The sequence below is a fragment of the Thamnophis elegans genome, chromosome 8 (assembly GCF_009769535.1).
Source record: "Thamnophis elegans isolate rThaEle1 chromosome 8, rThaEle1.pri, whole genome shotgun sequence".
Classification (NCBI taxonomy): domain Eukaryota; kingdom Metazoa; phylum Chordata; class Lepidosauria; order Squamata; family Colubridae; genus Thamnophis; species Thamnophis elegans.
The window spans coordinates 2,896,535-2,968,623 of NC_045548.1; the positions used below are offsets into that span (position 1 = coordinate 2,896,535).

Genomic DNA, 72,089 nt, shown 5'->3' on the forward strand with positions numbered 1-72,089 from the left:
AAGCCCTATGAAGCGGTATATAAGTCTAACTGCTATTGCTATTGCTATTGTTTCCTTCTCAAGCTTTTGATTGAGAAAATAAGTTTCCCAATTCAAAAGACAGCTAGTTGGTAACAGTTCCTTAATTTCAAGACATATTCTTTAATGGGCAGATCCAACCACCATTTCAATTGGGAAAATGGTTAGCATCTAGGAAATTTATAGAATTCGGACCCATCATTAGACACATAGACCATACAAACCACATTTATGCACCATTCAAAAGAGACAATAATAAAATCTAGGATGGAGACAAGAAACTAGGGTGCATCCCCTCTAGCAGCCAATATTAAGATAAACGGGGGATCAATACCAGCCAATGAGGCTGAAAACAATACCCTAATCAAGGAACCATCAAAAAGCAAACCACACACCCACAAAGGAAAGCATGCACTCACTAATACTGACAGGCCAAGCTGCTGTATATAAAGTATAAATTATTATACGATATATAAACAGGCAGCAAACCCCTTACTTGCACTGATATTACCTATTTGGACAATGAAACATCTACATGGAAACAGTTAAACTCTTGGAGCCACAAGGATTCAATCCCGAACTACATTCTTCTGTTGAAACTAACTAGGTTCATGTTGCAGACCTTAGTTTACAGTTAATGTTTAAGTACACAATAGCTTTTTTAAAGAATCAACAGGCTAGATAAGCATTAACTATATACATTTTTTAGTATTAGCCGAAGGATTAGTGTTAGCCAAGGAATTCTTTGGGATTTACTTCTGACTGTATTGTTAGGTAAGCTCCACATGAGGAGAGCGAGTGCATTCAGCGAAGCGTTGTGAGAGTTGTGTTGGAGAACACACAAACCAGCATACAGAGACACTGCAGTTTAAATAGGCTTTTACTTTCGTGGAAATAGAGGTATCAGAGTCCATCAAACAGTCCAAGTCATACACGGATAAGACAGTCAGTCATCAATGTCTTTCAGTTAAGGGATAATCCAAATAACATAGTCCAGTATCATATAATGAGTTCAGTACTCAAAGTTTGCTAGCAGTTGCAAACTTACAATAGCTCACGGCACTTTCTAACAGCCAGCTTCCAAAACACTCAGATCAGATCAGCCCAGCATCTAACAGAGAGCTAACAGTTGTTCTGTCTCCCTCTTATGGCCGATTGAGGAAACAGCAACCAATAGCATTTTACAGTATGATTTAAAGGAACAGGTACAACATTGTTACATGATTTATATATTGCCAACCCAACCGTTAGATTATATTCCTAACATGTATGACTATAATTGCAATGAAAACGGTGGTGGTGGAGAATCCACTGAAAGCATATTGGGAGGTTTGATTTAACCCCAAAAATGATTAAGTGCCAAAGAGACCAGTTATCTGTGGATTCAGTTTTACTTTTTAATGTGAAGTATCGTATGGGTTCAAATACTGATTCAAAGAAACTTTCTATATTTCCCTTCAATAATTTAGTAATTGATTTCTAGGCATCCGTAGGAAATGGATGGATTTCTCTCTGATACAAAGAGCTTCAGACAAATACATTTGTCAGCCTCGCTTAAGGAGAGGAAATAACTTACCGTAATTTCTACCCACATCTGATAAAGTGATCTTAATTGCCCTCTCAATAAATGAGAATATTTGTAGCTCAGGGCTGAAATGAAGGATTCTTTGTGCTCTGTGGGCTTGGCTGTTTTCCAAATGTTTCATTTCCCAAGTTAGGTAATATCAGTGTTCCTCTGTTATTGTAATTACCCTATTCTGTGGTTGTTATTGCATTTTAAGAATATGCAGATATTTTTATGAAGAGGTGTTGCTTTCTAGTATGTTTTTCCAGCAGTGTTTTCAAAAAGGTGTAATTAAAAAAAAAACCTCATCACAATCTATTATTAACTGTTCAGAATGAAATGACAGGCGTTTCCTGAATATGCTTTTGTTGACTAAAGATGCACATGTGTATTAGAAGCAGGTAACTTCAATTACCAGCATAATCTCTTAAGTATGAGTTCAGTAGACCTTAGACAGAAGACTGAAACAGGAAGAAATCCTGATCTCGCTGGTCATCACAACTTGCATAAACTATAAAAATAATGAAGCTGACAATATGACAATGCCCCTCAGATCCCGTATTAGGATCCTGAAGTGGTTAAAAACATCCCTTGGCAATTGCAATAGCAATAGCAGTTAGACTTATATACCGCTTCATAGGGCTTTCAGCCCTCTCTAAGCGGCTTGCAATACTATCCCACTAATATTTAATACATGATTTCAATGACCAACTACAGAAAGCCTAATGCTAGGCTGTTCATTATTTATTTCATAGCACATATTGATGACTACAACAAGCCTGGATGATCATGTCAATCATCTGAACATAATGTACAAGACCAATAAAACCAGGGTAGTGATACATTAAATTTAAAAAGTATAGTACATCTTGGTACTTAAATTATAAGGTTGGTTTTGTAAGATTACATAGAAAACTTACAACAGGCACTGTTGCATGATCTGCTAGATGTTACTGAAACAAGTTCCCAGCAACTCACACAATTAAAAATATAGGATAGGATTGTTAGGACTAAACAGATTCCGCATCTCTGATCCAAAAGAGCGGTCTCTAATCTTATTGGCATAATAGCAATAGCAATAGCAGTTAGACTTATATACCGCTTCATAGGGCTTTCAGCCCTCTCTAAGCGGTTTACAGAGTCAGCCTATCGCCCCCACAGTCTGGGTCCTCATTTCACCCACCTCGGAAGGATGGAAGGCTGAGTCAACCTTGAGCCGGTGAGATTAGAACCGCTGAACTGCAGATAACAGTCAGCTGAAGTGGCCTGCAGTACTGCACCCCTAACCACTGCGCCACCTCGGCTCTTTGCACCTGATGTTAAAAGAGTAACACCTTTTTTACACCCCATCACAGAAAGCCCAAATCCTCCCAGATAAAAATCTCAAAAACTTTGTATATTAGTCCACAGAAAAGGGGAAACCTTTCTGCGGTATAACACTCAACGGTTTTCATAGCATAACGTCATCTTTCCGCTGTCTGTAGCCCACTTGAACAGAAAAGAAGTAAATGTTTCATGTTGTTTAATCAGAGGTGGGTTCCTACCAGTTTGCACCTATTCGGTAGAACCGGTTCGTCAAATCTACCGAACCGGTTAGAAGAGGTTCCACCAGTGGACCCGGAAAGCAGGCCACACCTACAGAAGAGGTTCCAAATTTTTTTGAAACCCACCACTGCTAAAGGGTTAGGGGTGCAAGGATCTTGTAACTTGACAGCTTTAAGACTTGCATGCTTCATTGCCAGAGTTCCTGAGCCAACGTGACTGGAGGAGGAATTCTGGGAGTTGAAGTCCACAAGTCTTAAAGCTGTCAAGTTTGAACACTCCTAGTTTTTTTCTAAAGGGTTAGGGGTGCGAGCATCTTGTAACTTGACAGCTTTAAGACTTGCATGCTTCAATGCCAGAGTTTCTGAATAGCTACTTGGACCGATCTAAGTACTAATTCATAATTTCATATCCGGTCACATGGGCGGCAAGCCACTCCCATCCGGTCACATGGGTGGCAAGCCACTCCCACAAAGGAGGCCACACCCACAGAGTAGGTTCCAACAATTTTTGAAACCCACCACTGTGTTTAATCAAATGCAGTTGAAATGCTATACAAGCCATTGAGAATATATTCTCCAACTAATCTTATCTGGGTCAGCTTTAAGCCTCGTGAGCACAGGGCGTGTCCATGGAAGCGGACTTCTTGCAGCTTAAAGTGCAATTTCTTTACTCTAAGCCACAGCCTCACCTGCCTACACCGATCTAATGGTGCTATTAGCTTCTCATCATGGTCATGCTCAGCTGCTTCGTCTATTTCATCACAGCCAACTGTTGTGGCCCAGCAGGAACTGTTGGAGCTTCCTACAGACTCTGATAGCGAGGGACCCTGGCTCTGGAAGATGTGGAGGACCCTGGACAGGGTTCAGACTCCGAGCAGGGACCAGAGTGGCTTGTTGGCCACCAGGAGGCGCCTGAGGCATGGACCGGTGGGGAGGAGACAAGGGAGAGTGAGCCGGATGTCAGCAGTGAGTTGTTCCTGGATGCACGCCATCGAAGAGCTACTAGGCGTCAGGAGCAATTATGCAATTACAGGAGGTGATTGTACTCAGCTGGTGGTCATTAGGCTCCTCTCCAGACTCTCCAGGGGAGGAGACAAGCATTACTTGTCCCAGCTTCTGCCAACCTAGCAGTTCAAAAGCATGTAAAAAGTAGAAGTAGAAAAAGTAGAAAAATAGGGACCACATTTGGTGGGAAGGTAACAGCGTTCCGTGCACCTTTGGCATTCACTCATGCCGGCCACATGACCACGGAGACGTCTTCAGACAGCGCTGGCTCTTCGGCTTCGAAACGGAGATGAGCACCGCCCCCTAGAGTCAGAACAACTAGCACATATGTGCGAGGGGAACCTTTACCTTTATAAAACTGCAGGCAGTCCAGGCAGTCACTAAGAGTCAAAACTGATTTGACAACTCTCTCTCTCTCCCTCCCTGTCTCTCTGTGCCTCTCTTTTGTAACCATTACCATCACCGCTGGTTCCAGATTTTGGATAAACTTGGAGGAGCACCTTTTAAACTTGAACAAAGCTTTAAAGGCAATTTTCAAAGCTTTCTGCCAAAAGCAATGACCTTGCTGACGGAGCATTGGGCTCTCTGCCAACCTCCCTGGAGGCCTTTCCTGGACTTTGTTCTGTGCTTCTAGGGTTACAAGGAGGCCACCTTGTGTCTAGAAAGAGAATATTAATTCCTGTTAAATCTTGCGAGGGAAAAAGGTGAAGATAAAGCTTATCCTTGTTTAGTCACGCCTGACTCCAGGGGACAGTGCTCATTTCCATGTCCTACCTGAGGGAGCCACCATTGGCTAAAGATGTTTCTGTGGCCATGTTTCTATAGCTGGCATGACTATATGCTGAGGTGCATTAATAGCAGTTAGACTTATATACCGCTTCATAGGCCTTTCAGCCCTCTCTAAGAGGTTTACAGAGTCAGCATATCGCCCCCAACAACAATCCAGGTCCTCATTTTACCCACCTCGGAAGGATGGAAGGCTGAGTCAACCCCGAGCCAGTGAGATTTCAACAGCCGAACTGCAGAACTGCAGTCAGCTGAAGTAGCCTGCAGTGCTGCATTTAACCACTGCGCCACCTCGGCTCTCTAAGCACAGAGGTGGGTTCCTACTGGTTCGGCCCGGTTCTGCCGAACTGGTAGTGGTATGGCGGCCTGGGTCACTGGAATCGGCAGTGACCCAGGCCTGCCACGTCCCCAAACTGGTTCCCCGGTCACAACCATCACCATCTTTTATTCAGTTCTGCGCATGTGCAGAACAATTTTAATTTAACTGCTCATGCAACGCGCAGCACACATCCAGTGCGCGCACGACCGAATCGGCAGTAAAGCCGACCAGAACCCACTCCTGATGAAGCACTGTTACTTTCCCACTGAAATGATATTTATTTATTCATATTTGCATGCTTTCAAGCTGCTAGGTTGGCAGGAGCTGGGGCAGGAATAGGGGCTCACTCCATCTCACATACTGTTTGGGTCTCAAACTGCCAGCCTTCCGGTCGACAAGTCCAGCATATTTGGTTCTCCTCAAATGCTGCAGATTTAGCCTTTAGAATGATACCTAGAGCACACTTTCCTTTTTTAAAAAGCTCTCAGATCTCAAGACAGATACAGATATTACATTAGGTGTTCTGACCCACCCTTGTCCCACACCGAGCCAAAGATACTTTAAGGAATTTATTAAAAGACAGACAGGTCCTTGGCAGCAAACCAGCACAGATAAGCCTTGGCAGCAATCCAGCCTGCCAAGGTAGCCACAAAAGTTCTCCAACTTTTAGTCAATGCGTTGACTCCTGCAAAAGGGGCGTGTGCACAAGCATTCCTCTTATAGTCTTGAGAGGAGCCTAATGACCACCAGCTGAGTGCAATTATCTCCTGTAACTGCGTAACTGTTCCTTATGCCTATTAGCTCATTGGTGCCGGGCATCTAGAAACAACTCACTGCTGATGTCCGGATCACACTCCCTTGTCTCCTCCCCACTGGTCCAAGGCTCAGGCGCCTCCTGGTGGCCAACCAGCCTCTCTGTGCCCTGCTCGGAGTCGGAACCCTGTCCAGGGTCCTCCACATCTTCCAAAGCCAATTCATAGGGCCCCTCGCTGTCGGAGTCTGGTGGCAGCTCCAACGGCTCCTTCTGGGCCACAACAATTAGATAATGCCTTCATGTATTGGTAGTCCTTGACTAATGACCAGTTGCTTAGCAACCATTCAAAGTTACTACCTTCAGGTAATATGACCTGGATTCAAAGTTCTGATGACCTTCTGCAGAGTTGTGACCAAACTCCAGGTGCTTGGCTACATAGCCATATTGATGATCATGCTCTACATGGGGCTGCCCCTGAAAAGTGTTCGGAGACTACAATTAGTCCAGAATGCAGCCGCGTGAGCAATACTGGGTGTACCAAGGTACACCCACACTACACCTATCCTCCGCGAGCTGCACTGGCTTCTTATTGGTCTCCGGGCACGATTCAAGGTGCTGGTTATTAGGACGCTTTTTAGAGGCTTTTAAAAACAGTTAAGGACTAAGCAGAGTCATCCATGGTGACTCTGGGAGCAACTAGCTCAGCCTGACCTCAGCTCTTGCCTTTTTCCTTTTACATTTTTTTTCTTTTCATGATGACAGTGGTGAGGCTCTGCCTCCCCTGCCTCCCCTGACTGCACGTCCCTGAGTCTCACTCTCTCACCATCATAACCGTACAGAGGTGGGTTGCTCCTGGTTTTATTACCGGTTTGCTTCGTGTGTGTGCACAGTTCAATAAAATAAAATGTCGGCAACACCAGCGGCAACTGGGGAAATCAGTTTGGGGGCGTGGCCAGCCTGGGTCACTGTCAGTTCCACGACCCAGGCCAAAATACCACTACTGGTTCGTCTGAACCGGGCTGAACCGGGAGCAACCCACCTCTGTAACAGTACTTACTACTGTAATGGCCAGGGTCCATTACGATCACAAGGACTTACTTGTATGAGATTTTACATGACTTCCATCTTCCCTCCTAAGTGCAGAAATTTCGTGGCACGACAAAACCGCGGTCCACTAAAGCGCGCCCGATTAAAGCGCGTACCTGACGTCATCAGCAGCGCGACAAATACGACCGCGGAGAAAAAAGGGCGCTTTAAAAAGCACTTTTAAAGCAAGCCGATTCATGTAAAGGTAAGGGTTAGGTTTAGGGTTAGGGTTAGGGTTAGGTTAAGGGTTAGCGTTAGGTTTAGGGTTAGGTTAAGGGTTAGGTTAAGGGTTAGGTTTAGGGTTAGGTTTAGGGTTAGGTTTGGGGGGGGTTAGGTTTAGGTTTACGCGTTAATTTTAACTTTACCGCTCACAGTGTGCTGTTTTCGTCGCGCTGTGATGACGTCAGGTACGCGGTTTCGTCGAGCGTGCTTTAGTCTACCGCGGTTTTGTGGTGGAACCCAGAAATTTCTCTATTATAGTTGTTTTACCTGGGTGGATCACTAGGTGGCAGCACATGACCAGAGTAGTCTTAGGATGAATCCAAACTAGGACTAAACTGCTCATAATAGGACTTATGAGCACAGATGAACCCAATATTCCTGTTGCTAAACAAGGCTATTGTTAAGTTGTTGCGCCTTACGACCTTTCTGTCACAGTTATCAAGCAAATGGAAGCAAGGGAAGTACTTGATTACATCCATGAATAGGAAGAAAGAGCCACTTTGGTGTAGTGGTTAAGGTACCAGGCTAGAAACTGGGAGGCCAGGAGTTCTAGTTCTGTGTGAATCAGTGGTGGGATTCAGCCGGTTCGCACCTATTTGGGAGAACCAGTTGGTAACTTTCTAAGCAGTTCGGAGAACCGATTGTTGGAAGAAATCTCCTTTTGTTTTTTCCCACTTTACAGGGCTAATCCTGTAAGGAAGGCAGGAAGGAAACATTCTGGTGGTGTTTCTAGCCTCATCTTTATTGCCCTGCTTACAGAAACTGCCTCTCCGGTTAACCCTTATTACCATTGTAACAACTAAGGTGAAGCGCCCATCGACCTGAGTGACCTTGAGTTGGCCACGTCCACATGATCACATGACCATCGAGCCCTGCCTACCCAGCTGGTCATTAGGGCAGAGAACCGGTTGGTAAATTATTTGAATCCCACCACTGAGCCACGCCCACAGAACCGGTAGTAAAAAAAATTGAATCCCACCACTGGTGTGAATCCTAATGGGTGACCTTGGGCCTGCCACTTTCTCAACTGTAGGAAGAAGGCAATGGAAAACAAACTCTGAAATTTTGCCAGGAATACAGCAAGGTGTAGATCGTTCCCAGGAGTCAAAACTGATTTGAAGGCACACACACACACACACACACACACACACACACACCCAGTCACTGGGGTGGAGCTCAACTTTTTTTTTTTACCTGAAGAACACAAAGGAGCAAACTGGCATTTTGCAATCCGCACAAGCTTTCCTAAGATTTTAAACTCCTGACAGGCAATAGCTGCAAAATAGTTTTTAAAAAGTGTATTTGTATGCATGTAATGTATGTGTCGCCCTGGGGGGGGAGGAAGGGGTGGTTAGTTATATATAGTAACCTTTATTTTAATTTTCTTTTTCAGAAACTGTTTCTCTTTTGAAGAGAGGCCGCCTGTCAGGCCTACAACGGTTCCTTTAAGAATCTTTGGCCTGCCACACTCTCATTAGGGGGGGGATAGCAAGGGGTAGAATGTGTTGTTTTCAAAATAAAAAATTCCTTTCTAGAAGCTCAAGGTCATCTTTTGTCTCCGCACCTTTGCACTTGACTGGAAGAAGCTGGGTGTGGATGCCAGCGTGGAAGAAGAAGATTGGACCATGTGATGGATTTGTGGGTGTGGGGACAGGATCATGAACTTTTAACTGGGTGGGATTCTGATGTCATTTCCAGAACTGGGATTCCATAGCAATGTGCTAAGAGGTCTGCTTTATTAAATTGGAACTTTAAGGAAAGTTTTGCCTTGGACTCTGATTTAATTCTACATGATACTTGGAGCGCTGACATTATGTGATAAATCACTAATATTTTTCTATTTTATAGCAAAGCATTGGCGTAAGCCTGTAGTTATAAGAAGGTAAAATCAAAGCTTAAAGAAATCCAATATAACTGCTTTTAATAATAGAGATGAGGCAATTAACTTCTGTCTGTGATCCAACCTTTTCTTTCCAATTGCAATCTAGGCTATTTCTTTAAGCAAAGGTCTTTCCTGTGAGTCACCCTTTTGCAAAATAGATATTGTAGGAATTATTAGGAAATTACCTGACTAGGCCATCTGAGGCATTAATAGGTCAGGATGTTTCCAGTCCTTTGAAAGCACCTTTTTGATGTGAGCAGCTGAAAAGCTTGACAAAAAGCCAGTGCCAATTGCGTCATGGGGTCCCAGGGAATTGTGTATATTAAATTGTTGTGGCCCAGCAGGTGCCATTGGAGCTGCCACCAGACTCCGACAGCGAGGGGCCCTCTGAGTCGGCTCTGGAGGATGTGGAGGACCCTGGACAGGGTTCTGACTCCGAGCAGGGCGCAGAGAGGCTGGCTGGCCACCAGGAGGCACCTGAGCCTTGGACCAGTGGAGAGGAGACAAGGGAAAGTGAGCCGGATGTCAGCAGTGAGTTGTTCCTGGATGCACGCCATCGAAGAGCTACTAGGCGTCAGGAGCAATTATGCAATTACAGGAGGTGATTGTACTCAGCTGGTGGTCATTAGGCTCCTCTCCAGACTATAAAAAGGCTACTTGTGCACACGCCCTCTTTGCAGACGTCAACGCAGGATTGAATGTCGGAGGACATTACTGTGAGCTTGGCAGGCTGGATTGCTGCCAAGCCTTATCTGTGTTTATTGCTGCCTGAGTTTGTCTGAGTTGCTGCCAAGGTCCTTATCTGTTTGTTCTGCTTGGCTTTCAGCCACCGAGGTGTTGGTGTCTTGCTATTAAAGGACATCCCAGTTAAGCTTGTCTTGGCATTCGTTACTGGATGGAGGAGGGGCGGGTCAGAACATTAAATTATACATTTCTTAGTAAATCTTGATAAAGCTAAAAGTCCTTGTCTACTGCACCTTTAAGAAATGCACAGAATTAAGAACTGAATTGAGCTGAGCATTTTGTTTAGCCTGGGGAATGATCGTATCAGTGTGTCATACTTTTGGGTGTCTGCAGATTTTTAGAAGAAAGAAACAGAAAACTAATAAAAACTGTGTTCTTCCTATAGGGAAAAAAATACACCTTAGGCCTAGGTTCTATTTTAGGCGCACTGAAATTTAGTATTTGTAAATCAGACGAGTGGCGTTAGTACATCAGCTAACAAATAAATAACAAGCCTCCCGCACCCCCCCCGACTACCTACTCTACACCTCTTCTGGTTACTAAATGATATTTCAAGGAAAGGTAGTTGTGTTTACGATGTTCTGACCTTACTGGAATCATCCCGGGGAGAGATTGTGCAGGCTACAAATGGATTGAATGAAAGTTTTCTTTGCTTTGATTATAGAGATCAGACTTGGGAAAGCACCATCATTTTATTGAAATGCAACCCCCTCCCATTTCACATGGGCAATTGTGCTGTTGTAAGGGCAGACCTCGTGGCAGGAGGACACAACGCCACTTGGAGTAAGGGTGGATAAGTCTGCAATGCTGACACCTGAGTAATACATCAAAGGATCCGACTGAGCCAACTTCTGAATGCCTTTTTAAATTTGGGCTGTACTTTTTTTACTTGGAGTGTGATGAGAGAAATGTCCTTCTGGGTTCGGCTCCAAGTGGGGGAAAAGACACTGGAGACATGGAGGCTGCTTGGAAAGATGGTTTTAATGGTGGAAAGGACCACGTGGCTTGAGCTCCTGAACAGAAAAGGTGGATCACATGCTTCAATGTTGGTGGAGAAGAAGAGAAGGAAGGGCTGAGATGCTGAAAGTCCCTGGTTTTATGCCCTCTCTGGCCTTTGATCTTGATCTTGTATTCTGATTGGTTGTCAGATTCCCATGGAGCCATGCAGGAGCAACTCTCTAGGCTGCGTTTTGAATCCAGGTTTGGTTAAGTTCTCAGATGCCATGTGGGGAGTTGGGTAAAGGGCCAATATTATCATGCCTTAATCCCATCCCCTTGTGGCTGAAGTGGAGAAGTCTTTATTATGTAAAGTGGACTAGCTCGGCCTTCTTAATGGCCCATTGACAAAGTGGGGATGGGCAGGAAGCTGCAGGCAGCTATTCTGTCTTTTAAAACATGTTTAATTCCTTTTCACATTCAGAGAAATATTCTGCCTTTTCAATATTCCCTAGGATATTTCATTTTTCTGGGAGAGGGCGGGGTGATAAACTTCCTACACTATCACACACGAGCTTTTCTTCAGTTTGGTGAGAAACCATTTCTGCGATGAAGTCAACCTATTTGGGTGGTAACCATAGCTTTCCTAATCTACATCAGATAACATGGACTAAGAGGCCATCTCTGCTTTGCAGTAACTGATCAGCCAAAACATTCCTGGTTTTCAGCTGAAGCACTGCAGTAGATTTCCCATTTCACCTTTCCCATGTGCCCCTAGTGCAGTGTTTCTCAACCTTGGCGACTTTAAGTCCTGTGGACTTCAACTCCCAGAATCCCCCAGCCAGCACAGCTCTGCTGGCTGGAGAATTCTGGGAGTTGATGTCCACAAGTCTTAAAGTTGCCAAGTTTGGGAACCACTGCTCTAAATACATACCTATTCCCTGCTCAGCTGATAAGGAGAAGAACCTTGTGGCTTAATGGTTAAGACATCTGCCTGAAATGCAATACAGCACAGGTTCTAATCCCAGTAAGGGTATGGCTAACTGGCTGGAGAATTCTGGGAGTTGAAGTCCACAAGTCTTAAAGTTGCCAAGTTTGGGAACCACTGTTCTAAATCAATGAAGTTACTTCTCAATCCTGCTAGGACAGAGTTTCCCAAACTGTGGGATAGTGGAGAGGTGTGAGGAACCTTTTTAGTTGTACATTATTACAATAAGTCCACCAGAACTATTTCCTCCTTTCTTTTGAAAATTGGGACATCTGCTATTGTTTAATCTTAATCTTAAATTTAATCTTAATCCTAATCTTCCTTTAGCACCCAATCTATTCTCCCAAATTTTAAGAAGTTAATAGGAAACACATTTTTTTTTTTTTTTGGTATCATAGATGGATACAGTTTGGATGCAGTTAGGCTCCTGCATTCATTTAAGGGGACTGAGTAATTTCTTATTAATCTTAAGCAGAAATTCTGATCTAATATCAGTTCCTGTTGTGCAATGGTTTATATAGCTCATTTGGGAGATGCTGGAGGCAAAATAAGAGTTGAGCAATTCCGCCTTCTCCTTGCCACTACTTCATATTTCATTTTCTATACCAAGCAGCAGAATTTGTATTTTATTCTTCTTATTTTCAACATACTTTCAGAAAAAAAAGCCATTTTTGCAGCCTTTGCTGGTATTGGCTAGTTCTGAATTCAGCTTCTTAAAAATTGTACCTATGTTTATATGTCTACATTCATACTTAGCAATCAGTCTTCTTTATTCCCAGATATGCCATTTCTTTTCATTCACCTAAGCCTTTTATGTACAGTATCTCTAGTGGCTTTATAGCAATAGCAGTTAGACTTATATACCGCTTCATAAGGCTTTCAGCCCTCTCTAAGCAGTTTACAGAGTCAGCATATCGCCCCCATAGTCTGGGTCCTCATTTCACCCACCTCGGAAGGATGGAAGGCTGAGTCAACCTTGAGCCGGTGAGATTTGAACCGCTGAACTGCAGATAGCAGTCAGCTGAAGTGGCCTGCAGTACTGCACCCTAACCACTGCGCCACCTCGGCTCTTATAAACTTAAAGCATCTGAATTAACTGTTTTTGTTTTAGGTTACAAGACAGGAATGCTCATACATAATATACCAGTGGATAGCATACTAGTGGAAATACAATTTCAAAATATTTCTTATGTACCCTTAGAATCTTCGAAGCAAAGAAGCTGGGAGATATTTACATTATATAGTCGTTTTTTGTAATTCTTTAGCTCTGTTTGGGATAATGCATTGGTTCTGCCCACTGTTGCTGCCTCCTCAGCATTATTGTCTAGAGGACAGTTTGTTGGAAGAGGTTGCAAAGGAAACTCTACACTACATGTTCTGACCCCCCCCCCCTCCGTCCAGTAACGAAAGCCGAGACAAGCTTAATTAGAATGTCCTTTAATAACAAGACTAGAATCTTGGTGGCTGAAAGCCAAGCAAACAAACAGATAAGGATCTTGGCAGCAACTCAGACAAACCTTGGCAGCAATCCAGCCTGCCAAGTTAGTTACATTCTCTTTAGTCAACTCTGATTGAACTAGTAGGACTGACAAAAAATGCAAGAGATATGTAGCCAAACTATTTATCACTCAACTATCATATGCCTTTTGTCTTCCTCCAATTACAAATGCTGTTTCTGAGGTTGCATTGAATAGCAAGGAATGATAACTGCCACAATTTCAATTTTAGTGGATTATTCCCAGATACGTTTCCTTACTAGATGATAATGATAATGGTACACTGTTGACTGTAGACAGTTTTATGCGCACAGAGTTTACACAGAGCAAACAATGATAACCATGGCATTTCACCGCCTTTAAACCATTGCAAACCATTTAGCCAACGTTAAAGATACGCTCTAGAATATCCGAATAATTTTGCTAAGCAGCTAAGGTGAAATTGGGGGAAGAGAATGTTTCATGGCATGTTTGGACAAACTGCTCCAATACTTCAAAGGGAGTGGCAAGGCATTAGTTGGCATGAAAACTGAAGAGAGAGCAAACTGATTACAGGACTGCCATTTGTACATAGCATTAGAATATTCTCACCTAAAAACATCCAGGTGTTTTCTTTTTGTAAAAATCTGCACCCTCTTTTCAGTGGATGTATGTTCTGTAACACCTTTCTGAGGGGGATAGGACATAGGACACTGCTATGCCACATGTAGCCCTGATGGCTTTTTCATTTTTCTTGAAAAGAGCACCAGAGGTAAGGAATTACAATTTTGATCTAGGAAAGGGGGAGGAACCTTTTAACACACGCCCTCTGTTAAATAACCATCTACTTGATCCAATGCTTCAGTGTGCCTTGGGCAGGAAAAACCTGTTAGAGTTGTTAATGGGAATTAGATCTCTACACACTGATTACATTTGGATATAATCTATGAGTTAGAATTTCAGCAATGACCCCAGAATTCCTCCTGTACAGAATAACAGAGTTGGAAGGGACCTTGGAGGTCTTCTAATCCAACCCCCTGCTTAGGCAGGAAACCCTTCAGACAAATGGTAGCAATAGCAATAGCAGTTAGACTTATATACCGCTTCATAGGGCTTTCAGCCCTCTCTAAGCGGTTTGCAGAGTCAGCATATCGCCCCCAAAAACAATCCGGGTCCTCATTTCACCCACCTCGGAAGGATGGAAGGCTGAGTCAACCTTGAGCCGGTGAGATTTGAACAGCCGAACTGCAGAACTGCAGTCAGCTGAAGTAGCCTGCAGTGCTGCATTTAACCACTGCGCCACCTCGGCTCCTCACTGCGCCACATTGGCTCTTGGATAAATGTTTATCCAATCTCTTCTTAAAAACTTCCAGTGTTGGAGCATTCATGATTCTGAAGGCAAGTTGTTCCACTGATTAATTGTTCTAACAGTCAGGAAATTTCTCCTTTGTTTTACAAGGGTAGATTTTATTTTCCAGCACAGCTGTTAGCAAAAAGACACGAAATAATTCACTTCCACTTCTATTTTGAACTGGCTGCAGTTTACTGCGTCTTCTGGACACTAAATTTGGGTTCAACTTAACTATCAAGACTAATCTGAACTAACTGTGCTTAATAAAAAGCTCAAGAACTATGTTTTGAAATTAAGATTTATTACAGTCTGTCTGAGTTTGGATGATCCAGCCAGCTGTGGTTAATTGTAAAGGGAAGTAAAAAAATTCAAATGTCTGTGCTTAGGCCAGAAAAGGTGGATGATTTTTGGTCTTCTGATGCTAATTTGTATTTCTCTGTTATAGTCTAACAAGTCAGTGCCACTTTGGACAGAATGTTTGGGCAGAAACATTGCTGACTTCACTTGCATCAAAATCCAGGGTTTGTTCAACCACAATAATAGCATTTAGCAAGCAGCAGTTTTTTTGGCTTTTTAATGACCACAAAATGCTGAGCTAGACCGAAAATGGAAAAATCAGATTTGTTTCTCCATGTTCTAATGTTCCTTCCTCCTCCAACTTTCCTTAGGCAGGGCATTGTTCTTTTTAAGAAAGCTGCAACATCTTAGGTTCCATTCACCCCAAACACATTTAGAATGGAATCCATAATCATGTAGTCTGATATTGCTCTATTTCTTTTACCAAAAACCTCTTGGCAGTATGAAAGAAGCCTTTGTAAAACCTCTTCATCCTGCTGGAGCATGTTACAGTTGTTGGAAACTTTTAGTTTGCCTGCTCAGTCTGAATCCCGTCATGTGTAAAATGCCAAAAGGGATGATTAATAGCAAGAGAGAGAGAGAGAGAGAGAGAGAGAGAGAGAGAGAGAGAGAGAGAGAGAGAGAGAGAGAGAGAGAGAGGATAAGTACAAGCACAAAATAGAGAGAGAGAGAGAGAGAGAGAGAGAGAGAGAGAGAGAGAGGGGATAAGTACAAGCCCAAAATAGGGAGTGGCATCAGAGTTCAGGTGAACCAATACAGTTCACTCTTTGTGCTTCATACTATCACTAGTAACACCAGTCTTTCGGTTGCGCTTTTTACCTCTTCTTTATTTCTCAGTTCAGGAAATAGTGTTACTGCATAAGAAGGTAAGTGAGGAATATCTTTTACACCCTTTGTAGATGTCTAAGCAATTGTTCAGGCTTCTTCATAAGGGGCCCAGTGGAGCTGAAAATAATAAAAAAAGAGGCGGGGGACACACTGCAGGAGGAATTGAAGGATTTCCCCATTTTGCATAACTTCGGGTGGACAATAGATTTTTAAAGTGAACAGTTGCTGGAACATTTCTATAATTCTCTTGCTCGTACATTAGATTATTGATGTAACCTGTATACTGTGTGCAATCATTCACGTTTTAGCAAGTTGTTTTGAAAAGCCACATCTTACAATGTGGAACAAGAATAATAAGCTTTCTTATCCCATTGATTGATTGGTTGGTCAATAAACTTTAGTCTGTTGTATGATAGGCAAGACTTTTCTTGTGCAATTGTCCTTTTCATTTATAGAATTTAAGGGCAGGGAGTTTAAAAAATAGTGTCTTCCGTTTGTGATCTTCCTCTCCTTCCACACTACTTTCTCTCTCCCCCTCCCTTTCTCTCTCTTTCTCTCTCTCTCTCTCTCTCTCTCTCTCTCTCTCTCTCCTCCTTTCTCCTCCACCTCTTTCTCCATTTTTTTTCAAGGTCAGACAAATCTCTTAAGGCAGAATAGCTACCTAGTGTCTTTTCCCTGGTTGTATTGGAATCACTCTGTCTATGAGATTGCTAGTAGAAACTTGATTAAAGGTGAGATTTTTCATAGGGGTGTGGGCCTTTTGACTCAGGTTCTTTCATGTTGCACATCAAATAACAAATGTTATTCAGACTTAAGAGGATGTTAAGGCCGATTTTTATTTCAGCAGGCAAGGGTTACTGTCTCGTCTTGTGTTTTTATATACAGAAGATTGCAAAGAGGTGATGATTGTTTCTGTAGTCTGAATCAGGCATGAGAGTGGGAATGAATGAGTCTAAAGTTTGCTTCAGGAAGGCTCTGCATTCGTTCAGCATTTTCCTTCCTTCTCTTTCTGCATGGAAAGAAACTCAGTCGGGGTCTGAGGAGGAAAGTAGAGACCCAATAACTTTTTCTACCCCATAATATTATTATTATTATTATTATTTTAATCCGGAGGAAGAATACCAACTTTTATGATTTTATCCAAACATAGAATTTTTAAATAAAAGCGAAGCCTCTTCCTTTGTTTAGTTCAAAGCGGATAGTAAAACCACATACCTCTTTTCTTTCTTTTTTTTGATGAATTTGGCTTCTTCTATTCATGCCATTCCTAAAAGGGTGGACTGGGAGACTCAGATTCAAGTCCACTCTTAGAGACCAACCTGATTTAAACTGGTTCACCAAACTAGTTTGTTGTTATGGAAATAAAATTAAAAGAGATTCTTATGGAAGCTCCTCTGAATTCTTGGACGAATGATGAATTCCTCCTACCTTGCAAGGTAGTTGAGGCTAAAACAGAAAACCTGTCCTTCAAGGCTGTTAAGTATGCATTCTACATCAGAATATAACTTGAGCAAATTTAATTATTAACGTGCCCAAAAACGTTTTACCGACTCAGGCAAGGAACCAAATGGCAACCTGCCTTCTTAAACCAAATTTGCTTTGATAAAACTGGTGTTATAGGACAGTGTTCTTTACTACACTTGTTGAAAGCAGTATCGGCCTTTTGAGGTAGGCCAGATCAGGAAAGAGGACTTCGCAAGGAGTACTGGAACTCCACTTCATTGGTACAGGGTATAAGAATTTTGAAAGCCTGGTACAATTTTTCTCATCCCACTATCATGCTTAGTGAGTCAATCTTGAGTTTCTTTCTCATTCCCTCCTCTCCTTCAAGGCAAGCTGTTTATATAACTGCTTTAAATTCACACTTCCACAAGCAGGCAAAACATTCTTTATAGCTGTTTCCCTTCCCTTTGTCATCTTCCAACATTTGCTATCTGAAGTGACAGCTCCTTTCTCTCCTTGGCAGTACAATCGTCCCTCATAGGTGTTACCCACATAACACCTATCCTCCGCGAGCTGCACTGGCTGCCTGTTGATCTCCGGGTGCGCTTCAAGGTGCTAGTTGTCACCTACAAAGCCCTTCATGGTACTGGATCTGGGTACTTGAGAGACCGCCTACTGCCAATTACCTCCACTCGACCAATTAGATCCCACAGACTAGGCCTCCTCCGAGTTCCATCAGCCGGCCAGTGTCGACTGGCGACTACCCGGAGGAGAGCCTTCTCTGTGGCTGCTCCGACCCTCTGGAACGAACTCTCCATGGAGATTCGTACCCTCACCACCCTCCAGGCCTTCCGCATAGCCCTTAAAACCTGGCTGTTCCGACAGGCCTGGGGCTAAAGACTCGCTGCCCCACTTCGAATGGTATGACTGTTGTGTTTTTTTAATTATGCATGGTTTTTATGTTTTTTGTAACTTTGTTTTTCCCCTCCCTTTGAGTTGTGAGCCACCCTGAGTCCCTTTCAGGGAAAAGGGCGGCATACAAATAAATTAAAATGAAATGAAATAAAATGAAATTTCTAAATCTTTCCCCTAAAAACAATTTAGTTAAGATGCTCATGAGGCCAAGGCACTAGGAGAATCATTACACGTTTTCCCAACATCTTAGCATCCAAAAAGTAGCCAGTGACCCGGAGCCAATGCCAGTCTATATATCTCTCTTGCAATTTTTAGCTGATGAAGGTGAACTTATCTTTATTCATTTATTTCTAAGACTCTGGAAAACATCCAACTCAGTTGTGTCTCATGCTGCTAATGGGATGGTTAAGGCATGGCCTAGTTTGAAGAAACATGATGCAACAATGGTGCTACCTTGCTCAAGTCAAGAAAATGTGGATTGGGTCCAAATTTCATGGGAGATCCCTGTGAATTCCAGGGCTGCAATTCCTTCTGCTTTATCATGGGAAAAAAAGGCAGATTATAATAGCAATAGCAATAGCAATAGCAGTTAGACTTATATACCGCTTCATAGGGCTTTCAGCCCTCTCTAAGCGGTTTACAGAGTCAGCATATCGCCCCCACAGTCTGGGTCCTCATTTCACCCACCTCGGAAGGATGGAAGGCTGAGTCAACCTTGAGCCGGTGAGATTTGAACTGCCGAACTGGAGCTAACAGTCAGCTGAAGTGGCTGCAGTACTGCACTCTAACCACTAAGTATACTAAATGATTGTAATATAAAGTTTAGTACCCCCATTATCCTCATGATGTGCAGAAACTATTCCAGCACCTTTATTTACTTAGGTTGATGGAATAATATGAAAAACTGCAGCTTTCTCTAGAGAGCCTTAAGCTCTGGCTATTTATCAATTCTATGCAAAATCCGAGTATATATAGATGCATGGAAAACATATGGGTGAGTACATTTTGTATTTCCCTGGAAGCTTGAGATAAAAGAATACGTCTGTAGATTGTACACAGCAAAAGTAAAATGAATACATAATTGATAATGTTTTACTGCATAGCTTGTGAACTAGCATAATTATTGATCATACAAGGTTGCCCGTCCAGTGTTTAATAGATCCTGTCACTGTGCTGGTCCTTTTCTGGGATTGCAAAGACAGACAGCTTGTCAAAATTCTTGGTAAACCACAATCCCTAGTTCAGTGTTTCTCAACCTTGGCTACTTGAAGATGTCTGGACTTCAACTCCCAGAATTCCCCAGCCAGCATTCGCTGGCTGGGGAATTCTGGGAGTTGAAATCCAGATATCTTCAAGTAGCCAAGGTTGAGAAACACTGCTATTGAGCTGTCTGTTCAGATTGGTGAATCATTAAGTTATGGAGATTTCTCCCTCTCCCATAAGATGGGAGGAGAAAATATTTGTCTCCTCTATTTGTTGTTGTGAACAGAACCCTGAGAATTTTTGGGGGGGACATGTAGAGGACTGGCATAACGTTCTGACTCCAAATAACTTGGGAGATAGGTCTTGGCTCCTGCTCTAGTAAATTAAATTTGTAAAATACTTTAAGAAGAGCCAAGAATGATTTTTGGGTGGAAAAATGGCTCTATGTCAGTCATATTCCCCAGTTTAGAATTCTTTATTTCCACGTGTGGCTGTTGTTCAAGACTTCAGATATTGGAACTGGAGGTTTTGTTTGAACTAATCGAGACAACAAAAATGGAAAGATCTCTCAACCTTCAAGTCACTGGGGCATAAAAATGAATTGAACTGAAATTTAAAAGAAACCTCTGAAGAAGAGCAAGATTAATAAGCAGAAAGGTTCATCCCAGGCATTTTAGTAAAATGTGGGTGTGTTTCAAACTAGCTGTACTTCAAAGATGCCACCATACCTTGAGCAATTGGTTAGAAGTGCTGACTTAAGCATAATTCTCCATACAAATTCCTTAACTAGTATGTCAGTTATGGCTGCCTCCACCTCAGTGAGGCTTTCCAGTGACTAATAGCTTCATATTCTTCTCTTTGAATAATTCTTCATTGGGAAATTGATACTAAATATGGCCTCGAGATCTATTGCTGAGTCTTCTTACTCTGCTGCTTGTTTCTTAGGGAGGCTCTCTCTCTCTCTCTCTCTTTCTCTCTCTCTCTTTCTTTCTCTCTCTTTCTCTCTTTTTCTCTCTCTCTTTCTTTCTCTCTCTTTCTCTCTCTCTCTCTTTCTCTTTCTCTCTCTCTCTCTCTCTCTCTCTCTTTATCTTAATCATATGAGAAGGAATATTACTTATGGGATTGCACAGAACAAGAATACATTAGGATATTTTCTTCAGTTGTTACTGAGTTCAGTTGCCCTTTGACATGCCTCATCTTTGCTTGTTCAGAAAATTGCTAAGATTCCCTTTCTGGAGAACTTTTTTCGGTTCCACCACAAAACCGCGGTGGAATAAAGCGCGCTCGACGAAAGCGCGTACGTGACGTCATCACAGCGCGATGAAAACATCGCGCTGTGAGCGGTAAATTTAAAATTAAAGCGAAAACCTTACCCTAACCCCCCCAAACCTAACCCTAACCCTAACCCTTAACCTAACCCTAAACCTAACCCTGAACCTAACGCTAAACCTAACGCTAACCCTGAACCTAACTCTAACCCTAACCCTAACTCTAACCCTTAACCTAACCCTAACCCTAACCCTAACCCTAACCCTAACCCTAACCCTAACCCTAACCCTAACCCTAACCCTAACCCTAACCCTTAACCTAACCCTAACCCTAACCCTAACCCTAACCCTAAACCTAACCCTTACCTTTATGTGAATCGGCTTGCTTTAATTTTAATTTTATTTTTATTTAATTTATTTTTATTTTTTTTCGTCGCGCTGCTGATGACGTCACGTACACGCTTTCGTCGGGCATGCTTTATTCTACCGCGGTTTTGACGGGTCACACTTTTTTCAAGGTGTAAATTGTGAACTGTGAACTACACAGGTATAGACTGTGCATAGGTGCACAAAACTGTGCAATAATTCCTGTGTTTTTCTCCTGAGACAAAACGTGCACTATTTGAAGACTTATTACAAGTAAGAAATGTTCATTTGACCTACGAGTTACACTTGGGAACATTATACTTGAGAAGGTTTTCAGATAATTTTGTTTTAACCCAGTCAAGGCAATATCCAAAGCAAAATAAAATAAAATGAATACAACATTGGTTAATTGGTTGTTTAGACACACAACGTAAGCACCCTGTGTCTTTTAAAAGAATAAAACATGAATGAAGAAAGAATTCCGAGGAGGCACTTAATAGAGATGACCCTGATTCTTCTTCGTCTTATAGTAGCATGTACTGAGCAAGAGGATGTAGTAGTGTATAAATAGAGCATTAAGGATTCTTGGAATCTCCTCCTGGTAGGATGTACTAAGCTAGGTGCTTGGATTTGCCTATTCTTCTGACATTCCCCCCCCTCTAAGTAAGTCTCCTTTCTGCTAATTTTTTTTAAAAATAAAACTTGTTCAATAATCACTTCTCTGGTCAAATTCCTGCTCTCAAGAATGCTCATACAATCCACAGAACACTTCAACTCCCAACAACTTTTTAACTTTTGTAATATGTGTTTGTTTTAATGTTGTATGCCGCCCTGAATCCTTTGGGAGAAGGGCGGCATATAAATCCAGTAAACAAACAAACAAACAACAATTCCTTTCACATTTTACGAATTCGATAGTTGTAGATTCTCTGAAAAAAAGTATATTTGTGTTTTGTGTGTTCATGTGTATTTATAGCTGCAAGCTAAGAACATGTATATAGCAATAGCAATAGCAGTTAGACTTATATACCGCTTCATAGGGCTTTCAGCCCTCTCTAAGCGGTTTACAGAGTCAGCATATCGCCCCCAACAACAATCCGGCTCCTCATTTCACCCACCTCGGAAGGATGGAAGGCTGAGTCAACCTTGAGCCGGTGAGATTAGAACCGCTGAACTGCAGAACTGCAGTCAGCTGAAGTAGCCTGCAGTACTGCACTTTAACCACTGCGCCACCTCGGCTCTCTATATGTATCAGTTGAATGTCTGGTGTTGTATTATGATTGTTATAGTGAGGTTTTTACCACTAATTAGTGGATCTAATATGAAAAGGCAAAATATTCCCAAACATTTAAACTTCTTAGGAAGAAAGTTTTAACTTTTGCGTAGGTAAGGGAAATGAATGAACATATATATCTCATAGCACTAGTCTGAAACTTTGATAGATCTGCTTCAGCTTTCAGAAGTGTAAGAAGAGAAATTTTGCCAGTTGTGTAGATTCTTCTGCTGTAATGTTGTGATGAGATACCGTAATTCAAGAGGCTCGTTCAAAGCTTTTTGACCTAAGACAACTTGAGAGCAGATTGTGCCCGTCTTTCTGTACATTCCACATGTAGATAGTATCAAATGTCAGGGGTGGGTTCCTGCCAGTTCTAACCTCTTCTATAGAAGAGGTTCCACAAATCTACAGTGCGGTTTAGAACCGGTTCCAGCTCCCTTCCCCCCGCCCATCTGCACATCATCAAGATGAAGAGTGAGAGGAGGAATTCTGGGAGTTGAAGTCCACAAGTCTTAAAGCTGTCAAGTTTGAACACCCCTGGGAGTTTTTTTTCTAAAGGGTTAGTGGTGCAAGGGTCTTGTAACTTGACAGCTTTAAGACTTGCACACTTCAATGCCAGAGTTCCTGAGCCAACATGGCTGGAGGAGGAATTGTGGGAGTTGAAGTCCACAAGTCTTAAAGCTGTCAAGTTTGAACACCCCTGGGGTTTTTTTTTCTAAAGGGTTAGGGGTGCAAGGATCTTGTAACTTGACAGCTTTAAGACTTGTGTGCTTCAATGCCAGAGTTCCTGAGCCAACATGGCTGGAGGAGGAATTGTGGGAGTTGAAGTCCACAAGTCTTAAAGCTGTCAAGTTTGAACACCCCTGGGTTTTTTTCTAAAGGGTTTGGGGTGCGAGGGTCTTGTAACTTGACAGCTTTAAGACTTGCACACTTCAATGCCAGAGTTCCTGAGCCAACATTTTGGCTGCTAAGCAAAAGCGTTGTTAAGTGAGTTTCACCACATTTTACAAGTTGGCCACGCCCACCCACTCACATGACTGCCAAGCCACTCCCACCAGGTCACATGGCCGGCAAGCCACTCCCACAAAGCAGGCCACATCTACAGAAGAGGTTCTAAAGAATTTTTGAAACCCACCACTGCTTCAGGTTAAACATCTGTTAACTTGTACGGCAAGGTTGCAGTGCCATTCAATGTTTATTTGGCATGTGGGATGTGAGAAAATAGCAGTTATTTATACCCAGGATTGTTTGACTGATCAATTGTTTTGACCTTTTGATTTCAGAACCGCAACTATGGATGCGATACAAGCTGCAAATACAGCTTTTTCGGTTGACCTATTCAAAAAACTGTGTGAACTGGACAAGAGTGCTAATTTTATTTTTACTCCACTTTGCATGTCGACTTCTCTTGCTCTAGCATTTAAAGCAGCTAATGGTGAGACAGCAACCCAGATGAAACAGGTAAAATGTTTACTTTTAGCATAATTCTTGCTTATCGTATATGAAAAGTTTATTTTTCCCTTGCTACATAGATGAAGATTGACCCTTCTATAAATTCAAACACTGTCATATTCTTCCATTAAATAATATGGGTAGAAAACTCTTGGCTTGGTTTAGCACAGAGGCGGGTTCCTACCAGTTTGCACCTATTCGGTAGAACCGGTTCGTCAAATCTACCGAACCGGTTAGAAGAGGTTCCACCAGTGGACCCGGAAAGCAGGCCACACCTACAGAAGAGGCTCCAAAATTTTTTGAAACCCACCACTGGTCCTTGGATATGATTATTCTACACTATCATGCTCCTATTTATAAAACTCAGTGCCTCTGTGGAAGGTAAGGATGACTACTGCGTTTGTGGTGCAATCAGAACATTGCGTGTGTTGAAGTTGTTTTAACGCAAACCAAAGATGCCTTTTAAAAAACAAGTTGACATCATATTCTTATGCATGCCAGTGCTGTGTGTGAGGTCATTTAAGGTGGTTCTGACAAGTGTCGTCGGCATCTTCATATCCGGTCACATGGGTGGCAAGCCACTCCCATCCGGTCACATGGCCGGCAAGCCACTCCCACAAAGGAGGCCACACCCACAGAGTAGGTTCGAACAACAACGTCCTTACGTTTCATTTGATTGTGTTGAAAATACTACAGAAGAAATCTTTACGGAAATCAATATTTATACTGTATTCGTTTATTAACAGGGGCTCCATCTAGAAGATGTCAAAGATATTCCATTTGGATTCCAGACAATTACCTCCGATGCTTCCAAACTTAGCTCATTTTATTCATTAAAAATGATTAAGCGGCTTTATGTAGAAAAATCCCTTAACCCTACTACGGTAAGTTGGGAAGAAATAATAACAATAATAATAATAATTTCTATCTGGCCCAGCAGGTTGATCGTTATTATCTAATTCCATAATTTACATTATGCTCATGGTTGCTTTACTGAATTTAATTTTTTTTAAAAAATGTATAAGTATTCTCAGTTAAGGGAGCCGAGGTGGCACAGTAATTAAATGCAGCACTGCAGGCTACTTCAGCTGACTGCAGTTCTGCAGTTCGGCAGTTCAAATCTCACCGGCTCAAGGTTGACTCAGCCTTCCATTCTTCCGAGGTGGGTAAAATGAGGACCCGGATTGTTGTTGGGGGCGATATGCTGACTCTGTAAACTGCTTAGAGAGGGCTGAAAGCCCTATGAAGCGGTATAGAAGTCTAACTGCTATTGCTATTGCTATGATTGTAATGGAAACTGTTCATTACTGCTGTAAGTTGTGATGATTGTAAGGAGGCTCATCACGTGACAGATCTGATTTTATGACTTCCCCTCCCCCCAGTGGTTAAGTGAATCACCATGGTAATTAAGTGAATCTGCAGTTGTTAAATGAACACAATGGTCATTAAGCGAACACATTTTTCACTATAAGAACGTTTTTAGTGAAAACTAGAAGTAAGCAACCTTCCCAAGGGACTGATAATAGCCCAAGAGTTCCAACCATGGAAATTATTCTTGCTGACATCAAAAATGATGCGTGAAATTGCTGCCCAAATTAGAATCCCCACAGGAGGGATGTTCAACTTTGGCAAATTTAAGACTTATGAACTTCAGTTCCCAGATTTTCCCAGCCAGAATTCTGGGAGTTGAAGTCTACAAGTCTTAAAAGTTGCTATAAGGATGGATACTCCTACTTTACAAGCTCTTAATTATAGCGTATGTTTTTAATGAGAATCATTAAGATTCAGTTGTCATACAACGGGTTGTATCCAGTAGTGCTCTTCGGGTTGACAGAAGATGTTATTAGACGCTTTAGGCAGCAGAATAAAAACAAAGGTTTGGTTTGTTGTTTAGATTTAGATTTAGATTTGTTTTATTTATATGCCGCCCTTTTCCGGGAGGGACTCAGGGCGGCGAACAACTCAAAAGGGGAAAGGGAACATAGAACACAATACAAGTAGTTAAAATAGCCAAGAATCACACAGCCACACAGGTCGAGAGGGGACGGGAACTCGTCAACCCCAGGCCTGCCGGCACAGCCAGGTTTTGACGGCTTTCCGGAAGGCCTGGAGAGAGGTGAGGGTCCGAATCTCTGCGGGGAGTTCGTTCCAAAGGGCCGGAGCTGCAACAGAGAAGGCCATCCCCCGGGTAGTAGCCAGATGACATTGGCTGGTGGACGGAACCCGGAGGAGGCCGACCCTGTGAGATCTAATGGGTCTTTGGGAGGTAATTGGCAGCAGGCGGTCTCTCAAGTACCCAGGTCCAATACCATGAAGGGCTTTATAAGTTACGACTAGCATTTTGAAGTGTATCCGGAGACCGATCGGTAGCCAGTGCAGCTCGCGGAGGATAGGTGTAACGTGGGTGTACCGAGGTGCACCCACAATCGCTCGCGCGGCTGCATTCTGGACGAGTTGAAGTCTCCGAATGCTCTTCAAGGGCTGCCCCATGTAGAGCATGTTGTTGTTATTGTTGTTGTTGTTTTTGACAGTTTGCTCTTCTATTAAATTCCCTACCATACCCAAAAGAAGAGACTCACTAAAGAATTAGTGGGAGAATTCAGAGGGCTCTGAGAATCTGAAAAATTGATTCTTTCTCTCTTTTCTGCTGCCAGAAGCCTGCTAAGAAACTTCCCTTGAGGGATATGAGTTGGAAACAGACCTGTACTTTTTAAATTCCTTCTTTATTTAATCTTAACTTACGCATTTTGCCTTTTATCTTTATTTTTATATGCTAACTGAAGAATGTTTAAAGTATATTTGCTTCACGTATTTGAAGCATATGCCCTTAATAAATATTTATTTGATTTTAATGCTTGGGTGTTACTGAACTTTGAAGCTGTTCATCTTATGTCCAGGCATTATTCATTGCAATGCTTCTCTTTACTCTGCGGAGATCGTACAGGTATTCCTTGACTTATGACCACAATTGAGATCAGTGTCAGGGTTCCAAGCAGGGGTGGGTTTCTCGCCCCGTTCCAACCGGTTCGGTTGGAACAGGGCCGGCGGCGTCCTCGTGCATGCACGCAGTTCACGCATGCGTACTAGCGTCTGCGCGATGCTCCAGCTGCTCCTGGAGGATCGCGCAGGCGCTGTATGCGTCCTGCGCATGCATGGAAGCGCAGAACTCGTCAAAACTGGGTAAGGAGTGCGGGCGGGCGGGCGGGCCCTTCGCCGTTCCCGGAAGTTACTTACTTCCTGATTCGCTGACCAACCGGTTCGCGGGGACCGCCGCGAACTGGTTGAAACCCACCCCTGGTTCCAAGTAACACCCCCAACGGAAGAAGACTCAGAGGCCAGCAATTCCTCAAAGTTCCATTTTATTAGAGTTGTCATATTGGCACATCTGGGAAACCCCAAATCTGAGAGTTCTAGTTTTCCCACCCAAAAGAAAGTCAAAGACCCATCCCCTACACCCACAAGTCCATCACATGGTCCAATCAATTCATTCTCCCAACTGGAGACAATCCTCAGTTACTCCCATCCAGGTGCAGGCAGGTCCTTGACTCCCAGAGAAAAGAATGTTGTTATGGCTAATTCTTCACTGACTCCGTGTAACCCCCCATTCCCATTTTTCCAGGCATTAAATGTAACAGCCCTGAAGCTCTAAAGAAAAAGATGGCTTCCAGGACTGACAATCAGAATTTCAGTTGCTAAGCAAGGCAGTTTGTTAAGAGCTGTGGTGGCGCAGTGGTTAGAATGCAATATTGCAGGCTAATTCTGCTGACTGCCAGCAGTTCGATCCTGACTGGCTCAAAATTGACTCATCCTTCCATCCTTCCGAGGTTGGTAAAATGAGAACCAGATTCAGTGGTGAGATTCAAATAATTTAACAACCAGTTCTCTGCCCTAATGACCATCTGGGTAGGTGGGGCTCGTTGGTCATGTGACTGGGTGGGCTTGGCCAACTCAAGGTCACTCAGGTCGATGGGCGTTTCGCCTTAGCTGTTACAATGGAATAAGGGTTAACCGGAGAGGCAGTTTCTGTAAGCAGGTCAATAAAGATGAGGCTAGAAACAACACCAGAATGTTTCCTTCCTGCCTTCCTTACAGGATTAGCCCTGTAAAGCGGAAAAAAACCAAAAGAAGATTTCTTCCAACAACCGATTCTCCGAACTGCTTAGAAAGTTACCAACCGGTTCTCCCGAATAGGTGCGAACCGGCTGAATCCCACCACTGCCCAGATTGTTGGGGGCAATAGGTTGATTCTGTAAACCACACAGAGAGGGCTGTAAAAGCACTGTGAAGTGGTATATAAGTCTAAGTGCTACGTTTATTGCTAACTGCCTCGCCAAGGTGGTGCAGTGGTTAGGGTGCAGTACTGCAGGCCACTTCAGCTGACTGTTATCTGCAGTTCGGCGGTTCTAATCTCACTGGCTCAAGGTTGACTCAGCCTTCCATCCTTCCGAGGTGGGTGAAATGAGGACCCAGACTGTGGGGGCGATATGCTGACTCTGTAAACCGCTTAGAGAGGGCTGAAAGCCCTATGAAGCGGTATATAAGTCTAACTGCTATTGCTATTGCTATTGCCTGGCTTTACTACCATTTTCCCCCACTGCAATCGTTAAATGAATCATGCAGTTGTTGAGTAAATCTCCGTTGATTTTGCTAACTGAAAACCATCTAGAAAGGTAACACATGATGACATGTGATCCCGGGATACTGTGTCTGTCATAAACATACATGCCAGTGACCAAGGGATTGTAATTTTGATCCCAGGACCATAGAGATGCTCTGCTGGTTATAAGTGTGAGGATCAGTTATAACCCATTTTTCCCCAGTGCCATTTTAATTTCAAATGGTTACTGAATGAATGGTTCTAAGTTGAGGATTACCTGTGTATTAATGTTTAATGTATAATTTGGAATTAAAATGATTTATACAGCTTTAAAACAGGGAGCTGCCCTGTGTGGTATAGGACATTGCTGAACACTGGATTAAAAAAAACAACATTCCAGGTTGTTGTTGTTTTTACTTTGCTGCCTTAATATTAATTTTTTTTTTTGTTAAAATGTTTCTATTTTCCATTTTTCATTTTCATACAGTCACATATATACTGTGCATAACCGGGGCCATACAATGTTAAACAATAATCACAGCAATTCCTCTTGTCAACAATACCCCCCAAAATATAAATAAAATAAAACTCAAACTCAAATAGAAACCCAATATACCTCTTCCGCTCTCCATACACCTCTTTCTTCCGCCCCCCCTCCAACTTACTATCTTCCCTCCATCATTCCCCTCTACCCTCTGCCTTAATATTAATTGATAGTGGAAAAATCCCAGCCCATTGAAGTTCATTATGGTATAACCCAGTGATGGAGCCTTTCTCTCTTTCAGGAATTCATCAGTTCTGTCAAAAGGCCCTTCCCATCAGAATTGGAAGTTGTAGAGTTTAAAGACAAGCCCGAAGACACCAGGCTGCAGATCAACAAATCCGTTTCAGACCTTACCGATGGCGAGTGTATTATTTAATCAAGATAATTCTTTTAAGTCATGAATTGGGATATCCTTGAATTGGGAATTATCCCTTCAGATCGAGAGATTATCATAGTACCGAGATGGTGAAGCTATAGCGCACGGGCCAGAGGTGGCACGCAGTGCCCTCTCTGATGGCACACGAGCCGTCACCCCAGTTCAGCTCTGCTGTGCATGCTGCGCCGTATGCCTCCCACTGGCCAGCTAGTCTTCGGGTCACTCCCGCGGGTGTGGGGCATGTGCGGGGGAAGTCATGCGTGCATGCGGGGTTGGGTGGGGTACGTGTGTGGGGTGTATGTGCACCAGTAACTTAAAATGGTTGTGTAACCTTGTGAGCCGAGGTGGCGCAGTGGTTAGGGTGCTGAGGTGGCGCAGTGGTTAGGGTGCAATACTGCAGGCCACTTCAGCTGACTGGTATCTGCAGTTCAGCGGTTCAAATCTCACCGGCTCAAGGTTGACTCAGCCTTCCATCCTTCCGAGGTGGGTGAAATGAGGACCCGGATTGTTGTTGGGGGCGATATGCTGACTCTGTAAACCGCTTAGAGAGGGCTGAAAGCCCTATGAAGCGGTATATAAGTCTAACTGCTATTGTTATTGCTATTGCTATTGCTAACCAGTTGTTAGATTTTGAATCCCACTACTGATGTGCACATTGCATTTTGGGAGTTCAGGTGCGCATGCTTTGGGCACTCCGACCGAAAAATGTTAGCCATCATTGTCATAGTACGTCTGCTTATTTATGGCTATGTTTTTCCCCACTTGACACTTTCCCCCAACTTTGACTACTATTTCCCTGTATCTGTGATTGTACCGCTAATGAAGTATTCTTGCCCTTGTATCTGCAGGTAAGATGGAAAACATTTTAATTGAGGAGAGCGTCAATGATGAGACCAAGATAATCCTGTTAAATGCAGCCTATTTTATAACAAACTGGATGAAGAAGTTTCCTGAGGCTCAAACCAAGGAATGTCCATTCAGAATAAGCAAGGTACGGGACGAAGCAACCTCAAACTGCTAACACAAATATTAAATGCTACAGACGGGCCTTCAATTTCTCATGGAATTTTAAACTAGCATTTACTTCAATTAATACAATCCTAAATCAGCTCTAATGAGTGATTTTATAGCAAACTGTCAATGTGTCATAATGGTTCATTTGTTTTCTACCCCCAGTGATGGGATTCAAATAATTTAACAACCAGTTCTCTGCCGTAATGATTTCTTCCAGCAACCAGTTCACTGAACTCCTCAGAAAGTTAGCAACCAGATCTCCCAAAGTGGTGCGAACTGGCTTAATCCCACCTCTGTCTATCCCTAAAAAAACAAAACCATATGAAATGTTTAGAAGACACCAGAATGTTCCTTTTTTCCAGTTAAAAGTGATGGTCCCAAGATGATAAAAATAAAATACGATTTTAGAACATTATGGATAGCAAAAAGATTTGGAGCCGATGTCAAATGAATTACATTTTCTTACATTTTTTGCCAACATTTTGATTAATGGTTTCTCATCACATCTCTTTTTACGATACGATACGATACGATACGATACGATACAATACGATACAATACAATACAATACAATACAATACAATAGCAGAGTTGGAAGGGACCTTGGAGGTCTTCTAGTCCAACCCCCTGCCTAGGCAGGAAACCCTATACCGTTTCAGACAAATGGCTATCCAACATCTTCTTAAAGACTTCCAGTGTTGGGGCATTCACAACTTCTGGAGGCAAGTTGTTCCACTGATTAATTGTTCTAACTGTCAGGAAATTCCTCCTTAGTTCTAAGCTGCTTCTCTCCTTGATTAGTTTCCACCCATTGCTTCTTTAGCAAATTCATTCCTTAATCCAGGTCAGGATTTCAAATGGGTTAAAATACATGGTGATCCATCCTAGAAATCTTAATATGCACTCTTGCTATGAATCTAAATTTCATACGCCACTTCTAACAAATGCAACACTGAATTTCACAAGATGCTGAGATTAACAAGAACCGAGGTGGCTCAGTGGTTAGGGTGCAGTACTGCAGGCCACTTCAGCTGACTGCTATCTGCAGTTCAGCGGTTCTAATCTCACCGGCTCAAGGTCGACTCAGCCTTCCATCCTTCCGAGGTGGGTGAAATGAGGACCCGGATTGTTGTTGGGGGCGATATGCTGACTCTGTAAACCGCTTAGAGAGGGCTGAAAGCCCTATGAAGCGGTATATAAGTCTAACTGCTATTGCTATTGCTATAATATTCTCATGTGTATGATTACAACTGCAATAATTTAACAATGTAACATTTGAGTTCTATTCTCAATTCATATTTCCAATTTATGAAGGCAAATAGACACATATCAGAACTTTTGACCACAACTGGTATTTAAGTGAACTTTCAATTCCTGTTCTTTCCCTTACTAGACGGAAACCAAACCTGTGCAGATGATGAACTTGGAAGCTACATTATGCTTGGGCTACATTAATGATTTAAAAACCAAGATTCTGGAACTCCCGTGTCATAATAAACATATGAGCATGCTTATCTTACTGCCTAAAGATCTAGAAGATGATACCACTGGCTTGGAACAGGTAGAAATAAATATTTGGATACATTTCAAAGTAGGTTTTGGAAAGCTGCATGTCAATCACTCTCTCCCTTGAATGTTTCGAAATAGTCTGATTAGAAACAAGTGAAAAATAGACATTTCCTATTTGTAGCTATTTGTTTAATTCGTTGAATGTAGTAGGGCCATATCGTTTGGCCCCAATATTAATAAAATGAAGTTGGACTGGACATTAACTCAAATCACAACAGCTAGTAGCATTCCAGCCGTGATATTACAATTGCATTAATTGTCCTCAGTCCTCAGGCAAAACATCATGCCGGAGTAAATTAAAAACAACAACAACAGTTGCATGCATTAATGAACTCAAATTAACTTTGATTTAGTGTTAAATAATCTCCATCTATGATTAGTGGTTGCCAGCTGCTGGACAAATTCTACTGTGAATGACTATATGGGCAATAATACAATATAATACCATGCCATGCAATAGGTAGAGATTCCCCTCACACATATGTGCTAGTCATTCCCGACTCTGGGGGGTGGTGCTCATCTCCATTTCAAAGCCGAAGAGCCAGCACTGTCTGAAGACATCTCCTTGGTCATGTGGCTGGCATGACTAAACACCGTAGGCACACAGAACGCTGTTACCTTCCTACTAAACGTGGTCCCTATTTTTCCACTTGCATTTTGACATGCTTTCTAACTGCTAGGTTTTCTAGTAACGGGAGCTCACTCTGTTACATGGCACTAGGGATTCGAACAGTGGTGGGTTTCAAAAATTTTTGGAACCTCTTCTGTAGGTGTGGCCTGCTTTCCGGGTCCACTGGTGGAACCTCTTCTAACTGGTTCAGTAGATTTGACGAACCGGTTCTAACGAATAGGTGCGAACCGGTAGAAACCCACCTCTGGATTCGAACCACCGAACTACCGATTTTTCTGATCGACAAGCTCAGCATCTTAGCCACTGAGCCACTGTACCCCTTGTATACCATGCAATACAACACTATTATGTTACTGTACAGCATAGTACAGCACAGCACATCACAATATCCAATCAGAGCTGATATTCTATTCACTTACTATTTTTCTTATTTCTGTAGCTTGAGAAGGAGATCACCCCGGAGAAGCTGGTACAGTGGACCAATCCTAGTGTGATGGCAAACAGCAGAGTTAATGTCTTCCTCCCCAAATTCAAAGTGGAAAGTGAATATGACTTCAAACCCATTTTAGAGAGCCTTGGAATGACTCACATGTTTGATGAGAATGCATCAGATTTCTCTGAAATGTCAGAGTCGAAAGGCATTGTTCTTTCCAAGATCATACACAAAGTCTCTCTGGAAGTAACTGAAGAAGGAGCCGAGTCTCGAGATGTTCCTGGATACCGGATCCTACAACACAAAGATGAATTTAATGCAGATCATCCTTTTCTTTTCTTCTTTAAGCACAACAAAAGTCGCAGTATTGTATTTGCCGGTAGATTCTGTTCCCCTTAAACAGAACTGCCTATAAAGAAACCTGTTATCAATATTTTCTGGGTATGAAATATTCAAAGGTAATCTATGCAGTTTCTCTTGTTAATTGAATAACTTCCTGTTCAAATGAATTTACAGTGGAATGGCCATATCAGTTAGTGGTAGCAAAACTAAATATAGGGACACCTAAAAGACTAAAATAATTCATTATGACATATCTTCTAGTGAACCATCAGCTAGATACGTATTACACATCAAAGTTGGGAAGACAGTTTCTTGTTTACATATGAAATAAACATCAAAACAAATTCAGCAAAATGGATCTTTGATAGGTAGCAATAAAACAATATGCAAAGTTATGATGTCTCCAGAATATTGCAAGTTTGTTTTATGCTCATTGACAATATTGAATTTCAACTTTATTGAACTGTCTAGTTAGGGAAGAGTTAAATCACTAATTTATCTCTGGGATATCAGAAGTTTTATATCTGTAGTGAGCTTCATTACATTAATCAATTAATATAGTTTTTTTTTCTTAAATATGTTTAACAGTGAAATATTTTCTTTTGTTTTTTTTAAATTAATTTTGGGCAGTTATTAACGTAGATTACCTTCATTTGTTCTGAATAAAGCATTGCAAAAACTATCTTTTCTCATTGCTGAAATTTACAATGAAAAACAAAGCTGCATCTCCTGCATTATTTGAAATCTGACTTCATATATCAGTGATAATATGCATTAATTAATGCTCATACTTCATGCTGTTCTTTGTTATATGGGAAGCATACACTATTTTAGACCTGAAGAATGGAATGAGTTTCAGTTCCAGGTTTGGATTTGTTGATGAGCATTTACAATTTTACGTCTCTTCTATATTAAAGTTTTGAAACAGATGCTGATGTCAGCATTTCAAGTAATGTACCCATGAACTGTGAGGCAGGCAAGTTCCTCAAAAAACAGTTTATTGGAAACATCCTATTGGCACAACTAGTGAAAGCCGACTTTAAAATTCCTGCAGCTTTCATCTAATTAAAAAGTAAAAGTTTCCCCTTTTAGCAATAGCAATAGCAGTTGGACTTATATACAACTTCTTAGGACTTTCAGCCCTCTCTAAGCGGTTTACAGAGTCAGCATATCGCCCCCACAGTCTGGGTCCTCATTTCACCCACCTCGGAAGGATGGAAGGCTGAGTCAACCTTGAGCCGGTGAGATTTGAACCGCTGAACTGCAGATAACAGTCAGCTGAAGTGGCCTGCAGTACTGCACCCTAACCACTGCGCCACCTCGGCTTTTCCCCAAGTCACCGGTCAATCTGTCCAATCCAGTTGCTATCCGGTTGCTTGGTTACTTCATTTCTCCTCTGGCCAGCCACCTGCAAGAATGTCCTTGGTTCCCACAGGAAAACTTTATTGTTTTGGCTATCAAACCCCATCTCACTATTCTCCCCTCCTTCTATTGTGTGGCAACACTGAAGCCTTCAAGATGGTCTCAGCCAGGTTCACTTCAGGATTGACAGCTACGTCGTATATTTCAAGACAGTATTTGGCAAAAGAATATAATCCATTCTTTGGGAGAGTGATTAAGGAATGTTAGCTAAACATTGGGAAATGGCAGATTTGCCCAATCTTTACGGAGCACACCTCCCAATGGCCTTTTAAAACTGATGACAAGGCATGTCAGGAGCTATACATCAACAATATGTGGTGACAGTGGTGAGATTCAATTTCTTTTTACTACTGGTTCTGTGGGTGTGGCTTGGTGGGGATGGCAGGGGAAGATTACTCCCCATCCCCTCCCGATCAGCTGGGACTCGGGAGGCAGAGAATAGATGGGGACGGGGCCAGTCAGAGGTGGTATTTACCGGTTCTCCGAACTACTCAAAATTTCTGCTACCGGTTCTGTTTGCAGTCACAACAGTGATGAAAGGTTAAGAGAAGGATGCATACAAGGCGCTAGTCGTCACTTATAAAGCCCTTCATGGTATTGGACCTGGGTACTTGAGAGACCGCCTGCTGCCAATTGCCTCCAATAGACGGATTAGATCCCACAGATTAGGCCTCCTCCGAATTCCATCCGCCGGCCAATGCCGACTGGCGACTACCCGGAGGAGGGCCTTCTCTGTGGCTGCTCCGACCCTCTGGAACGAACTCCCCATGGAGATTCGAACCCTCACCACCCTCCAGGCCTTCCGCAAAGCCCTTAAAACCTGGCTGTTCCGACAGGCCTGGGGCTAAAGAGCCTTTGCCCCCCCCCCCCCTCGAATGGTATGACTGTTGTGTGCTTTTAAATTGTGTATTGTTATGTTCGTCTTTTTATCCCCTGTTTGTACCCTTTTCCCTGACCGAATTGTGAGCCGCCCTGAGTCCCCTTCGGGGAAAAGGGCGGCATATAAATGAAATAAATCCTAATCCTAAATCCTATTTGCTGTAATTAACCTAGAGAGATGAATCCATTAACGGTTTTCCATAGATGGGATCATCTTTGGATGCCCAAGAAATATACATTATAAAAATAAATGCCAGCGGGTAAATTCACCTGTTGCAAAACCAGAATGGTTGCAGTTGGTTCAATTTCTCCAAACTGAATTACTCCAGGGCAATGATTTATTGCCTTTATAGTGACTCTCCATGTGAAACTGAGCCCAATTCAAGATGGCTACTCTGACTTGTTGGGAGTCGGGAGATTTAAAAATTTATCCAATCAATCAATATCACCCCGATATGTAAATTATACATGTACATTTTACAAGATCATATTTTAATATTATTACTGAGAGAAATTTAATTGGTATGTACAGACCACTAACTTGGGAGACAGAATATTAGTTGAACTGTCGAATTAAAATATCCCCTTGGCACAGACACTTTTAATTGTGTGTACACTATTTGTTTTATATACACTGTATTTGTTTTTTATAATATCATGGATCCCATCTTAGGAGTAACACCTACACTTGGGAGTTGATGTGTACACCCACACTGGTCTATATATTCATTACAGGTAAACATGGGGGAAAAAGTAAGCATTTATCACCTATTATTGTCATTTTTTAAAAATAAAATTCTGGATTTGCGTTTTGGTTATTATGTAAAAAATATTTAATTATGTATTTTATTCCTTTAAGTCTACGGTCTTAAATATATGTTAAAGCCATTTAGATCCATCAGATTAATTTACTCCTGAGTAGATTTGCAATGGATTACACCATCAAATTGCTAAAGGTGTGTCTGTGTGTGTGTGTGTGTGTGTTACGAAGTGCCAAATTAATTGTCCTCATTTCCTAACTTGTGAAACCTGTACAGGCAAGAACCAGAGTCTATTACTCTCCAAAAATACTCTTATTGTATTGGATATTATTTTGTTTGACTAAAGGTAGCCTAATCAAATGGGATTAAATCAGTGGTTCCCAAACTTGGCAACTTTAAGACTTGTGGACTTCAACTCCCAGAATTCTCCAACCAGCAGAGCTGGGAGTTGAAGTCCACAAGTCTTAAAGTTGCCAAGTTTGGGAACCACTGGATTAAATAAAAGCAGAGGTTGAGATTATTTTAGAGTAAAGAAAAATCACTTAAAATATACTCACGCATAATAAAAATAATGATTTCATACGATGGGAGGTGGATACAAATTTCTCCAAACATCACAAAAACATCTGATGCATACAGCCACGAAAAGGTGTGGTAATTATAGACTTCCTCAGAAAGCTGAAGAGGAGCATTGAGTAAGGGCAATCTCATAACATCCAAAGTGAAGCAGCCGGTAAATATGATTTTGTTTAAACATTAATATGCCTAAGTACTGAGTGTGAAAGCAATGCTTTTCATAGCTAACAGGTGGTGAATGTGTGAAAACAAAAATGCTGTTTTAGGAATTCAGAGAAATTCAGTTGAAAATTTAATACAAGATAGCGAAGAGCAAGAGAGAGTTATATCTGTTCAAACAAAGCCAAGTGAAAGATGTTGTCAGTTTTGTGAATGAACACTTGTTAATGAAATGAAATTAATGTGACTGCTTTTTTAATTTTCAATGTAAATATAGTACGGGCTGGATCTATAGTGTCACGACAAATACTCTGTTTGGAAAGGACATGAAAGGGATTGCAAACAGGGCATTTTCCAGTATAGGTTTCCATTGCCGAGAACACATTGGTAAAATTCCTAAAATGAGTAGAAGGAAGACAATGCAGGGGGAAAGGTATCTCTTGGTATCTTAAATCCTGCAGACCCCCCTTGTCCCCTTGTGAATCTTTCAATTTTCAACTCGCCATAAGAAATCTGTTGAGGAAGAGGGAAAGGATTTAAATATCTGTTTCCCAAAGACAATGACTGCTTTGTTCATGCAGTACCAAGAACACGGTTCAATTCAGCAGCACCCAAAATTGTCCTGCCACCCAGGTACTCAACAGGGAGACTCCAGCCCACCCCATCAGACATGGGGAAATGTTTTTCCATTCATGTACACCAGGGGTGGGTTTCTCGCCCTGTTCCAACCGGTTCAGTTGGAACGGGGCCAGCGGCGTCCTCGTGCACGCGCGCAGCGCACGAATGCGTACTAGCGTCTGTGCGATGCTCCAGCTGCTCCTGGAGGATCGCGCAGGCGCTGTATGCGTCCTGCGCATGCGTGGAAGCGCAGAACTCGTCAAAACCGGGTAAGGAGTGCGGGCGGGCGGGTGCGCCCTTCGCTGTTCCCGGAAGTTACTTACTTCTGGGTTCGCCGACCAACCGATTCGCGGGGACCGCTGCGAACCAGTTGAAACCCACCCCTGATGTACACCCACGGCATGATTTAAATGATTATTATTATTATTATTTTAAACATTTTTTTTATTTTTACTAAACCAACAACACACCCAAAAAATAATCACCTTACATTACATCTTGTAGAAAGTGTGTCAATGGGTTACAATTAGCTTTCGCGCATCTCTTCCAGAGTCATTACTTACATTCATATCGAATATCAAAGTCCTTGATGAGTCTTACTTTCAACATATCCTAGTTCTCATTTAACTGAAATTGTTTTAATGTCCTTTTGCCTAGAATAACCCATAGTTAAAAAACACAACCACCTAATGGCATTTCATTAATTATTACAGAGTCATCCAATAGCCTCCAACCTTTATAACATATTCTGAACAAAAATTAGTTGACAAAATATCTAAGCCCTTTTCTCCCCTCAAATCACTGTTTACAATTTGTGTCCACGTCCCTTTTGTTATGGTGGTCCATGTATGTATCATTAACTGTATCCCTTATTATCTTTATTATGCCATTGTTGGTTGTTATAATTAATATTGATAAGGGCAATAAGGTACACATATATGTTGGTTTGATGAGAAGAAAATAGATATAACAGTAAAGGAATTTTTGTTAACCAATATTAATTATAACAACTGGCATGATTTAAATGATTATGTGACTGTTTTAACTTCTTCTGGTTCGATGTTGTTCAATGTCACTTTAAAACTAGTGTATAACTATTAAAAAAAGTCAACATTGTCTCTATACTTGTCTAGGCAGTCCTCGACTTACAACAGTCCATTTAATGGCTGTTCCAAGTTACAACGCACTGAAAAAAGTGACTCATGGCCATTTTTCACAGTTGCAACCTCTATAGCATTCCCATTTTGGGGATCATGTCATCAAAATTTAGATGTCCGACAGCTGGTTCCTACTTTTTGCAGTGCCCCAAGGTTGCGCAATCACCTTTCGCAACCTTTTGACAAGCGAATTCAACGGGAAAGCCAGATTCACTTAACAACCAGGTTATTAACCCATTAACTGCAATGTTTACTTAACAATTGTGACAAGAAAGTTCAAAAAAATGGGGCAAAATTAACAAACGTCTCACTTAACAACATAAATTTTGGGGCTCAATTGTAGTCTTAAGCGAGAACTACCTGTGTTGGTCTAGAGCCGAGGTAGCGCAGTGGTTAGGGTGCAGTACTGCAGGCCACTTCAGCTGACTGTTATCTGCAGTTCAGCAGTTCAAATCTCACCAGCTCAAGGTTGACTCAGCCTTCCATCCTTCCGAGGTGGGTGAAATGAGGACCCGGATTGTTGTTGGGGGCGATATGCTGACTCTGTAAACCGCTTAGAGAGGGCTGAAAGCCCTATGAAGCGGTATATAAGTCTAACTGCTATTGCTAGATCAGTGTTTCTGAGATTTGGCAACATTAAGATATGTAGACTTTAAGTCCCAGAATTCCCCAGCCAGTTGAGGGATTCTGGGAGTTGAAGTCCACATATCTTAAAGCTGCACTGCTCTAGAATGTATCCGATGTTGCATGTTCATTGTGAGTTGTATTTGCTGCTAAGTATATTAATGCTTCCGGTCTAGTTAGTTGCTCTAGTTGCAGGAACTTTGAATATAAAATATACTTGAAAATAATAGCTTTGAAAAGCGCAGCTTGACAGATGCTTTCATATTAAGCGAATTTCTTCTGCTGTTCCCCTCCCCCACCTTTCCCTTGGGTGTGGCTTTCTAGATTTCTACATGCAACATCTGAAACCTGTTGCTCCTGAGCATCTGGTTACTTATACCTTTTCTCTCCTTTTTCCCTAGCCAGTCATGGATTTGAGTCTCACCAGGCAGTCCCTTTCCAAAGCCATTACTGCATTTGCCCTGGATCTTTACAATACGTTGAATTCCAAAACCCTTCGCAAAAATGTTTTTTTCTCCCCTGCAAGTATTTCAACGGCCCTCGGCATGGTTTTAATTGGCGCAAATGGGAACAGCAAAATTCAGATCGAAAAGGTAAGGAAATATCACGATGGGCTTCCTGACAACAACGTGTTTTGAGAGGCTGATTTAAAAAAAAAACATATCGCGTAACGCTGGAAGACAAAAGCTGCAGTTTGCAAGTTTGCAAGTTTAATAAAATTTATATGCCGCCCAATCCCGTAGGACTCCGGGTGGCTTACAGTACAGAAATAAATCAAAAAAATAAAATACAAGGAAGAAAAGATAGATTTAAAAACAGCACACCATGCGCTCCGTTCTAAATGGGGCTGGACTGTATTTTGGGGTCAACAGCCCCAGGCCTGCCGGAACAGCCAGGTTTTAATGGCTTTCCAGAAGGCCGAGAGAGTGGGAAGGGTCCGGATCTCTGTGGGTAGATCATTCCACAGGCCCGGAGCAGCTACAGAGAAAGACCTCCCCCGATTAGTCACCAACTGGCATTGCCCGGTCGACGGTACCCAAAGGAGGCCCAGCCTGTGAGATCTTATGGGTCATTAGGAGGTATGTGGCAGGAGGCGGTCTCGCAGATATCCAGGTCCCAAGTCATGAAGGGCTTTAAAGGTAACGACCAGCACCTTGAAGCGCGTTCGGAAACCGATGGAAAGCCAGTGCAGCTCGCGGAGGATAGGTGTAACATGGGTGTACCTAGGTACACCCGATATCGCTCACGCGGCCGCATTCTGGACCAATTGTAGTCTCCGAACACTCTTCAGGGGCAGCCCCAAGTAAAGCGCTGTTGAGGCCCATGGAAGATTTTGAGCAATGAGGTGGTCTGAGGTGGAATTATGCAAACGACACATTTACCTAAACCAAAGGTATTAATTACATCAATTGTCTGCTTTAAAGAAAACAGGCTGCTGTGAGTTCTTTGGGAGCGAACTCCGATTTTATCCATTGCATTCAGAATCGGTTGAAAAAGGAGTGTGTAAAATTGAGGTTTTCCTATGCCCTTATTTTTTTAAGACTCCCCCTTTTTGCTTTTTCTAGTTTATAGCGAGTATTAAATTTGAAGTTAGGCGATTTTGCTAATATAGTTGTATGTAGCTATACTTTTCTTAACTGGTGCAGTAAAATAGTTGAACTCTTTCTCCTGTTTCGGCTTTCTGTTCCGTATCACACGCAGCAGCATAACTGATAACAGGAGAGAATAATCTTTGCACCTGAACTTTCCTCCAAACGAATTAGACTGTAATTTTCATTTTACTAGCCATTTGGAGGGCATCAATTGGGGGAAAGTTGGCCTATTCTCCCAAGCCAAATTCAGCGACTTGAGATATCCACTGGATCAGTGGTGGGATTCAACTGGTTCGCACCTATTCGGGATTTGGCCCATCTTGACGTGCCTTTGGATGCTGTTGGAATAAGACAGAAAATATTCCATTACATTTAAGGGTGACTTAATCCTTTTACACTTGTGGGCTAGGGATGAGATGACATCAGAAATTTTTTTTTGAAGGCAATATCTTGAGTGCATTGCCAAAAAAAGAATCTATGTACGGCTGGGACATGTTTGCGCTACGCTGAGGTAGAAATAGAGACTAATTAGTGGTGTTTGTTATAAAAAAAAAAAACACAAAGTAGTCGTAAATCATGGCAGTTCTGCACAAGGAACATATTTGGAGTTTTGAGTGCATATCATGAATGCATTTGTGAATATTTTGGAGAATTGTATAGTCATGAAGTTGACCCAAATAAAATAATCACACAAGCTGCTCTTTGCTCAAAGGCATTCTGCAAATAAATACAATCCAGGGGATGCTGCTTTGTTTTGCAGTTGTTTATATTTGATTACAAAAAATTATTGTAGGTGGTTTTAAGTTCAGGTGGAGGCACAAACTAGTTGGGACCAGTTTCCTTGTTGGCAGATGCCATGTTGCCTACCTGCTCACTCGCTTGTCTGCCTGACTTCTTATTTATGTCATAAATAAAGTCTCTGCTGTTTCATTCTGTGTTGATTGCGACTACTCTTGCTATAGGTGCTACACCTTGCTCAAACTCCGGGAGAAGCAGGACCAGTTGGTTCTGAAAGAAGAATGGCTGAACTTGTGCCAGAATCTGCGAGACAAGTATGTCCAAAAACATTGTTAAACCCCACAGAATGAGACAATATAGCGAATTATTTGTTCCTTCCAGGACTTTGGTCAATAATACTTTGTAGACGGACTCAGGATGAGCTACTATATATGGTAGTGGTAGAGATAAGGTTCCACAGTAATCAGAATAACTAGGTAGCCTTTACCCACTCAGTATCATAGTTGCAGAGTACATCAAAAAACAGACACAAAAATAGGAAAGCAATGAAAAATACAAATGTGCTAACCAGTGGTGGTTTTCAAAAATGTTTTGAACCTACTCTGTGGGTGTGGCCTCCTTTGTGGGAGTAGCTTGCCGGCCATGTGACCTGGTGGGAGTGGCTTGCGGGCCATGTGTTTTCTTTCTTTCTTTCTTTCTTTCTTTCTTTCTTCTAGTCTTTCTTTTCTTTCTTTCTTCTTTTCTTTCTTCTTCTCTTTCTTTCTCTCTCTCTATCCTTCCTTTGTCTCTCTGTCCCTTTCTTTTTCTTCATCTCTCTCTCACTTTTTCTTCTTTTTTTTCTTTCTTTCCTTCTTTCTTCTTTCTTTTCTTTCTTTCTTTCTTCCTTTCTTTCTTTCTCTTTCTCTTTCTCTTTCTCTCTCTGTGTAAGTCTGTCTGTGTGTGTGTTGTGTGTCAGTGGTGGGTTTCAAAATTTTTTGGAACCTCTTCTGTAGGTGTGGCCTGCTTTCTGGGTCCACTGGTAGATTTGGCAAACCGGTTCTACCGAACTGGTGCGAACTGGTAGGAACCCACCTCTGCCACTCAGCATCATAGTTGCAGAATACATCAAAAAAGAGACACAAAAATAGGAAAGCAATGAAAAATACAAATGTACTAACACTGTAGGAATACAACCAGTGGTGGGACTCAAAAAGTTTTACTACAGGTTCTGTGGGCATGGCTTGGTGGGCAGGGCAGGGGAAGGATACTGCAAAATCCCCATTTCCTCCTGAGACTGAGCTGGGACTTGGGAGGCAGAGAATAGATGGGGGTGGGGCCACTTAGGGGTGGGTGAAATCTACTTACCCTCGCTATGGGTTCGCAAATGTGATGCGCGGGACTTTCTGCACATGCGCAGAGCATAAAAAATGGACCTTTCAGCCCTCTCTAAGCAGTTTATAGAGTCAGCATATTGCCCCCAACAACAATCTGGGTCCTCATTTTACCCACCTCGGAAGGATGGAAGGCTGAGTCAACCTTGAGCCGGTGAGATTTGAACCACCGAACTGCAGATAACAGTCAGCTGAAGTGGCCTGCAGTACTGCACCCTAACCACTGCGCCACCTCGGCTCGGCAAAGACAATCCCTGTTATTAATATGGAACAAAAGAAATGGGCACCAAAGTTGATTGCCCTGCCGTGAAATAAATGGGACCTTGTGATATGTTTCTTGCCTTTTATGCCAAGGAGACAGCAATATCATTATTTTAATTCCGTTTCTAATCTTCCATTTCATATCTTGACTAGGAGGGGACAATTTACTCAGAGTTCAAGCAACTACTACTTCAGCTGAATAACCTCAGCCATGGTTACCAGCTGAAACTGGCCAACAATTTGTTCATGCAGAAAGGATATCAATTTCTTCAGGTAAGGCCTCCCTCCTTTAAATAAAGTTAGAGCCTTTTCATTGCTTGCCAAGTATTCTAGATTCAGTGTGTATAATCGTCATGGAAAGCTGAGAAATATCCAGTGCTGAATCTGTCAGTCAGTGAGGGTAATACTGAAATACCATATTTTTCATAGTATAAGATGCACCGGAGTATAAGATGCACCAAGGTTTTGAAGAGGCAAATTCAAAAAAAATATATTTTTTTGGCACTCTGCAAACCTCCCACAAATGGCCCGTTTTTTTTGCGAAAACGGGCCCATTTCCCCCCCCCCCAAAAGGGCATGGATTGCCCTTAGGAGGCTTGCAGAGTGCTCCTGGGGGATGGGGGTGGGACAAAAACGAGCAAAAAACAGCCCATTTTTTGTGAAAATGGGCCCATTTTTCATCAAACAAAGGGCATGGATAGCCTTAGGGAGGCTTATAGAGTGCTCCTTGGGGCTATGGGGAAGGGGGCCAAAATTGAGCAAAAAATGGTCCATTTTTTGCTCATTTCTGCCCTTCCCAGCCCCCAGGAGCTCTCTGAAAGCTTCCATAAGGCTATGCATGGCCATTTTGATGAAGAGGATGGGGTTTCAGGAGGCAAAAAATTTGCTGTATTCAGTGTATAAGATGTACCCAGATTTTCAGCCTCTTTTTTGAGGGAAAAAGGTGCATCTTATACTCTGAAAAATATGGTAGATGGACCAGTTAGCCAACTCAAGTTCAAAGCAGCTTCCTATGAAGCTGACTTGCTTGGCAACAGAAATTTGGGGGTCGTAAGATGAAGACTACCTGCATTTTCCTGAGCAGCTTTTCTCCACAGTGCATAGCTTCTCTAATATGTCTCTAACCACAAGTTTACAAGCCCTACTCATTAATTGAATCACTTGGTTAGTACCCACAGGTCAGTTTACACAGTTGCCTGAAATTAACCAGACCTCAATCAGTTACACCTCCTAACTGTATTAGTATAGTCCTTTAATTGAAAAACTGATCTTTCTGATCAGTGGTGGGTTTCAATTTTTTTTGAACCTACTCTGTGGGTGTGGCCTCCTTTGTGGGAGTGGCTTGCCGGCCAGGTGACCTGGTGGGAGTGGCTTGCCGGCCATGTATTTTCTTTCTCTCTCTCTGTCTCTCTCTCTCTCTCCTTCCTTTTGTCTCTCCGTCCCTTTTTCCATTTTTTCTTTCATCTCTCTCACTTTTTCTTTCTTTTTTTCTTTCTTCCTTTTTTTTCTTTCTCTTTCTCTGTGTTGAGTCTCTCTCTCACTCTGTGTGTGTGTGTGTGTGTGTGTGTGTGTGTGTGTGTGTGTGTGTGGTGGGTTTCAAAAAATTTTGGAAGCTCTTCTGTAGGTGTGGCCTGCTTTCCGGGTCCACTGGTGGAACCTCTTCTAACCGGTTCGGTAGATTTGACGAACCAGTTCTACCAAATAGGTGCGAACTGGTAGGAACCCAGCTCTGATTCTGATGCTGGAAGAAGTTCATTTCATATTCACACAGACCTGAATACATTTTTGGCAGTCTTTCACTGTAATTTTTGCGATAAGAAAGTTAAAGAGTTACGGTCTATGGAAATTCTCAATCATTCTGGTCATGGTTGTCCCAAAGGTTCTTTTTCAAGAGGCAACTGAACTTTTAGAGAGCCCAGTTGCCTCTCGAAAAAGTGTCTTGGGGTTAAAGAGTTCGTGTATCCTCTTTTCCCCCAAATTTCTCCTCCTTTCCACTTATCCACATCCTCCTTTGTCTGTTCCACCAGATCTGAAAGTCCCCTTTCTGCGGGAAAGCGCAATGAATTAGAGATCTTGCTAAGCAAAGCTTTGGTGGTGGGGGAAATAGATGCTCCTAGGGAGGTGACGGCTCAGTGACTAAGATACTGAGCTTGTTGATCAGAAAGGTCGGCAGTTCGAATCTGTAGTGCCGTCTAACGGAGGGAGCTCCTGTTACGTATCCCAGCTTCCGCCAACCTAGCATTTCGAAAGCAGGTAAAAAAAGCAAGTAGAAAAATAGGAACCACCTTTGGTGGGAAGGTAACAGCGTTCCGTGCACCTTCGCCATTGAATCATGCTGGCCACATGACCACGGAGACGTCTTCGGCTTTGAAACAGAGGTAAGCACCGCCCCCTAGAAATGGGAACGATTAGCACATATATGTGAGGCAGTGGTGGGATTCAAATAATTTACCAACCAGTTCTCTGCCCTAATGACCAGCTGGGTAGGCAGGGCTCGGTAGTCATGTGATCATGTGGGCATGGCCAAGTCAACGTCACTCAGGTCGATGGGCGCTTCGCTTTAGCTCTTACAATGTAATAAGGGTTAACCGGAGAGGCAGTTTCTGTAAGCAAGGCAATAAAGATCAGGCTAGAAACAACACCAGAATGTTTCCTTCCTGCCTTCCTTACAGGATTAGCCCTGTAAAGTGGAAAAAACACAAAATGAGATTTCTTCCAACAACCGGTTCTCCGAACTGCTTAGAAAGTTACCAACCGGTTCTCCCGGATAGGTGCGAACCGGCTGAATCCCACCACTGGTGTGAGGGGAATCTTTACCTTTATCTTTAGGCTTGTTGGATTTATGTCTTGCCTCTCCATGTAAAAAAAATTCCTAGCATTTCACAAACAAAATTCTGCTGACTTAAAAATGCATCACCTCAGGCTGTGTTTTCCTTCCCTCCTCTCCCCTCCTCCTCTCATTGAAATTTTCCAGCTGTACCTCACAAATACTAAAGAAATCTACAACGCCATGGTGCAGATCGTGGATTTTTACCTCGCTACTGAAGAAACAAGAAAGACAATTAACCTTGAAATTTACAAACAGACCCAAGGTAAGGAAGGCAAAGTCCCGACAATAGGTTGCCCTCGCATAACGACCCCAAAAGCCAATGGCAAGTGACGCTGTTGCAAAACCATATGATTGCTGTCATCTCTATCGGCTCTGCTTGTTGGAAACCAGTTGTGAAGGAGCCGAATCTTGGCCAGGTGAGTACGGAGATGCTGCAATAGTTATATAAGTGTGAGGACTGGTTGTAAAGTTACTTTTTCAGAACTGTTGTGATTTTGAATGGTCCCTAAACAAGGCTGTTATTAGACAAGGACTACCTATACTTCATTCTGTGTACGTTGCAAAATAAACGGAAACTTTTTAGGCAGGTAGAGGTAAGAAATTTAAACCTCGGATAAGTCACAATTCTTTAAGATGGGGGGAAAAAACCCCTTCCCTGAAAGCCTAGAAATTTGCTCTCAGTCAATATTGCCAATATGGAACTAAATCAGTGATGTGCGGTCAGCTTTAGCCCTGATGAGGCACTTTTTAGACTTGTGGACTTCAACTCCCAGAATTCCACAGCCAGGCATGCTCAGTTCTGATTTAAAGTGACAGCATTTTTCCAACTTGCAAAATAAGTTTTCCCATTCTTTTTCTTCTCCCTCCCCCTCCTTCCTCCCTCTCTCCCTCCCTCCCCCCTCTCTAAAAACAGACACACGCACACAGAGAACTTCGATCTCTCTCTCATTCACTCACTCTCAAACACAAACACAGATGTTGGATTGGATATATTTTCCAAAGGCTTGAAAGCAGCTCTTCTGCCATACCCCCCCTTCCCCTGCTGCCTTCCGATCAAACTTTTGGAATTCCTCCCCCCTCCACACATGCACCTTTTCCAGCTGTTTCAGAGACAATTTCAACTCTGCTTCTCCCAGCTCTGCCCTCCCCTCTTGAAAAGCCAGAGCTCTGTCAGACTGAGCTAGTTGCTCCCAGAGAACTCTAAAGAGCCTCTAAAAATGCCCTTTACAGGAGGTGAGAGAATACGTGCCTCATTTGCATAAGAAATTCTTCGCTTGTTAACCCTTGCTTAACTCTTAAAAGGCGAAAAATTCCTTATGCAAAAGAGGCCCCTAGTTCTCTGGCCTCCTCCTAGTTAATACTGAGAGCAGACACCAAGCCACTGTGACTTGAAATCTGGTAGCAACTACCCTGGCTTTAATTATTTTAAGAAAATTATTTAAAATCCTTTCCTTTCCCTGAGGAGACTGGTGAGGCTCTGCCTCCCTTGCCTCTAGTGACTGCACGTCCCTGAACTAAATAGACCTACAGGCAGCTTCCTATTTTCCCAAGAGACTCTTAGTTCTTATACAAGTCTTATACAAGCTATCTATTTATCTTTTTCCATGTGATTTATTATGGATGAAAGCCTCCGTAGCCTATGATTTATTTTGATGGAAAGAGTGAACCTGAGTCTCTTGGAGATGGGAGATAGGTATAAACTGAAGAAATAAATGTTTTACGTGTTTATGGAGATTCTCAGCCATCCAGCTCATGCTTGTCCCAAAGGTGCTTTTTCAAGAGGCAACTGGACTTTCTTATTTTTCTTTGACAACGTTCCACTTCTCAACCCTTCCCTTCCCAGCCCCCAGGAGCTCTCTGAAAGCTTCCATAAGGCTATGCATGACCATTTTGATGAAGGGGATGGAGTTTTGGGAGGCAAAAAATAATAATGCTTTATTCAGTGTATAAGACGCACCCAAGGTGCATCTTATACTCCAAAAAATATGGTAGATGGACCAGTTAGCCGGCTCAAGTTCCAAGCAGCTTCCTATGTTGTTGTAATCCTAACATCAGGCACTTTCTTTAAGAAACGATGGAAAGTGGGGAGCTCATATCCAAGACTTACTGATTTTCTGCAGCATTCTAAGTCATTGTTAAAAATGGTGGTCTTAACTGAGGCCATATTCAGTTTGATGTTACGTTGCCTTAAATCAGGGATGTCTAATTTGCAGCCCACAGCCCGGATGTGTCACACGCTGGCCATGCCCACCCCCGTTTTAGTGAAGGGGAAAAAAGTCCTGATATGTCACTTGATGACAACATGACGCTCAGTGGTAGGATTCAAATTTTTTTTTACTACCAGTTGAAGCTTCTTCAGCTTTGGAGCTGAAGAAGCTTCTTGGATGAGAAGAGAAATCTTTGGGAAATAAACGTGTAAGCATTAACAATTTTGGAGAAGCTAGACTCAAACATCAAGCACTTAGGGCATTGGCCTAAGGATAGCATTTAGCTAAACGTGGCTGACTCTCCCTCCATCTTCACACACCCACACTCACACGTTCCTCTTTACTCTTAGTTTTCTTATAATTTTGTTTGTGGTACAAAGTTGAAAGGAAGGACAATATGTCTTTTCTGTTCCCTCTCACCATCGCCACTGCCACACTTCCAAGCTTTCTCAAGATAGGAAGAAGAGAGGAGTAAGAGATCACGGAACTCATGAGAACAGAGAGGAGTTACATAGACTTGACTGTTTTTCTTCAGTAGTTATCAGAAGTGTAAAGTAAAGGTAAAGGTTCCCCTTGCACATATGTGCTCGTCGTTCCCGACTCACACCTTAAGCAAGTTGTTTGGAGAAGAAACCACCAAAGAATTGTAGGACTATAGACTTGACAGCAAAATTGGGAAAACATAGTAAAATAAGACAATGACAAACTATTGCTGCCAAGAAAACTCCATGTCTCCAGAGATTTACTTGAAGGAGGCTTCCTCTTTACTTATGCTTTTCAATAGATGTCTAAAGATGCTTGGAAAGTTCATGGTTTTGGACATCCTTGTCAAAATACATATTAGTCTATACGGTGTAGCTTAGAAGGAGTAAAATAAAGAGCAATTTCATGCAGAGCAGAGTTAGATAACTGATGAGCTGTAAGAAACTCCTTGAAGATATGAGACTTAACTGAATTAAGGAGAATTCTGGGAGTTGAAGTCCACATATCTTGATGCTGCTAAATTGAGAAACACTGCTCTAGAGCAGGGCTGTTAAACTTGCAGCCTTGGGTCGGATGTGTCATGCGCCAGGCACGCCCATGCCTGGCTTAGCGAAGGGGAAAAAAGTCACAATACATCACGTGACACCGCCGTGATGATGTGAGTTTGACACCCCTGCTCTCGAGCATTACCTGTTAGTGAAAATAAGCAATGTGGTTTCCCAGCTTACATATTTATTTCCTATTGAAATTTCTAGATCCTCCCATTCATCAACAATTCAAATTTTTCCTAACCTACCAACTTTCCATTTTTCAATACTGATTTTATGGTTTTTTTTAAAAAGGGGGTATGCTATGCACCATTCAGTATGCCCTTAATCTATAAAATATTGTTCAAGTAGATACAAGGGATATTTCCTTACCAGGTTAAAAAAAAAAGGCAAGCACACAATTCATTTCATTTCCCATATCCATTTATATTTCTTTTTGCCGTAGGAAACATTAAGGACCTTTTTGCTCCAGGTGTGATTGGACCACAAACGGTGTTGGTGCTGGCAAATGCCATTTACTTTAAAGCAACTTGGCTGCATCAATTTGATCCGAAGTACACAACCGAAAGACACTTTAGGCTGAATGAGGTATTGCAGTGCTACATAAAATACCATTACAGTACCGTACAACAATATGTGGCCCTTTTAAATATTACACCATATAGCATGGCTTGACTATACGTTTGAATATAATTGATGTGCTACCAACTGTCAGAGTTGTTCTATCATTCATATGTAGGGAAAAGATGTCCTTTTAGATGATGGTGGACTACCATTTCCATAATGTGTGATGTATAGCTGTTGGCTAGGGCCAATGGATTTTGAAGACCAACAACATCTGAAGGAACCACAAGGTTACACAACCATTTTAAGTTACAGATTGGCTGACTTTCCAGTAACACAGAATACAGGGTTATTATATAGCAATGGATAGAAGTGGAAAAGATCTATACCCAAAGAGACCTGTTATTAATCATTCCCCCACTGATAAGTGGCCACGTCATCAGCAGCGCGACAAATACGACCGCGGAGAAAAAAGGGCGCTTTAAAAAGCGCTTTTAAAGCAAGCCGATTCACGTAAAGGTAAGGGTTAGGGTTAGGGTTAGGTTTAGGGTTAGGGTTAGGTTAAGGGTTAGGGTTAGGTTTAGGTTTAGGGTTACGTTAAGCGTTAGGGTTAGGTTTAGGGTTAGGTTAAGGGTTAGTGTTAGGTTTAGCGTTAGGTTAAGGGTTAGGTATAGGGTTAGTTTTAGGGTTAGGTTAAGGGTTAGGCTTAGGGTTAGGTTTAGGGTTAGGTTTGGGGGGGTTAGGTTTAGATTTACGCGTTAATTTTAAGTTTACCGATCACAGCGTGCTGTTTTCGTCGCGCTGTGATGATGTCACGTACGCGCTTTCGTCGAGCGCGCTTCAGTCTACCGCGGTTTTGTGGTGGAACCATAATGCCAGGTACAAGAGACTCCATTGTTTTATCTATCGAGCTTCTCAGTCATCCAGGTCATGGTTGCCCCAAAGATGCTTTTTCAGAAGGCAACTGGTCTTTGTTACTCAAAGCCTACTCAAACTAAGTCCAGTTGCCTTTTGGAGTCATTTGGGACTCCACTGTTTTATTTTTTACAGTTAGACAGTTTTCACCTAGCACATTCTTCCTTCTACGCAGTCAAATCTCTTTTCTTCTTATTTAAAACCCAGTCCCTTGGCTTTCCTCCTGTTCAATATACAAAATAGAGCAGTGAATCTCAACCTTCCTAATGCCGCGACCCTTTAATACAGTTCCTCATGTTGTGGTGACCTCCAACCAGTGGTGGGTTTCAAAAATATTTTAGAACCTTTTCTGTAGGTGTGGCCTGCTTTGTGGGAGTGGCTTGCTGGCCATGTGACTGGGTGGGAGTGGCCAAATTGTAAAATGTGGTGAAACTCACTTAACAACGCTCTTGCTTAGCAATCAAAATGTTGGCTCAGGAACTCTGGCATTTGAAGCACGCAAGTCTTAAAGCTGTCAAGTTACAAGACCCTGGCACCCCTAAGCCTTTAGAAAAAAAACCCCAGGGGTGTTCAAACTTGACAGCTTTAAGACTTGTGGACTTCAACTCCCACAATTCCTCCTCCAGTCATGTTGGCTCAGGAACTCTGGCATTGAAGTGTGCAAGTCTTAAAGCTGTCAAGTTACAAGACCCTGGCACCCCTAAGCCTTTAGAAAAAAAACCCCAGGGGTGTTCAAACTTGACAGCTTTAAGACTTGTGGACTTCAACTCCCACAATTCCTCCTCCAGTCATGTTGGCTCAGGAACTCTGGCATTGAAGTGTGCAAGTCTTAAAGCTGTCAAGTTACAAGACCCTTGCACCCCTAAGCCTTTAGGAAAAAAAACCCCAGGGGTGTTCAAACTTGACAGCTTTAAGACTTGTGGACTTCAACTCCCAGAATTCCTCCTCTCGCTCTTCATCTTGATGATGTGCGGATGGGCGGTGGGGAGGGAGCTGGAACCGGTTCTAAACAGCACCGTAGATTTGTGGAACCTCTTCTATAGAAGAGCTTAGAACTGGCAGGAACCCACCCTTGCCCCCAACCATAAAATTATTTTATGTTTTCCGTATTTTTTCAAAAATATGTGTTTTCCGATGGTCTTAGGCGACCCCTGTGAAAGGGTCGTTCGACCCCCAAAGGGGTCCCGACCCACAGGTTGAGAACCGCTGGAATAGAGAGAGAAACATCTGCAGAGATTTTTTATTTATTTACAAACACAATCATTTCAATGGCTGAAGGCAGGACTCCTGTTTCTCTATCTCCTTGTAGCAACTACTGGTGGAGATGCCAGCAGTTGTCCAAATGAAGTCAAAGCAATGGTGGGCCCCATCTTGAGACCTTTAATCAAAGGTTGAGTCTGAAATTCTTTAGAACAAACCTGGATACGATCTGTTGCAGGTACCCACCGAGCAGCAGGCAGAAGCAAGATCAAAGGTAGTCCTCATTTAGCCACCATAATTGGGACCAGCAACTTGGTTGTTAAATGAAGTGGTTGTTAAGTGAAACCGGGGCTATGGCTTATGAACTTACTAGGTTTCCTTTGCTTTCCAGATCTGTTAAAGGTTGCAAAGGCAAGGATTGGTTGTAAAGTTACTTTTTCACCATTGTACCTGCAAAGACTACTTGCACACCCAGTGCAGTTGACAACCTCAGTGCATACGGATAGGGTGACCACTAGGTGGCAACGGAGAAAAAGAAAGGGGAAAAACATGCTACCTATTGGATTTTGTAATGTGGATTTGGTAAATCTAGTAGTAGTTCAACTTCAAAGAGTTGCACCCTCCCTAAGAGAGTTCCCTGAGCCACAATTACTACTGTTTGTCAGCATGAAGAGCTTAAATATACAAGGTCTGGTTAGCTGAAGAAGTGCGCTCCCTCCAATATAAACTTTAACTCTAGATTAAAGCTAGGATGGAATAGACTTGCCTTGGGTTCTAGACAGTGGTGGGATTCAGCCGGTTCGCACCTATTCGGGAGAACCGGTTGGTAACTTTCTAAGCAGTTTGGAGAACCGGTTGTTGGAAGAAATCTCCTTTTGTTTTTTCCCACTTTACAGGGCTAATCCTGTAAGGAAGGCAGGAAAGAAACATTCTGGTGTTGTTTCTAGCCTCATCTTTATTGACCTGCCTCTCCGGTTAACCCTTATTACCATTGTAACAACTAAGGCGAAGCGCCCATCGACTTGAGTGACCTTGAGTTGGCCACGCCCACCCAGGGGGCAAATGGAGTGTGGATTTTAATCTTCTATACTGACAACTTATCACCGAGATAAAATTTTGTACCCTGTAATTATTTACTTATCCCTTCTTTCAAGTGTAGCCACTTGCCAAATTTGCATGTTACCAAATCCTAGTTCTGTATTTCATTTTCAGCTTCCAAAAGTCATAAACAGTACTAGGTTGGTCCTTAATGTAAGAGGATGTTTTATATCTTAAACATGTATCTACTCCTATCTTTGGAAACAGAAAGAAACTAAACTTGTCCATATGATGTATCAGAGGGGGAGATTTAAACTGGGACACACAGATGGAAAAACTGCCCAGATCCTCTGTCTACCATACGTTGATGAACTTTTGTCCATGGTTATAATATTACCAAATGACATCAGCCACCTGGAGCAGGTAAATCCAAAGCACAGCACTGAAACATAAAACATTATTTATTTATTTCACAGTTTCTGCAGCCTACTTCAAACTTAACAATACATACATAAAGCAATTTCTAGATTTTTAAATTTAGCCTCCAAATATTATGCTCCTTCCTCACTGTGCAGTATCTGAAGACGGCTTCAATTAATCGTACTTTTCTATTATGCCTAAAAAAAAGGAGGCTACATCCACCAGGATCCAAATGAAATAGGAAACAAACTTCATGTTTTCAAATCCTGGTTTGCTTCATTCCTGTAAATCCTAGTTTCCTTGAAAAGGCATAATGGCCGTGTGCAGGCTATGTATTAAACCAGGTCAGGTAACATCCTATCAGTTGGATTCTCACTACGTATAAATCTTGGATGATATTATTATTCTTGCCAAGCTTTTTTACAGAGCAAATAAATGAACAAGTAAATTAGCACGTTGTATCATGCACACATGTCTGATTTCTGAGTTTACGGGACAGGGTATTGTGCAAATACTGTAAATAGATTAATTTAGTAACCAGGTTAAGCATGTTGTGTGAATGCAGCCAGTGAGAAGCTATGATTAATTCCCTCAGCAAATTTGGAGAAGTGAAAAAAGAAAAATGATGTCTGCAGAGGCATAAGCACCTTCAGGGCCCAAACTCACACTGCACTTATTGAAGGTAGTTGGATTACCTGCAGGTGGCAATGCTGTTGAAGAAAATATTGTACCAGTTTGTTGGCTGAAGGCGCTCTCCAGTCTGTGGTCTAACAGTATGCTTGTAGCAGCACCTTTCGGGTGTTCTAACACCTACAGAAGAGGCTCCAAAAATTTTTGAAACCCACCACTGAGGGGGAGGTAGTGCTTTCAGACTTTCAAGGTTCTGTTACTGTAACCTTATCATAAAGGTAGTGTTAGTATTCATGTGTCTGCTTATCTATCTGGATTGAATTGCAAGGCTAATGATAGCTGAGAAAAAGCATTCATTCCCAGCATAAGGTTCTGTATTGCAGGAGATGCCATCCAATTGATACGTATGATCACTTACACAATGAGTTCAATTTAAATGAAAACACACCCCGTTTCACCATAGGCATGAAAGATTATTAGCAGATTTTTATTATTATTATTTTTTCCCTTCTACAACACCTTACAGTCATTACATCAACATTGTTATGTCATCATACCTGAAATGTGTATAATATTGCACTTCTATATTTACACACCTTTATAGCAATAGCAATAGCAGTTAGACCTATATACCGCTTCATAGGGCTTTCAGCCCTCTCTAAGCGGTTTACAGAGTCAGCATATTGCCCCCAACAACAATCCGGGTCCTCATTTCACCCAACTCGGAAGGATGGAAGGCTGAGTCAACCCTGAGCCGGTGAGATTTGAACAGCCAAACTGCTGAACTGCAGTCAGCTGAAGTAGCCTGCAGTGCTGCATTTAACCACTGCGCCACCTCGGCTCTTCACAGTTCTATATATATATTTATATATATATTGTTTTTTGGCTTAATTAATTTTATTCTTGTTCTGCAGCCATTTGTACCAAATGTTCCAAATTTCATAATATTCCGACTCTTCTTTATCTTTTAATTTCAGTGTTAATTTGTCCATCTCTGCACTTTTTTTTTAATCACTAATTCGTCCGAGGGGATATTATTTTCTTTCCAGCATTGGGCAAATGCTATTCTAGCTGTAGTTAGCAGATGTGTGTTAATATGTACTTAATTTTCTTTGTATATTTCCCTTTGGTTATTCCTAGTAGAAAGATTTCGGGTTTGCATTTTATCTGTTCTCCTGTCATTTCTTGCACCCATAAGGCATGAAAGACAAGGTCTGCTACCCAGGTGCCCCAATCACTTATTGCCAATTGTGTTTAAACTCCACAGGTGGAGGCCGCCCTGACCTGTAAGAATTTAGCAAGCTGGCTTTCTCCAGGAAACCTGAGGGAGCATTCTGTGGAAATATATATCCCTCGCTTCAAGTTAGAAGCCTGCTATGATCTCAACCTGATGCTGCAAGGCTTGGGCCTCATTGATGTATTTAGTGAAGCAAAAGCAGACCTCTTGGGAATGTCGCCTTCCCACCAACTCTTCTTGTCCACGGTTGTCCACAAAGCTCATGTAGACATCAACGAAGTAGGGACGGAAGCAGCAGCCGCAACAGGTGTGGCGGTCTCTAACAGGAGCTTAGAACATCACGAGTTATTTGTGGCTGATCATCCCTTCCTCTTCTGCATTCTGCACAATCCTACAGGGACGGTGCTTTTCCTTGGGAAACTTTGCCGTCCTTGAAACTCGAGCAGGGTTAACTTTTTTTCCTTGAAGCTTATTAAAGTCTACTCCAAGCCACAAATTTCTTTTGCAATAACTTGATTATAAAATGGCGGTTACAACGCGCCTTGAATGCATTGCTTAATTTCCTCTCTCACACAAACACTTTTTTTGGTACTGCATTTCTTAAGTTAATTCAGTAATACGTTCAGCATTATCTTTTTGAAAGCACAAATAAATAGAATAGAATAGAATTCTTATTGGCCAAGTGTGATTGGACACAGACAAGGAATTTGTCTTTGGTGCATATGCTCTCACTGTACATAAAAAGACAAGATATGTTCAGAGAGAGCCGAGGTGGCGCAGTGGTTAGAGTGCTGTACTGCAGCCAATTTAGCTGACTGTTAGCTGCAGTTCAGCGGTTCAAATCTCACCGGCTCAGGGTTGACTCAGCCTTCCATCCTTCTGAGGTGGGTAAAATGAGAACCCGGATTGTTGTTGGGGGCGATATGCTGACTCTGTAAACTGCTTAGAGAGGGCTGAAAGCCCTATGAACGGTATATAAGTCTAACTGCTATTGCTATCCAGAATCATAAGGTACAGCACTTAATGATAGTCATAGCGTTCAAATAAGCAACTGGGAAACAATATCAATATAAATCGTAATGATATGAGCAACAAAGTTACAGTCGTGCAGTCATAATTGGGGGGAGATAGGTGATAGGAATGATGAGAAGACTAATAGTAATAGGAGTTATATACAAGGAACATGGTATGCAAAAATTGTGAATAATGTTACATCATCTAGGACAGTCTTCTCCAATCCTAAAAGCTCAAAATACGTTGGACTCCCTGTCTCCACAAATGTTGAGAAATGCTGCCTGGGAAGTATACAGGATATTGGTCAATATATTCAGAGGTCACCTGGTGGCAGTCTAGAACAGGTGACATTGTGGCTGAGAATTCTGGGCATTGAAGTCTTTACACCTGATAGTTGACAAGGTTCAGTAACTCTGGTCTAGAAGAATTTTATTTGCTTTGAGCAAGGAATCCCTTTTCATGCCGAGCCTCAGCAAATAACATACAGAATGCAGGACAGAATGCGAATGCTGGCTGGGGAATTCTGGGAGTTGAAGTCCGGACATCTTCAAGTTGCCAAGGTTGAGAAACACTGGTGTAATTGTTTTCCTCAGCTCCTCTTTACTCTTAGCTTTTTTAAAAATTTTTGTTGGTGGTACAAAGTTGAAAGGAAGGACAATAGGTCTTTTCTGTTCTCTCTCACCATCACCACTGCCACACTTCCAAGCTTTCTCAAGGGAGGAAGAAGAGAGGAGTAAGAAGAGAGAGAATGTTGTTACCACTGCTGAATTCACAATAACAGTAAGAGATCATGGAGCTCATGAGAACGGAGAGGAGTTACATAGACTTGACTGTTTTTCTTCAGTAGTTATCAGAAGTGGTAAAGGTAAAAGGTTCCCCTCGCACATATGTGCTAGTCGTTCCCGACTCTAGGGGGCAGTGCTCATCTCCATTTCAAAGCCGAAGAGCCAGTGCTGTCCCCGTGGTCATGTAGCTGGCATGACAAAAGGCTGAAGGCACACGGAACGCTGTTACCTTCCTACCAAAGGTGGTTCCTGTTTTTCTACTTACATTTTTACATGCTTTCGAACTTGCTAGATTGCCAGAAGCTGGGACAAGTAACGGGAGCTCACTCCATTATACGGCATTAGGGATTCGAACCCCCAAACTACCAACCTTCTGATCAACAAGCTCAGTGTCTTAGCCACTGAACTAGTGGTGGGATTCAGCCAGTTCGCACCTATTTGGGAGAACCGATTAACTTTCTAAGCAGTTCGGAGGACCGGTTGTTGGAAGAAATCTCCTTTTGTTTTCTTCCACTTTACAGGGCTAATCCTGTAAGGAAGGCAGGAAGGAAACATTCTGGTGTTGTTTCTAGCCTCATCTTTATTGCCCTGCGTACAGAAACTGCCTCTCCGGTTAACCCTTATGACATTGTCACAGCTAAGGCGAAGCGCCCGTCGACGTCAGTGATGTTGAGTTGGCCACACCCACCCAGTCACATGACCACCAAGCCCCACCTACCCAGATGGTCATCAGGGCAGAGAACCGGTTGTTAAATTATTTTGAATCCCACCACTGTACTGAACCACCATTATTACATTATTATAGAAGTGTAATAATGCATGAATTCACACTTGGAATAAACAAAACCAATATCTGATTTCTTTGAAGAACAATTGTTTTCTGAGCTCTTATGAATTGTTGTAGTGTCTTCAACAATTTAAAAAAAAAGAGAAGTGGTAGAGGGGGAGGTTAAGTAGGGTAGAGGGGAATGATGGAGGGAAGATAGAAAGTTGGAGGGGGGCGGAAGAAAGAGGTGTATGGAGAGTGGAAGAGGTATATGGTTTTCTATTTTGGGGGGTATTGTTGACAAGAGGAATTGCTGTGATTATTGTTTAATGTTGTATGGCCCCGGCTATGCACAGTATATATGTGACTGTATGAAAATGGAAAATGGAAAATAAAAAACATTTAACTTTAAAAAACAATTTAAAAAAAATTGGTTGGCAAGCAATTCTATGCACAACTGCAAAATTTGCTGTCTTGCCTGAACCCATTTCAAACCTTGGCAGCAACGTTTCTTTGCCTAGACAATGCCACAATAAAGGGTGTCCACGCATAGATTATTTAAAAACACTTTCGGAAAACCATTGCTCATAATGGGCTGACGTACTGTCTGCGCTTTCTTTTACATTTTAATTTTCTTGCTCACAAAAATATATGACCTGACTGATCTTCCAGTTGGAATTATTTGCAGCTTTAAAAAAAAAAAGAGAATTGTGTTTTCTGACATCCATTTCTTTTTCCCAAATGACAAATATGCTCTTGTCAGCCCGTAATGTAGATCAGAACAGGAAATAAACAGGTTAAAAGCAAAACTACCTTTATTTAGTATAAGAGCCGAGGTGGCGCAGTGGTTAGGGGTGCAGTACTGCAGGCCACTTCAGCTGACTGCTATCTGCAGTTCAGCGGTTCAAATCTCACCGGCTCAGGGTTGACTCAGCCTTCCATCCTTCCGAGGTGGGTGAAATGAGGACCCAGACTGTGGGGGCGATATGCTGACTCTGTAAACTGCTTAGAGAGGGCTGAAAGCCCTATGAAGCGGTATATAAGTCTAACTGCTATTGCTATTGCTATTGCTATTTAGATTGGCTGTAATAACAAACTGTCACAAGTCTAATTGAGCCGTAGTTCCTCCCCCCCAACCAATTGTAGTCCAGCATCTCCCTAAACCACTTCCAGATGTTACCTTGTTTTTAAGGGCTTAAAAACAGTGCAACCTCTTTTCCAAAGCGACAGTTCTTACATATTTCTGTGACGTTCATCTTCCTTATTTATTTATTTATTTATTTATTTATTTATTTATTTATTCATCTATTTATTTATTTGTTTGTTTGTCTTGTATGCCGCCCACTCCCGGAGGACTCCGGGCGGCTCACAAAAGACAAGGGAAAGGGGGGAAACGAGACAAAGACAACATATTAAAAACAAAACCACAACATTCACAATTTCCGTGGAGGTAGATGCTTCTCAGCTCCCCCCAGCCTGCTGGAACAGCCAGGACTTGGTGGCTTTGCGGAAGGCCGGGAGGGTAGTAAGGGTCCGGATCTCGACAGGGAGCTCGTTCCAGAGGGCCAGAGCTGCAACAGAGAAGGCTCTCCCCCGGGGAGTCGCCAGCCGACATTGGCTGGCAGATGGAATCCGGAGGAGACCCAACCTGTGCGATCTAATCGGTCTGAGAGAGGTAATCGGCAGGAGGCGGTCTCTCAGGTACCCAGGTCCGATGCCATGTAGGGCTTTATAGGTAGCGACCAGCAGCTTGAAGCGGATTCGGAGACTAATAGGTAGCCAATGCAGCTCGCGGAGGATAGGTGTAACGTGGGTGTACCTTGGTGCATTCTGGACTAATTGAAGTCTTCGAACACTCTTCAAGGGCAGCCCCATGTAGAGCGCATTACAATAATCCAGTCTTGAGGTCACAAGGGCGTGAGTGACTGTCTGAAGGGCCTCCGGATCCAGGTCGGGTCGCAATTGGTGCACCAGGCGGACCTGGGCAAAGGTGCCCCTGGTCACAGCCGACAGATGGTGTTCTAAAGTCAGCTGTGGGTCCAGGAGGACTCCCAAATTGCGAACCCTCTCTGAGGGGCGTATAATTTCGCCCCCCAGCCTGAGAGATGGAACAGTTAGCCAATCTTTGGGAGGGAACATCAGAAGCCACTCGGTCTTGTCTGGATTGAGTGCCAACTTGTTTATGCTTCACTTATGCTTCACAAACGTCACCGATCTTATCAATTTAAACCATTGGGAAATGGTACTGAATTTAAAAATAAAACAACCCACCACCCAATCCAATTCGATCCAACCCATCATATACCTGAGCTGACGTAATTTCTTTCAGCAACAATTCCAAATTTCTTTGCTGCTACTTACCGTACTTCCAGGATGCTTTTTCAGTTGTCCTGCCAAGCCAACAGGTAATAATAACCTGGATAGGCTGCTCCAACTATTGCAGCAACTGTAGCATAAATTACCTATACACTCATACCTTAATTAATGTTCCACTGGAAGTACCAGCACAGCTCATATTTATTTATCAACTTGATTCCCAAAGGTTTAACCTAATATGAAAAGTTACAGTGATCTCATTCTCCTTTCTGAATAGGCTACTTTACCAGCACTGGAGATTTATTTATTTTTGCTGCCCTCAGAACTATGCCTTTAGGAAGTGACAGGAAAGAGGGTTAAATGCAGACATGCTGAGTACATCTGGCACAGTGTCTGAGAAGCTCTCAGATTCATGACCCAACAAATGCGCGCCCGACAAATGCGCGCCAACAAAACCGTGCCATAGGCAAAATGACCTTGACTCTCTCAGAAATAATGTTGTTTTGACCACATAGCTCTCATACCCCACACGATCCCCCCCTCCCAGTTACCCATAGTAGAATATGTTGCAGGCTTGAGGGCCACCGTAAAAGATGGCTTCCACGTGCATGTGCATACCGTTTTGAATATCTGTGCCTAATGTTAGCAACCTGGAGCCGCCCCGTCGACGCGGAGCCCACCAGCGGCCAGGCAGGTGAGGGCGAGGGGGCCGAGCCAGGCAGCTGAGCGCAGCAGGGGAGGCGGCTGGCCTCGCTGCCTTTGCCGCAGAGCAGAGCCACCCTCCGTCGGGAGGCCAGCTATATATATTGATATATATCACAGTAATGATGTATTTTATCGTCTCTCATGCAATTTACAAACTTAAAAATGGGAGGTGAAAGGGCCTCATAAGTGGAATAGCCTAGGGCCTCTCTTCATCTAAATCCGGCCCTGGGGGGGAGGGGGACTAATTTGAACCCAAGACAAGTTCTTCAATTATCAGCCTGGATTTTCCTTCTCTAAAGCTCCAAGTTGCCATGAATGAATTACAATTATGGATGCTAAAGAATATTTGTATTGTTTTAATCACTTTTACATCCCGCCAAACTCTAGTGCTACACACTTCATTTTCACCATTGCTCCTTTTATTACTTTTGCTGAAAATTAACCTCGCACGTCCCATAAGAATCTTCATATTTAACAAAGGTGCAACTCAGAAAGAGAACATGATGATTTCTGCTAGAGTAAGGTGTGGGATAGTCAGATGGGGAGGGAATGGGGATTTTGCAGTATCCTTCCCCTGCCACTTCCACCAAGCCACACTCACAGAGCAGTAGTAAATAAAAATTGAATCTCCCCACTGGACCTTGGGATACAGCAACTGTCATAAATACGAACCAATTGCCAAGTATCTGAATTTTGATCACCTGATCAATGGGGATGTTGCAACAGTCATAAATGTAAAAAATGGTCATAAGTTATTTTTTTCAATGCAGTTGTAACTTTGGTCACTAAATGAACTGTTATAAGTTGAGGACTATCTGTACTCTCTGTCTCTGTCTCTCTCTCTCTCTCTCTCTCTCTGTGTGTGTCTCTCGCTCTCTCTGTCTCTCTCTCTGTTTCTCTCTGTCTCTGTCTCTCTCTCTCACACACACGGACACACATACACACACACACACACACACACGTATGTATGTATTCCATGGAGCATGTTTAGCTGAGAAATAAGGTGCTTCAAAGTTGAGTAGAAACTCGAACCTTAGTTTCCCACTTTTAATTTGATTCTACGCAGCTACGTGTTACTGCTTCGTTCTTTAAAGCCTAGCGTGCTTTCTCTACTGTTTATAAAGGTTACCAATGTTGGTCCTTTGAATAATGTATTTGTATTCTGGATGGTCATTAAAAGGAAGTAAATTGAGCTGAGTTGGAAATACTCACTCATATGCAATGCCTCTTTAGGGTGAGAGAGTTACACCTTGGATTAGAGATGTTTATTTGGGCTGTCTTCAAATGTCTCTGAAGGATGTTTTTCAGAATAACCCTTCTTGATTACGCAGTCTAATGTATGTACCAGGATTGGAGGTAAAGATCATTCTCATGTTTGTAAGCAAACATTTTTATTGAACTTGATGTTGTGATTATGGGAGTTTGTCCAGTGCCTAATTGCCAACTTGTATTTTTTTGCATTTTCATCTCCTTTTCCTGCCTTCCCACAATTTCCTGCCTTGTAAGGGATGGGGGGGAAAGAGATTTCTTGGACACAGTATCTCTTCCTAAATTGCTTTTCTTGAATGAGTAGGCTATGCTTCCTTGAAAGAAGCTAACCACAAATTAACTCAGTTCTGTGACCTAGTTCGTTAGTGGCCAGGATCAGCTTAGCTCCTGTCTGAAATTGACACGATCCTAATTGATTCCTAAGCAGCTAGGAACAGATTAAGGTTGCCAGGGCCAACGCATTCCTTTCAGTGTGAATTCCCCATTGTGTGAGTTGCTAAGGGTGCCAAATTTTACAGGACATCAAAATTAAAAAAGATTGCAAAACACACAATAGGAGTGCAAAATTTGATAATCTTTGTTTTTGTTTGTTTGTTTTAGAACTGTTTCTTTCTACAGTTTAGGAAAACACCCACACAGTAGGTGTGGGTAGCAGCAAACAGCACAGTAACTAGATATTGTAAGTACCAAAAAAGAAATTATGGTTATGGACCTCAGGAAGCTGAGAAGATTATGAACACATCTAATAGGATGTGTAATAGGAATATACTGAGCGAGTAAATCTCATAACTCTAAACTTTGTAAAATTAAATGCAGATGTGGTATATTCAATGTTAACAGGTGGTAGGGTGAATGAGCTATGTGTAACTTAGCACCTTTGCACATGTTTGATGTGTTTGAACAACACAGGATAGCGGGATGGCAGAAAAGGATGAGAATGATTAGCAATAGCAATAGCAGTTAGACTTATATACCGCTTCATAGGGCTTTCAGCCCTCTCTAAGCGGTTTACAGAGTCAGCATATCGCCCCCAACAACAATCCGGGTCCTCATTTTACCCACCTCGGAAGGATGGAAGGCTGAGTCAACCCTGAGCCGGTGAGATTTGAACAGCCAAACTGCAGAACTGCAGTCAGCTGAAGTAGCCTGCAGTGCATTTAACCACTGCACCACCTCGGCTCCTCGATTGTCCATATGGCTGTCTCCCTGCAGTTGTTACAGTTGTGGTGTGATAAAACTATATAAATTTGTCAGAAGGGAATGAAAGAGTCATTTTATATACCAATAAGAAGCTATTGGACACACTATAGATGCCTGATAATTTATGCTGGAAGGAAGATTGGCATGTTTCTGCTTAAAAATAGTATTCTACTTCTGTCAGGTGCAAGCAACGAGTCGTATTCATGAAAAGTCGAAGTGAGTTACTTTATTGTGTTCTACCTATATTACAAGAATCTTCCTAGTCCTTTGGTCTTCCTTGAGAATAAATAGATAAGATCCTATGGAACTTATGGGGGTGTTAGGCTTATGCCTCTTGTGGCTGTGCAAAGATTCAAGGCTAGTTCCCTGTTTGACTCCTCCTTTCAGCCTACCTGACTGGTAATTTCCCAACAACTTCCTACTTTCTCCATCTTAGATTCACTCCGCCTTAGAATAGGAATTAATTAACATTAACAATTGGTTTACTTTCAATGAAACATCTTTGAGATTATAGCCTTGAAACCAGGTCCCAATGAAATGATGATGTCGTGTAAATTATTTAATAACAGACAAGGGAAATTCTACATTTCAAATGACATTGAAAATGGAAATGGCTCTTTATATAGACCGGGCTACCGCAGGCAACCAGATTTGGATGAGTAGTTTGGAACTTCATTGTAGAAGGAAAGGTAAATATATTTGAAGAACATTTCTAGGCAATTTTCTTAAAGCTGGAGATGAAGTCTTGTGTTGTTGTTGTTGCTAAAAGCGGACCAGCTGACTGGTCTGATCTTCACTGAGAAATTATCTGAACATCTTGAGAAAGTGTTAATAGGATGACAAGTTTAGTTTTAACTCTGACCGATGGTTTCCCGTAGTTATGTGTAAATGCTATACAGCTACTATTTTGATTGTGGTTCTGACCCATCTTCCATGTAACTTTAGAGAAACTCATACTAAGTATAATTTAACGAGTACCATGGATTTCAGAGGGATGTAATTATGCTTAAATATTTCTGGGTTGTTAGCCAAGTATTCTTTTCTGGAACGGTCTTAAATTACATAGATGCTACGTTTTACTGAAATAATTTGCATATTGAAATATTATTTTAGGTTTGCTTATTGAAGTCAAAAGTTTTTAGTTTCTTTGACGATTTGGGGATGAGATTTGATTCAGTTTTCTTTGACTTAGCCATCTGCATTGATTGATGTTCTTTTTGAAAACTGATGTACTGTAAAAAAAAAACAGAAAGCTTTATCCGGGGTTTATGCACAGATTCATACTATAACATATGAAAGAAATAGTGCTTCTGATGTCCTTTATATTTTACAAAATTCTCCTGTTACACACAGGCAAACATACTTTTTGTATGTCACACAATCAGCTGATTTTTTTAAATAAAAAATGAATAATATATCAAATATAGAATTCTCTTCCAAAACCAATAACAATCAAAGAGATAATTTCTATCATTTTCATAACAGACTTGTACAATGTAAAGTGTAAATGTTGCTGTTGCCTACTGAGAGATTAAAGTGAAAATATATATCTCCAAGAAAGAAAATTCATTTTTCCATCAGGGCAAATAAGAAAATTTAAACAGTACATTAGCATAGGGATATATTTAGATTTGTTGTATTTTAAACTCCTGTGGACTGAAAGAAGAGAGCAAACCAATTCTCTGGACTGCAGGCTTTCTTTTGGGAGAAATTTGACTATTTGAAGTCTTCTGCTATCTGCAGATGGCAGAACAAAAATGACGACAAAATAAATGTGAGTGTGTCTCCATCCAAATCTGGGTGTTGACCCAAAGATGCTATCTCAAAAGTAAACTGGACTTTGTTTTTTCCTTGAAAACATGTCACTTTTCATCCAAGAAGATTCTTCAGCTCTGACTGAATGGTAGAGGATGGAGAATGGAGAATGGTGGATCCACCATTCAGTCAGAACTGAAGAAGCTTCTTGGGGGAGAAGTGACATGACTTCACAAGGAAAAACAAAGCCCAGTTGCCTTTTGACAAAGCACCTTTGGGAAAACCATGACATAGATGACTGATAATATTATAACTGCTATTGCTATTGCTACGTGAGGTGATGTTTGGATAAAAGAGGGAAATCACACAATTTGCATGGAGTTTGGAAAAGTGTGATGGCAAAGACAATCTAGCTGAGCCTCTTCCAAAAATTGTACATTGAAATATAATAATAATAATAATAATAATAATAATAATAATAATAATAATAAATAACCTTGAGAAAAACAAGGTTACAATCATAGATATTGCAATACCAGGGGATAGCAGGGTCACCAAGAAGGAACATGAAAAAATCGCAAAATACCAGGACTTAAAAATTGAAATTCAACAACTATGGCACAAACCAGCAGTGGTAATTCCAGTGGTAATTGGCACACTGGGTGCTATTCCAAAAGCACTGGAATTACATTTAAAACAGTTAAAAATTGACAAAATCACCATCAGTCAAATGCAAAAAGCCGCACTGCTTGGATCTGCACGCATATTACGAAAATACGTTACGACGTCCTAGGCCCCTGGGTGGAGCCCGACTAGTAACCAATGCCAAATCCGGCGAAACAACTGGCCGCTGTGATACAATTGAATAATAATAATAATATTTCATAATAATCACTTCTTGGCCTTTTGGCTAAGATCAAGTGTAGTACATTGAAAAATATATATATATTTTTAAAAATGTAGTTATAGAGATGTAATTTTGCACTGATCCTCACAGGAAGAATAAAGAGAGCCGAGGTGGCGCAGTGGTTAGGGTGCAGTACTGCAGGCCACTTCAGCTGACTGTTATCTGCAGTTTGGCGGTTCTAATCTCACCGGCTCAAGGTTGACTCAGCCTTCCATCCTTCCGAGGTGGGTGAAATGAGGACCCAGACTGTGGGGGAGATATGATGACTCTGTAAACCGCTTAGAGAGGGCTGAAAGCCCTATGAAGCAGTATATAAGTCTAAAACAAAAAAAACTTATTTGTTATTGTTATTATTTGACAACAATATTGTTATTATTTTTAGATGTCCAATCAAAATAAAGAAGACATTAAGACAGAAACAGATTATGAAGAGCCAACAAGCCACAGCACTTCAGAAGCCAGTGAGAAAGACCACTCTACGCCTGGTGTGTAAGAGATCATGATTTTGCTTCATGGCTGTGTCTCTTGTGTGCCTTCATATGTGCATAGGTACATAGTTGTATTGACAAGCAACTATAAAATAGTCGTAAAAGAAGCGGTTGTCATCTTTGCACATATCTAGGCGCTTTGTGAAGCATGCATGCTCAGAAGTTGAATGGTACCATCTCAAACTATTCATAAACTTCAATCCTGAGGCAGGAAGATTTCTGCATTATCGGTACATATTCTGAAATAGCAATAGCAATAGCAGTTAGACTTATATACCGCTTCATAGGGCTTTCAGCCCTCTCTAAGCGGTTTACAGAGTCAGCATATTGCCCCCAACAACAATCTGGGTCCTCATTTTACCCACCTCGGAAGGATGGAAGGCTGAGTCAACCTTGAGTCGGTGAGATAGCAATAGCAATAGCAGTTAGACTTATATACCGCTTCATAGGGCTTTCAGCCCTCTCTAAGCGGTTTACAGAGTCAGCATATCACCCCCAACAACAATCCGGGTCCTCATTTCACCCACCTCGGAAGGATGGAAGGCTGAGTCAACCCTGAGCCGGTGAGATTTGAACAGCCGAACTACAGAACTGCAGTCAGCTGAAGTAGCCTGCAGTGCTGCATTTAACCACTGCGCCACCTCGGCTCGGCTCTGAAATTGCGATAGGTACTTGGATTTGCTAGAATGGAATTATCCTGATTAAAAAAAAAATATTATTGTTGAACCAGGAAATGCAACACAAATCCCTAAATTTTTGCATTGGGCAACTATGCAACATCATATTGTCGTAATGAAATGACTTTCCTTCAACCCAGCATCTTCATGCATTTTTCTTTATATTTCTTTTTTTTCCTCTACTCTCAACACTTTTTCTTGACTTCCTACATTTGGTGCCTTTCTACCAAAAAGCACTTTTCTGCCTGGGGATTATGGGAAGGAGATATAGTCCAACATATCTAAAGAGCATTTAGTTGGAGAAATTTGCAATAAGTGAACTTTAAAGCAGTTGAAATGCCCACGAACACAACGAAAATGCAACAAAGATAATAAAAGTACAAGGCAACTTGAAATCTTAGTCTGTTTTGTTTTTTTAATCATGCTTGGAGCAATATTTTAAAACTAAACATTCATTTCCTGTTTAGAAATAATGAAATTATTTCTTAATTTTATTTTCACAATTTCCCCTCTGTTTGCAGTTCAGGAAGCTACAGAGAAGACTTTGGCAAATGAGCCTCTTCAAGCAAAGGAAAATTGCCCCTTCCCCACTTCTAAACAAGATGTTGATCCTATGAAGACCCCTCTGACCCACGTTCTCGCATCCATTTCTCAGCTTAGCGCTGATGAAAATCCGTCTTCTAATGTTCCACCTGGGGACGAATCTGTTCCAGAGGGTGAAGCGCTTGATGTTCAGAGCCAAAAGGAGATTCCTCCAGAAGGTGACATCTTTGACAACCACTGCCAAGCTCTGGAAAATCAGAATGGGTTGCCAAATTGCAATCTGGATTCTGAAGATGTAAGGCTGCCTTCCACAGCTGCAGAAAATACCTCACCACAGCTATCCTGCAATGCCACAAAGAATGTGGACGTAAAGAATCCCACCCCAAAGCAGGGAAACTCCATCTCTCCTCCAGATTCTGAGGTAAATAACCGACCACAAGGAAATGATCCTGTTGACACCACTTCTCAATCTAATTTTGAAGATGTTGCTTTACAGCTGCTGACAAGAGAGGATGGTAAGGATCCAGGACCAGAACAGCTGTCTCTGGGAAACTTGATGCCTCAAAATCAAATAAGCCCATCTCAGAGCCAGAAAGAATGGCCTCAAAGAGAAACCACGGGTGGTTTTGAGTCACCTTCACCTTCAACCACTGCCCTTCTTTTACAGTGGCATCGAGGAGAAAGGATACAGTTTAGACAAGCTGCAGAAAGGATGTTAAAGGCTCTATTTCAAGAATTCAAACATAACGTGGAGTCTGTTGAAACTAGGGATTTGGGGGCTGAAGCTCCAGCTGCTTCCCCATCTGTCTCACCTCTGCATTTTAGGCTGGCATGCAGTTATTTGATACAGATTCTGGCAAATGCCATCCGTTCTGAAGCTGACTCGGAAGAAGATATTTCCTCTGGTTTCCTTCCGTGCAGTGAAGGAAATCCAGGAAGAGAAAAGAACGAGAATGTAAATCAGCTTCCAGAAGCCAATATATCTGATGGTCAGATGAATGCTACAAATTCCCAGGAGGAGTTATTCTCAAGTAATACGGATCCAAATCCCAAAAACCTACTTTGCAACTCTGGAGCAGAAGAAGCTGAAAGAACTCCATTTACTGATGGTACAGGGATGGATTCCAGCAGCAACTTGAATCAGGGGAATTATGAAGTACCTTTCCCAAATGAAGGGATCTCCAGTTGGATTTTCCAAGGAAACGCTAGACCAGCTGATAACCATGCAATGTACAGCTTCAATACTTGTGTCCCTCAACTAGTCTCTCCGTCCCACTGTTTGCCCTGGAATAAATACTTACAAGGGCGGGAGAAGAGGAGGGCTTTCCTCCATTCCTTCAACAATCTTGAAAAAGACGTGATGGGAAATCAGTGGTTGCTCAAAACCAGGGGATACGACCAGCATTCCTCGGGGCAAAATCCCACCGTTGCTTCCAGATTGATAAGGCAATCCCATAGAAGTCTATTCAGAAGTAACTCCAACTGAATGAAATGTAGTTTATTCCCAAGGGAAAGAGTATATAGTTCCTGTCCAAATTAGCTGCTTTAGCACCCGAACACATTAATCTTATTTAAGGAAATGAATCATCCCGAATTTTATTTCTCAAATGATGCGTTTAGTGATTTTTCTCCTCTTTGCCATTATAAAAATAGCAATACATCAGTGGTGGGATTCAAATAATTTAACAACAGGTTCTCTGCCCTAATGGCTATCTGGGTAGGTGGGGCTCAATGGTCATGTGACTGGGTGGGCGTGGCCAACTCAAGGTCACTCAGGTCGATGGGCACTTCGCCTTAGCTGTGACAATGTAATAAGGGTTAACTGGAGAGGCAGTTTCTGTAAGCAGGGCAACAAAGATTAGGCTAGAAACAACACCAGAATGTTTCCTTCCTGCCTTCTTTACAGGATTAGCCCTGTGAAGTGGGAAAAAACAAAAGGAGATTTCTTCCAACAATCGGTTCTCTGAACTAATTAGAAAGTTACCAACTGGTTCTCCTGAATAGGTGCGAACTGGCTGAATCCCACCACTGCAATACATCCACTAGATGTGAACCTGGAATCCACATGAAAAGTCATTTCTGTCACCAAGTTCTGTCACAAGAGCCACGGTCAGCCCCCCCTGAATTCCATTTTCGCTGGCAGAAAGTTGCAGGAGGCCATATCAGCTGAAAATGGAGCTCAGGAGCCCATTGTCCCAGGCAGAGTGCTCAGGCCACCTCAGGCGCACCAACACAAGTGACATCAAGCTGGCCACGCCCCCTGGCAAAGCTCCCCCCTCCCACTCCCGAGGTCAAACACAACCCTGATGTGGCCCTCAATGAAATCAAGTTTGACACCCCTGCTATAGACCGATAGAGTGTGGATTATTTCAGGAACACGAGGGAAGACAGTGGATTGCATCCTCTATAAAGGCATTTTTTAATTACTGATTTGTTTCTTTTAATGCATCTCTGAAATCAGAAGTAGCCCCTGGTTTCAGAGATGGGACAGTTTTTCTCAAAGGGCAGGTAGAAAAGAATTCATGGTAGCCATTAAGAATAAGGTACCGGGAACAGAGCCGAGGTGGCGCAGTGGTTAAATGCAGCACTGCAGGCTACTTCAGCTGACTGCAGTTCTGCAGTTCGGCTGTTGAAATCTCACTGGCTCGGGGTTGACTCAGCCTTCCATCCTTCCGAGGTGGGTAAAATGAGGACCTGGATTGTTGTTGGGGGCGATATGCTGACTCTGTAAACCTCTTAGAGAGGGCTGAAAGCCCTATGAAGCACTATATAAGTCTAACTGCTATTGCTAACATAAATGAAACATCAGTCGTGACATTGCAATCAAAAGCAGTGATGATAAAAAAGCAAATGAGAGAAAAGTTAAATAGAAAGGAAAAATAATCAGTTGAACAGCTATTTTTTATTATCATCCGAATGTACTGCATACAGGTGGTCCTCGACCTATGACAATTGAGCCACCAAATGTATGTTGCTAAGTGAGAAATTTGTTAAGTGAGTTTTGACCCACTTTAAGTCTTTTCTTGCCACATTTGTTAAGTGAGTCACTGAAGTTGTTAACTTGGTAACACAGTTGTTAAAGGAATCTGGCTTCCCCACTGATTTTGCTTGTCAGAAGATTGCAAAAAGGGATGACATGACACTGCGACCGCCATAATATGAACCAGCTGTCAAGCATCCAGATGTAATCATGTGATCATGGGAATGCTGCATTGGTCATGTGTGAACAATAGTCCTAAGTCACTTTTTTCAGTGCCGTTGTAATTCTGAACAGTCACTAAAGTAAACTTTTGTAAGTCGAGTACTTACCTGTATTGCCTTGTGAAATATAAAGATTATGCAAGGTGAATTTCACCACCGAGAAGACTCCATTCCTCAGAATAGCTCAATGGATCAGATGACTTCAGGATTCTGGAACATTGCTTTCGAAGATGAATGAAATCTACGGGAAAGCTCAAAAGGAAATTTATCTTGGACTTAAAGCCATTAAAAAAATAACATTAGCAGATATTATTTCTCTTCTTGTTCTTTCTTTGATTAGGCCTGAAATTTTAATTGGTGGGGGCGGGGATAGTTGGGGTATGTAAAAAGTTTTAAGAGGGAAGATGGGTACAATAGCATTTCAATATTGGAGAGCCGAGGTGGCGCATTGGTTAGAGTGTAGTACTGCAGGCTACTTTAGCTGACTGCTAGTTCGGCAGTTCGGCGGTTCAAATCTCACCGGCTCAAGGTTGACTCAGCCTTCCATCCTTCCGAGGTGAGTGAAATGAGGACCCGGATTGTTGGGGGCGATATGCTGACTCTGTAAACCGCTTAGAGAGGGCTGAAAGCCCTATGAAGCGGTATATAAGTCTAACTGCTATTGCTATTGCTATTGCTATAATATTCTGATTGCATTAACAAATTGTAAGACTAAAACACGTTTTATCTGTATCCTACAGACAATCATTGCCAATGATATATCCTGGCAATTAGCAGATATACATAAACAAACAAAAAAACAAACACACGTACGAGCACACACACACACACTGTTGTTAGTTGCGAAGTCAGGTCCGACCCATCGTGACCCCATCGACAATGTTCCCTCAGGCCTTCCTGTCTTCTGCCATCCCCTGGAGTCCATTTAAGCTCACACCAACTCTTC

The 72,089-nt window shown here is 42.1% G+C and overlaps 2 protein-coding genes and 1 pseudogene across 2 annotated transcripts; all 3 read left to right on the top strand.

Annotated features, from left to right (window-relative positions):
• Positions 1-23,623: 23,623 nt before the first annotated feature.
• Positions 23,624-33,345, top strand: SERPINB5 (serpin family B member 5). Its single transcript, XM_032223344.1, has 6 exons — positions 23,624-23,791; positions 24,529-24,666; positions 29,165-29,282; positions 30,148-30,290; positions 31,707-31,874; positions 32,953-33,345. The coding sequence occupies exons 1-6, from the start codon at positions 23,624-23,626 to the stop codon at positions 33,343-33,345; spliced, it is 1,128 nt and encodes a 375-aa protein (XP_032079235.1).
• A 2,985-nt stretch (positions 33,346-36,330) lies between these two features.
• On the top strand, positions 36,331-55,952 carry LOC116512377 (leukocyte elastase inhibitor-like). The gene is made up of 7 exons (XM_032222843.1): positions 36,331-36,342; positions 39,886-40,077; positions 43,599-43,718; positions 46,420-46,537; positions 49,959-50,101; positions 53,498-53,653; positions 55,548-55,952. Exons 1-7 carry the CDS (start codon positions 36,331-36,333, stop codon positions 55,950-55,952), a joined length of 1,146 nt encoding a protein of 381 aa, XP_032078734.1.
• Positions 55,953-66,217: 10,265 nt separating this feature from the next.
• LOC116512838 lies at positions 66,218-66,332 on the top strand (annotated as a pseudogene).
• The last annotated feature ends 5,757 nt before the right edge of the window (positions 66,333-72,089 follow it).

Coding starts and splice junctions, on each gene's coding strand:
- SERPINB5 (XM_032223344.1), top strand. CDS start 23,624: ATGGATGCGATACAAGCTGCAAATACAGCTTTTTCGGTTGACCTATTC. Junction 23,792..24,528: donor CAGCAACCCAGATGAAACAG/GTAAAATGTTTA, acceptor GTTTATTAACAG/GGGCTCCATCTAGAAGATGT. Junction 30,291..31,706: donor GTCCATTCAGAATAAGCAAG/GTACGGGACGAA, acceptor TTCCCTTACTAG/ACGGAAACCAAACCTGTGCA.
- LOC116512377 (XM_032222843.1), top strand. Junction 40,078..43,598: donor GCAAAATTCAGATCGAAAAG/GTAAGGAAATAT, acceptor TATCTTGACTAG/GAGGGGACAATTTACTCAGA. Junction 50,102..53,497: donor GACACTTTAGGCTGAATGAG/GTATTGCAGTGC, acceptor CTTTGGAAACAG/AAAGAAACTAAACTTGTCCA.